This window comes from Gymnoscopelus braueri, assembly GCF_963280865.1.
Source record: "Gymnoscopelus braueri genome assembly, chromosome: 5".
NCBI classification, from domain to species: Eukaryota; Metazoa; Chordata; class Actinopteri; order Myctophiformes; family Myctophidae; genus Gymnoscopelus; species Gymnoscopelus braueri.
Genome location: NC_137606.1, coordinates 1,752,463 through 1,824,551, shown reverse-complemented (window position 1 = coordinate 1,824,551; position 72,089 = coordinate 1,752,463). Strand labels below are relative to the sequence as shown.

At 42.3% G+C, this 72,089-nt stretch overlaps 4 protein-coding genes across 10 annotated transcripts in view; 3 read left to right on the top strand and 1 right to left on the bottom strand.

Annotated features, from left to right (window-relative positions):
* prx (periaxin) overlaps window positions 1–4,554 on the top strand; it is a 45,644-nt gene extending 41,090 nt beyond the window's left edge. For 3 of the 5 annotated variants that reach the window (XM_080429657.1, XM_080429659.1, XM_080429656.1), the window contains 2 exons: window positions 1–1,739; window positions 2,357–4,554. The exon at window positions 1–1,739 is cut by the window's left edge. In XM_080429657.1, coding sequence (XP_080285783.1) covers window positions 1–1,739; window positions 2,357–2,643 — 2,026 coding nt within the window. In that variant the 3' untranslated portion in view covers window positions 2,644–4,554. Of the gene's footprint in view, window positions 1,740–2,165 lie in introns of all 5 variants that reach the window. The other 2 variants (XR_013933230.1, XM_080429658.1) reach the window with 2 other exon arrangements.
* Window positions 4,555–20,828: 16,274 nt separating this feature from the next.
* LOC308085203 (uncharacterized protein) lies at window positions 20,829–43,274 on the top strand (the record flags this gene model as incomplete). The annotated part of the gene is made up of 5 exons (XM_080428285.1): window positions 20,829–23,916; window positions 27,008–27,204; window positions 29,272–29,399; window positions 38,037–38,151; window positions 42,844–43,274. The coding sequence occupies 5 exons, from the start codon at window positions 20,829–20,831 to the stop codon at window positions 42,973–42,975; spliced, it is 3,660 nt and encodes a 1,219-aa protein (XP_080284411.1). The 3' UTR covers window positions 42,976–43,274.
* Window positions 43,275–50,821: 7,547 nt separating this feature from the next.
* kcnk6 (potassium channel, subfamily K, member 6) lies at window positions 50,822–69,680 on the top strand. Its single transcript, XM_080428044.1, has 3 exons — window positions 50,822–51,264; window positions 60,872–61,264; window positions 68,025–69,680. Exons 1-3 carry the CDS (start codon window positions 50,949–50,951, stop codon window positions 68,279–68,281), a joined length of 966 nt encoding a protein of 321 aa, XP_080284170.1. The 5' UTR covers window positions 50,822–50,948; the 3' UTR covers window positions 68,282–69,680.
* Window positions 69,681–70,921: 1,241 nt separating this feature from the next.
* Window positions 70,922–72,089, bottom strand: part of sertad3 (SERTA domain containing 3) — a 6,611-nt gene continuing 5,443 nt past the window's right edge. For all 3 annotated transcript variants that reach the window (XM_080428197.1, XM_080428199.1, XM_080428198.1), the window contains exon 2: window positions 70,922–72,089. This exon is cut by the window's right edge. The gene's annotated coding sequence lies outside the window, so the exon portion shown is untranslated.

The following is a 72,089-nucleotide window of genomic DNA, read 5'->3' as shown; positions in this document are numbered from 1 at the left end:
ACCAGAGGTTGAAATGGAAGGAGGGAAATTAAAGATGCCACACGTTAAGATGCCTAATGTCAGTATATCATTACCTACCAGGAAATCTAGAGGAATTGAAGGTCCAGAGCTAGACATAAACATGGAGGTAGGAAAAGTCAAAGGGCCAGATATCAAACTTCCACATGTAGATATAGCAATGCCAAAGTGCAAATCAGGCATGGCTGAAATTAAACTACCCAGTGCTGAGGGGATGGGGAAGATCAAAGAGGCAAAGCTCACATCACCAGACCTTGATTTGAGTATTGCAAACCCTGTAATAGAAACAGAAGCTCATGAGAAAGCTGGTCTCCATGTTGAGGGAGATCACAAGGGTTTGAAACTTAGGATGCCAACAATAGACATTGAAGGTCCAATAGGAGACCTGGAGCTCGATTTGGGCCTTCAGAAAGGAGAAGGAAAGAAGAACAGGAAGAAAATTGAATTACCTGATTTAGATCTCAACGCATCAGGAAAAGTAAAAGGAAATAAATTCAAGATTGGAATGCCAAAAATGAAAGGCAGTGGAGACACAACAGTAGAAGTTAAAAGGCCTGGAAAGGAGAAAGACAATGAAGGGGTGAGCAGTCGGTTCAAAATCAAAAAGGGCAAACTTGGAAAGGGCAAGGTTGAGCTGCCGGATGTTGAACTTAGCAGCCCTAATGTCTGCCTCCCTGATGTGGAATTCTCAGGTCAAGGACAGATAAACGACAAGGCCCCCAAAATACCTGACATAGAGTTTGACATCAGCGCATCACGTGAAGAAGATAATGATGTTACAGGAAAGGGACAGAAAATCAAAATTCCTAAATTTGGTGTCCCATTGCCCGCCATCTCCTCTCCTGAAGGTAGACTGAATGTCTACGGGCCAGAAATCCGCTACGAAGGCCCCAAAATGCCCAAAGTAAAGAAAGCTGTGTTTGTGCTGGCAAATCAACCTGAAACGGATGAGTATGCAGCATCTGCAAGTCTCCCAGAGGAAGTAACCGCAGAAACTGAGACAGGAGATGTCAAAATAAAGATTCCCAAAATCAAAATGAAGCCGACGTTTGGAAAGTCAATAAGCCCTAAAGATAAAGGAATCGCTATGAAGACAGGTGAGGTGGAAGGTGAGGAGATGTCAAAGGGAGGGAACATTAAAATGCCCAAAGTCTCTTTCTCCACAGCGAATACAGACTCTTTTGATGTTACTCTCAAAGGTGAAGGTTTGAGTTCAAGCCTCAGCAATGAGAAGGATGCAAGTTTCCACAATGGCTCCAAGGATGACAAAGGCAAGTTCAGTGGTAAAATCAAATTTCCAAAGGTGGAGTTGTCCTCTCCTTACACCAAGATGAGTAGCGGGGAGGAGGACTCCGAAATGACTGTTCAATTGATCAGTGATTCATCACCGGGAGCTGCGGAAGGAGACAACAAAGGGCTAAAAGTCAAATCAGGCAAGATGTCCTTTCCTGGCATCAGTAAAAAGAAGGGAGGTAAAGGCAGAGGATGGGAAGAAGAGGAGGAGATGGAGGCCAATGTGAAAGTGGTGTCATCTCATGCCAGGACAGAAATGTTAGACCGGGACAGTTCTGAGTCTCCAGACCCATGGTCCGGAGACCTCACCATGAAGATCACCCCAGGAAGGGCCCATACGTGGGATGAAGCAGAGGTTGAGAGTGGAGAGCAAGAGTCTTCCCCCTGGTTTAAAGTGCCCAAGTTCACCCTGAAGCCGCACTCCACAGGTATGATTAAAATCTGAATCAGAAGAATGAGAATTATATTACATTGAAGAAGGATACATAATTGTTTAATTTCGTTTCATAAGAAAATGAGCTATCCACCGAAGAATTTAAGTGACCTGCAGTATTCTGATTCACCTATTCTGAATGATTAATATGACAAACAGAGTCTAGTTCTTTACTTGATTAAGAAAACAATAAGCCTTTTACATAGAAACATAACTTTGTGATATGACAAGTGTAAAGATTTTTTTTTACTAGCTATGTATGTGTGAGTCAGACCATTCTAAAACAATTTCCCCTCCCCGGTGACCATAAAATACTCCCTTTACCATTCCTCCCTTTAACACTAAAAACAGTACTCTATTATTAGAGATAGAGAGATATGTTAATGTCACCTCTTCTGTGTTTTTTTCTCTACTACATTAGATTAAGTTTCCTTTCCCTCATTGCTGTTCTTCCTCTCTCCATCATTTTCCATCTCACCTCCTGACTGTAACTCTGCCATCTTCTTCCGCCTTCCTCCTCCCCTCCTTTCTTCTCCTCCCTGCTTCCCGCCCTCCCTTGCATTCTTTCCTTCATCTCCCCTTGCCTCTCCTTTCCCATCCTTTCCTCTGCAGGATTCCTCCAGATAACCCCAGAGGGCTCTCCCCAGGCCAGGCGGAGGGGTGAGATAGCCGGTGAAGGTGAGGTCTCTGGAAGCTTCTGCCTGCACACCTCGGGGCTGGACTTCACAGCCCAGGAGGTGTCCGAGGAGCATTACGTCTCCTCCGCCCAGGAAAGCTCTGTCACCATGGTGACCAAGACCACTAAAACCACCCGGCACTTGGTTACCACAGAAACTCGTTCAGGTGAATCTACAACGACCACCACAATGACAACTCAGCAGCTGCCAGAGTATGAGTAGCCTGATGGCGTGGAACTAAAAAGTAGCAGAAGAAGAATGCTGTAGCCTAATAATAGTTGCTCAAAAGTATTTTTTTGAATTTGCTTTGGTGAGGATGCGATGTTGTTGTAAGCTAAGCCTACACAACATAGCAAAAATGTTAAAGGAATAGTTCTCTCTTTAATTTAAATACAATCTAGTGAGCTATGAAGCTGATGAAACCCCTAGGCTTTTTGTCAGTTATTACTATGACAGAGTAATATATTTCCTGTGTTATTTTTCATTTTAAATGTGACCACTTTTTGTTACTGTTTTTCAAAGTTTTGTTTAGTCTATTAGATTTTGTTTGGATTTACTGTTTCACTCTGAATGTAAACATACCAGTGTCCAATTGATTGCATATTTATTGTTGTTTATGTTTTGCTCAAAAAGTGTCAATGTGAGTTTTTCACTTGCCTATGCACCATCATGGATTTGAACATGATTTTGTGATTGGTGATTTGCAAAAAGAAAAATAAGAAGGAAAACTTAAATGTTCAACCAAAACACACCAAAGTGTTATTTCTGTAAATATATCTATATAATTGCTGTTTAAAGCAGCCTCCCTTAAATGAAACATGTAATTATTTTCATATTCAACAAGAGTAGGACATAAGAAATATATTTTACGATGTTATGTCCTATTCTTGAAGGAAAGTGTGAGCTTTCAATTACTATTTCTATTTTCTGCTTTACATTTATATTTTTGCCAAGTTTTGCAAAACTATGACTTACAGTGAGTAAGCAGGTATGGGTTAGGCGCCTTGCTCATTGGCAAGTCAACAGGACACATTGGATGTAATGGAGATCAAACCTTACACCTTTTTACACAAATTAACTAAGTACCTAAAGATGCTGCTACAATGACAAATTGGGCCACGGTTGGCTAGCCTTGGCCTCACATCTAAAGAAAAACTAAAAGTGAGTGCTACTGGGATCCAGTAGAATCCAGAGGTTGAAATGTGTTCTTAAAGTAGTGAGGGTTTCAGAATCTTACAAAACAAGAGAACAGAGGCATTCCCCACTCTTAAAACAAATGGAACGGCTCAAAAGTCTATTCACTGTCTATTCACTCTGTGTCTCAGAGGAGGGCAGTGGACAGTTCAGAAACCCGCCTACCAGTGGCATCATCTGTAGGCAGGTTAGGTCATTTCAAACACTTCCAATTGTTTATTTATTACCAATGATGGCACTGGTAGGCGGTTTTCTGAACTGTCCACTGCAGCCCTCCTCTGTGACACTGAGTATAAGTAAAAAATTGTACCATATTATAATAAGCAATAGCGAGGACCAATTATAATTATAGGATAGGTTGAAAATGGGTGAAGTGGTCCTTTAATAATGATTTTCTAATAACTCATTATTTTTATTATTCTATTTAAAACATTCAAAGTGCCTCTGTCCTCTTTTTTTCTAAGAAAACGTGTTGTCAAATAGCACAAAATACTTTAAGGGGATGGTGCAACATCCAAAACCTTTGACGCATGGCTGATGTCTCATCAAATTTTTACCTCCACAAAGACATTTGATTTATTTTCTCCTTTTCTGTTTTGGTGAGGTTGATAGATACTGTAGTATGAAAATGTGTGCTAAGCTGTAGCCTGTGGAATAAGTCCTGACAATACACTCACAGTTAAACAAGCTACAAACTTCTCATTAACCATTTTTAGCACCAAGCCTTTTTTTGCAGGTGAGATATACAGTATATAGATAGCGAGTGGTGAGGAGAGAATAGACATGTCACTATAACACACTCAGTAGCATGTGCATAGAACAATTTTGTTACATTTCTGGGTTCACTTTAAACTGTTTTTCAGAGCCAATTGTTCTGTCATTTCTGCATTGGAGAAAATGTTGGTTAAGATATCAATAAATATTATACTACCCATACAATTATTGCACTTTGCGCTGTTTTCATGTGTTGGATCATACTGCTTTCACTGGTCTTTTATAAGCCATATTTCAGAAACTGTGAAAATAGGAATCTACAAGCTCACAATGTGTCACATCATGACGTGCTGTGAGCTTGTAGATCTGCTATTTTTTATATATTAGATTTTTTGGTTAAGAAAAAAAAAAAAAGGAAGGATTTTTGCCTTATCACTTGGTCAATTAGAATAAAATCCTGAGGAATACTTCCAAGCCTGAAACACTTTGAAGACCCCTGTGTTAAAGGCTATTTCGTTAGTATTGTGATAAACAGCGTCCTCTGCTGGACTCTACCAGCACAACACAAACTACTACACTCAACTTACAGGAAAATGCATGAAATGTATTTGGAGGACTGCAATAAACCAAGTAAATGCTGGGCTGGCCTGAAAGATGTTCCATGATTTAGTGTTTAAAAATAAAAGTAGGCCTATGCATTGATTCTCAAATATGATATATCTTCATTCAAAGTCATCTGAACATGTACAACTTAAGTAGGCTATACAACTAACACAGGCTATTACTTTGAGCATCAGTGTGAACAACTTAAAATATAGGCTAGACAATAACGAAATTCTAGATCAAATGACAGATCATATCGGACCAATTTAAAATCATGTCATATTGCCAGTGGTGGAAGTAAACTGACATGTTTTACTTATGTAAAAGTATCAATACCACAATGTAGAACTACTCTGTTTCAAGTAAAGGTCCGGTGTTCAAAGTTTACTTGAGTAAGAGTACAAAAGTATTGGCATCAAAACATACATAAAGTACCGAAAGTAAAAGTAGTCATTATGCAGTACGTCCCATTTCACCAGTTCATCATGTATAAAACATATTTTGAAAATAGCAGATCTACAAGTTCACAACGCGTTGCAAAGCGATGCGTTGTGAGCTTGTAGATCTCTAATGTTAGCCTTAGGATAGAGAAAACATAGCTAAACAGAACACTATAAAACAGGGGTCTTCAACGTTTTCAGCCCAAGGACCCCCTCTCTGAGAGAGTGATGAAGCAGGGACCCCCATATATTGCATAACCTTGTGTTGCAGATTAAACCTTTTCATAGATGTTGGTTTCATGTTAATGTGTATTTTCAGACATTTAACCACTTAAACCCTCAATACTAAATCAACTTTCACTCTGTACTTAGTCTGCTCTTTTCCCCCCTCTCTTTGCCAAAAATAGCAGATCTACAAGCTCACAACGCCTCGCAGCGCGAGGCGTTGTGAGCTTGTAGATCGGCTATTTTTCGGCTAAAGTTCCCCTCAGAATAGGGATGCTAGGGTTCAAGTGGATAATGTAAAAACAAATATTCTATCACACAAAGATTTGGTGGCCCCCCTGTAGTAACTCTGAGGACCCCCTAGGTCCCGGACCCCCTGTTGAAGACCTCTGCTATAAAATAATAGAAAAAAATATGGTAGCCTACTGTTAAAAAAAATAGAACAGTACACTATAAAATTATAGAAATATATTAGATAAATTTAGTAGCCTAATGAAAAGAATAATAATAAACTCTTGTATTGTACTTTTGACCTCATTGTTGTGTTTTGTTTGGGGGTTTAAAGAACAGTGGGTTAAATATCACTTACCAACAACAAAGCAGCATGCTATGTTAAAGTTAAAAACCACTTGAGGGCACGAATCCTAATTCAGGTGCCCACTCGTCCAGGTGCCCACATGTCCCTACTAGTGCCCACTTGTCATAGCGCCCAGTTATCCAGGTGCCCACTCGTCCAGGTGCCCAGTTATCTGCACCCCTATGTGCCCACTCGTCCAGGTGCCCACATGGCCCTAGTGCCCAGATGGTTTTGGTACCTAGTTGTCCCTAACCTCGGTCCCAGCCTCACTCATCTGCGAAGAGTTGTCCCTATAGTGCCCAGATGGTTTTGGTGCCCACCTGTCCTGTTACCGTGTGGTGCAGGCGGGTGAAGGTTCTAGGCCTATGCCATGGGAGCTGTCCAATTATAAAGGTGCTGAAATAGGCTAGGGCTAGGCTATACTGCATGTCTTTAACTGCTAGCGCCTAGAATAGATCAATTGCACAAGCAACAATGGAATTAACGTTTTATGTTTAACCAAACTTAAAGGTAGGATAACTGGGTAAGTAATTTACTTTTGTTAAAATAAGTGTTAAATAGCTCTATATTCTCATAGTACTCATTGCTATAGAGTGTTTGTTCAGTAAAAGGAGTCTCCCATCCCATGTCTCTCCAGCTCTAAACGGAAAATGCATTTTCAGTGCTCTCTCCTGATTGGCTTAAATGTTGTCACCTACCTGAAAATATATTCTGTTTACTGAAGAGCTGGAGAGACCCCTGTGACAGAACAAACGCTCTGCAGCAATGATTACTATGAGAATATAGTACTTTAACCTTTTAACATTTTTTTTTTTTTTTAAAGGGGCCACACCATGAATTTCATTTTTTTTTGGGGGGGGGGGTATTTTTGGGGCTCCCCAGTGTCTCTTGTACCCCAAAAAATATATTTTTTTAACATTCAGTCATTCATTCTCATTTCAGAGATTTTCAGAATGGGCGTGTCTGAACAGGCCATTTCAGAATGGCAATGCAAGTGACATCACTTGCATTGCCATTGCATTGATGATGGCCAGACAGAATTGCTCAGTAGCCCCCCCCTGCCCAAAAGGACGTTTTGGTATTGCAGCTGAAAGTGCTGTATAAGCCAGAGACAATTGACTTGGGATGAGTATATCTGAGTGATGATTTAGGCTCAAACCTTTTGAAAAAGGTTTGAGGGACATACACCATATGATATTAAATATCAAATATATTTTTTAAATTCATGGTGTAGATCCTTTAATATATATATCCCACCTTTAATAAGTGCTCGGGGGGGAAAAGGGTGAAAAAAACATTTTCAGTAGCCTATGGAAATATATTTCCAGCTACATACAGGAAAGTTAAACTGGCTGTGAATAGATCGAAACATTATCAGCTTAATGATGTTTCTTAAGTGCACGTCGTTTCAGGGAGTCCTGATTTTTTTTCCTTAAAATTCTTATGCCAATACCATCATTAAAACACGTGTATTCTTCAAAGGTGCATGTCGGTTGCATTTGCAAACATTCCGAGTAGGCGTTTTAACTTTAATTTAATGTGTAGCCTAGTAGGGGAGACAAAAACCTGCCCGCGCGGGCGCCCTCTGGTGGCTCAGCTTAATTTGAAACGGTTGAAACGTAGCTAAATCCGTCTCTGCTTTCCACCGATGAAAAATCCTAGTAGTCGATGTATGGCTAAATTATTTATACTTTATTTGGGAGGGACAGCCCATAGGCCTATAATATAAATCATATGATTCAGAGAAAATATTAAAAAACACTGAGAAATTAAACCACTGCTTTCTTGGGCAGAATGAATAGGACGCACAGACAGTAGGCAGGTAGGAATAACCATAGCCATGGATCACATGACCGTCCGTCATGGATGAACTTCAACATAGTGTTTGCACTTTCTCCCTTTTTGGCCCATACATCTACATAAACGTTCAACTGTCACCTATAAAGTACTTACACTATGGCCACGGACGTTAAAATTATATACGGGTTCTCAAAAGTACCCGTATGTTCCGTATTGTTCAATTAAAAGCATTTTAATTCAATTCGTGGCCATTAATTTTTTCGAGTTATAATGTGTCGTGTTATTGAATAACGTACGCGTGAGTCCAACTGTACTATTAACGTGGTTACTTTATTCACTCCTTCACACACATGTCCCTCACTTTCTGATGACTACAGCTGTGATGATCACGCCGGTCGCACTCCCGTGACGTCATCGCCTGTCGACCCTGTAGTCTTTCTTGCATAGCACAATCACACCACATCTCCCCTTTTTAGAATCAATGGGTAGACTGCCATAGATTCAACAGACCTTGAGGATTATTATGCCTCGTGGTTGGAAGGTCTGCTCCTATCTGAACTTGTACCACACAATCAAACACACACATTGTTTTTTACTCTTAGCTAGAACAAACCACTTCAAAATCCATATCTCAAACATCCATCCTAACTAACCCTGAACTGTCCTCCTTCTAAGCCCTGCAACTGACTTCAACATTTACAGTACAGTAAGCATAAACATAACATGTTCAATCACATTTCAATATTCGTTTTCTTTTCTTGTTTTTTTTTTTTTTTTTTTTTTTAACTTATCAATAGAGTCTCTGCAATGTCTCTAGAAAACAAAATTATAAGTCCAACCTAGTTGGTCTCACCACAGCCCTCCCAGACCTGGTTCTAGGAGTAGGAGTAGATGGCGGTCCTGGAAGACTCTGCTGTGGTGGTTCTGCTGAAGGTGGTTCTGGAGCGCCTCCCAGGAACGGCTCCGCTGCACCACGGCCACTCTGCTCCGGCGAGGATCTCATAGGGATGAGATGACGACGGTTCCGTCTGATGGTCCCGTGGGGTCCTTCCACCAGATACGATCGTGGGGTGGTGTGGCTTTCGATGATAGCTCCGGCTTTTCTTTGGTCTTTGATCCATACGTCCTGTCCTGGATTGAGTCTGTCAAGGTTCCGTGCACGATGACGCACATTGTAGCGCTGTGCATCTTTTGTCCTCTTCTCCCCTTCTTTCTGCATAACAGCTTCACGATCAGGAAGAGCAGGATTTAGCAAGGCAGGAAGGATAGGCACCGTTGTGCGGAGCCTCCTCCCCATGAGAAGCTGCGCTGGACTATACCCGTTGTCGAGAGGGGTAGCCCTGTAAGCGAGTAAAGCAAGATAGGGGTCCTCCACTTTCTTCAGGAGACCTTTCACAGTCTGTACTGCACGTTCGGCTTCGGCGTTGCCCTGAGGGTATCTTGGGCTACTGGTAACATGACGGAAACCATAGGACTCTGCAAATGCAGCGAAGGCTGCTCCGGAGAACTGGGGCCCTCCATCCGAAATGAGAAGATCCGGAATCCCATGACGAGCATAGATCGATTTCAGGTGATGGATTACATCGTTTGACTTTGTGGAGGTCAGCAAGGCAATCTCCACGTATCTTGACATGTAGTCCACAACCAACAGGTAGGTCTTGCTCCCAAGCATGAACAAATCAGCTCCTAACTTCTCCCAAGGTCGGCCTGGGTATGGCGATGGCATCAGCGGCTCCCTGTGGTTCTGTCTATCCTTACAGCATGTTCGGCAGTTGAGAACCAACTCGTTCAGCTGCTGGCTCAGCCCGGGCCACCATACTGACTGTCGCGCCCGCTGTCTACACTTCACCACGCCTTGGTGTCCTTCATGCAGTTTGGCGAGAACGTCATTTCTCATTGTAGAAGGGATGACAAGTCTGTGTCCCTTCAGCAAGACACCATCTTGGACTGTAAGGAACGCCTGCTCTGCGCTGTACAGCCTGAGTGCCGGTTCTTTGGAACCGTGTGCTAGCCAGCCTTCTGCACACAGCTGCATCACCCGTGCACACACACTGTCTCTCCGCAGCTGCTCTCTCAGCTCTTCCAGGTAGTCAGCGCTCACAGGTAGGTTCTCCAGTACCATGTCCACGTAGATGTTAGTATCTTCAAACAGCTCTTTGTCAGCTGCATTCTCTTCTCTCTCCACAGGTGCTCGTGACAGCGTATCAGCTGTCCACAGGCATTTCCCTGGCACATGAGAGATGGAGTAAGAATAGCGCATCAGACGCATTCTGAAGCGTTGGATCCGAGGAGGTAGAGCATCCAGTGCCTGAGACCCCAGGAGACTCAGGAGAGGCTTGTGGTCCGTCTCCATCTGGAAATGTTTTCCAATAAGGAAGTTACGGAACCTCTCACAGGCCCAGGTCAGCCCCAAAGCTTCCTTCTCCACCTGCGCGTATCTCTGCTCCGTTGGTGTGAGAGACCGCGACATGTAGGCTACAGGCCTCCACTCCTCGTCCCATTTTTGGAGTAGTACGCCTCCCAATCCGTACGACGACGCGTCTGCTGAGACTTTGCACTCTCTGTTGGGATCGTACATGGCTAACACTGGTGTAGACGTCAGTGCATCTTTTAGATCTTGAAAGGCTCTTGCCTGGTCGACGCCCCACACCCAGCAGTTCTTTTTCGACAGGAGATCTCGCAGAGGCTTGTCTCTCTCGGACAGCTGCGGCACAAACTTCCCAAGTTGATTTACCATTCCGAGAAAACTTCTCAACTCGGTCACAGTTGTTGGCTCCTGCATCTTCCTTACGGCTTCCGTTTTTCCCGGGTCTGGGCTGATGCCACTGGTGGAGAGCACGTGGCCTAGAAAGGTCACCTCTGACTTTGACAGGTCGCACTTATCAACATTCAGAGTGATGCCTGCCTTCTGGATCTTTTCCAGTGTAGCGTGCAGGCGAGCGTCATGCTCCTCTTGTGTTCGGCCCCACACCAGCACATCGTCCATGTGGCAAACAACGCCCTCAAGCCCTTCTGTGACCTCCGTCACCATCCGGTTCTGAAAGTGTTCGGGGGCGGATGCTATGCCAAACGGTAGCCGTCTGAAGTAATAGCGCCCGAAGGGTGTAATGAAAGTTGTCAGTTTTGCTGAATCTGCTGTTAGGGGAATTTGCCAAAACCCCATGTTTGCATCCAGCTTACTAAAAATTCTGGCTCCAGCCAGCATCCCCAGTGTTTCCTCCACTGATGGCAGGATGAACTTCTCCCTACGCACTGACTCGTTGAGTTTGGTGAGATCGACACATATGCGTACAGCACCTGTCTTTTTGGGCACCACCACTATGCCAGCGCACCAGTCTGTTGGCTCCTCGATTCTCCTTATCACCTCGAGGTGTTCCATGCGGGACAGTTCTTGCTTGACTTTGTCCATTAGAGGCAATGGAATCCTCCTTGGTGTTTTTAGTGAAAACGGTTCGGCCCCTGGTCTCAGCTTGATGGCATATGGCTGCCGCATCTCTCCGAGCCCTGTGCATAATTTTGGGTAGTTCTCCTTTAATGTCTCCATAGTGACACTGTCTAGGCGTGCAACAAGCCCCAGCCTACAGCTCACAGATCTCCCCAGCAAGGCAGTATGCACATGGCGAGCAATGTACACATCCTCCCTCTCTTCCTTCTCACCTCTCCTCAGTAGCAGTCTGGCGACGCCCACTACGTCGAGTGGACTCCTTCCTGGTCCCAGGAGTGGCTTTGTTGCTTTCCTGAGCATAGGTGGACTGTCTCTGTATGTGTTTAAGAACACAGTGTAGGGCAAAACTGTGACATCGGCACCCGTGTCGATTTTGAACATCACACTGCTCTCATGGATGTCAATATTGACCATCCAAGGATCCCCATCTGTCGTGACGCTGCCGAGGAAGATTTCCTCCTCATCCTCATCCTCTTCAACTTCATGCACAGATTTGGATTTGCACACACGCTTGTAGTGTCCCCTCCTCCCACATGCATGACATTTCACTTCATTGGCAGGACAATCACTTTTTGGATGGGATGGAGAGTTGCCACAATTTTGACACTGTGACTGTGCACCCTTATCTCTGCTGTACTGAGTACTGTGTGGCTTTTGCTTTTGGCTATCAGCATATTGAGGTTTGTTTTTAGCAGATTTGAAGTTGCTCTTGAACACTCTGTCAACAGATTTTGCATCACTTGCCTCTGGTCTGGTGTCCCCTCGCAGAGAAGACTGCTGCCTTTTCACCTCCTCGCTCTGCCGAGCCATTCTTAAGGTCCTTGCACACTGGTGCGTCTTTTCGTTGCGTTTTTTTTTTTTCATTGTTTTTTCAATTTTTTTCATTGTTGTAAAAAAAACGCAACGAAAAGACGCACCAGTGTGCAAGGACCTTTATGGCTTTATCCAAAGTTAGGTCCGCGTCCAACTGCATGCGTTCAGACAGCCCCTTGTCTTGCAGTCCCACGACAAGTCTGTCTCTGATCAGTTCATTGTGCAGCATCGCGTAGCTACAATGCTCTGCCAGCGCATATAGTGCAGTGACAAACGCATCCACACTCTCCCCTTCTCTCTGCTTGCGCATGTTAAATTTAGCACGCTCATAGATAACATTTTTCTTCACAACAAAGAAGCCTTGTAATCCGTCACGCACTCCTTGGTATGTGCGTCTTTTGTTTCCGTATGTGGTATCACTCCAATAAAGACAGACACAGTACTGGCATTCAGCGTGTATTCGAATCCCGTGTCAAACATTACAGTCATGACCATAGTAACGCATCCGGTTAAATACATGACTAGTCGATGGACTATCTCATCGATCTAGACCCTGTAACATCTTTCCTTACAAATAAAGCATTTTAAATATACAGTGCCAATAATATAGTGCAAATACATTTTCTTTTCTTTTCTCTCTTTTTTCCTCTTTTTCTTTTTTTCTTTTTCTTTTTTTAAAATACCTTAAATGCACCTCTTAAAATGAATATCAAAGTCTGTCAATTGTTCACACAATTCACAGATTGAGTCTATCTCGTGGTCTGGACAGCCGTCCAGCCCTTGTTGTGTATGTGTGTCCCTCTGGCAAAGAGTCAGCCACTTCAGGTGAGGCCTGTAGTGCGGGCCTGCTAGGGCTTGGCATAACCCTGGCTGGAGAAGACTCAGCAACAGTACTGTCCGTAATAGTCTTTTCTGGCTTCTGTGCCAGCGCTGTCTCCTCCTCTTCTGTGGATCGAGCAGCGGTCGGCTCTGCCACCCGAAGATCCACTCTGTTGCGACGGTAGAGTGAGCCGCCGATGTCCACCAGATACGATCGCGGTGCCACTTTGCGAAGACAGGTGCCCACCTTCCATCGACCGGAGCTGTCCCCTGGCAGCGGTTTCATTCGGACAGTCTCTCCTACTTCCAGCTCTGGTAGGTCACGAGCAGACCTGTCGTAAATGGACTTGGCAAGTTGCCTTCGATGACGCAGCTTATCCGTGACTCCCAGAACAACACATGGTTCTAAAAGTTTGTTTGTCACCGGAATGGAAGTTTTCAGTCGCCGAGACATAAGGCGTTGAGCTGGGCTGCTGCCCATCTCCTCTGTGGGGGTGTTCCTCCAGTGCAGTATCGCCCTCCATGGGTCATTTCCGTCATGCATAGCTTTGCGCAAGATGTTTTTTGCTATCTTAACTGCTGATTCGGCCTTGCCATTTGCTTTCGGATACCTAGGTGAAGAGGTCACATGTTCGAACTGCCATTCTGATGCAAAGCGTTTGAACTGGGCAGTGAACTGGGGACCATTATCCGTAATTACCCTATATGGCTGCCCCTGCCTGGAGAACTGCGCCTTGCAGCGCTTGATGACCGTGTCTGCAGACAGATCGGGGAGTAGCTCGATCTCCCAAAAATCTGAATAATGGTCCACTATCAGCAGATATTCTTTCTGTCTGTGATTAAAGATGTCCATGCTCACAATCTGCCATGGCCTGGTGGGCAGTTCATGTGACAGCATGGTCTCCTTTTGCTGCTTGTGAGCATATTCGTTGCATGTTGAACATGTGCTAACAAAGTCTCTTATTTCAGCTTGCATATTAGGCCAATACAGCGTCTCGCGAGCCTGTCTGTAACACGCCTCTCCTCCCGTATGGCTTGAATGTATGCGGGCGAGCATCTCCGGACGCAGTGCCTTGGGGATGATGACCTTTTGCCCCCGAAACAGGATGCCATTTTGAACACTGAGCTCGTCGCGGAAGGACCAGTATTCTCTTGTGATGTGAGATGTATTTTCTTTCATATCTGGCCAGCCTGTAAGCACCATAGACTTGAGTGACTGCAAGCACTCGTCTCTCTCTGTCTGCAGTCTGATCTGGGCTAAGCTTTGATCACTCACATTCAAATAGTCTGCTTGGTTGATGTGTTGAACATCTTCCTGTTCTTGTTGAAGAGAACAGATGGCGTGTCGCTGGTAGACTGTTCCTCTGCCCGTACATTCCGCTGTCGCCCTGCTGAGCGTGTCACTTATAAACATTTCCGGTCCCGGTTTGTAGACGACCTGTAGATTGTAGCTTTGCAAGGTCATGAGCATACTCTGAAGCCTCTTAGGTGCATTAAGGAGAGGTTTATTGAAGATGGAGACCAAGGGCTTATGATCTGTTTCTGCAGTGACCAGTTCCCGGCCGTACAAGTAGTAGTGGAACCTCTGGCAAGAGAAAACAATACTGAGACATTCTTTCTCAATCTGTGCATAGTTTTGTTCAGTAGGTGTAAGCGCTCTTGAAGCAAACGCCACCGGCTGGCCTCCTTGCATGATGCAGCACCCAAGTCCACTCTGGCTGGAATCGCTCTGCACAGTGATTGGTTTGGTGACATCATAGTAGCAGAGTACAGGCGCAGACGTGGCTAAGGATTTCAGCTCCTGAACTGCTGCTTCATGCTTGGGCAGCCAGTGCCAGGGTGTGTCCTTGTCCATCAAACGTCGCAATGGCTCACAGACAGCAGATAAGTATGGCATAAACTTGGCTAAGTAGTTTGCGAAGCCAATCAGACGTTGCACACCTTTCACATCCACCGGGTTAGGCATGTCAATAATGGCCTTCACCTTCTCTGGGTCCACCTTCAACCCTGTGGATGTAAGAATGTGTCCATGGAAGCGGATTTCAGCCATCTTGAACTGTAGCTTCTTCAGGCCTAGCCGAAGTTTAACTTCTTGGCAGCGCTCCATCAGGGCTATGAGCTTGGCATCATGATCTCTTTCAGCCTCCCTTTCTGTGTCCCCACAGCCCACCACCAGAATGTCATCAGCGATGGGCTCGACACCTGTCAACCCTGACAAAAGTTCATGCTGCTTGCGCTGATACACTTCTGGTGCTACTGAAACACCAAACGGCAACTTCAGCCAGCGCTTCCTCCCCCAGGGGGTCCAGAATGTCGTCATGAAACTGCTTTCCTCATCCAGCCTGCACTGTAGAAACGCTTGTCTGGCATCCACCAAAGTGAACAATCTCGCCTTTGGCAATTTATAGAGGACATCCTCCAAAGTAGGCATGATATAATGAGAGCGTTTCAAGGCTTTGTTCAGGAATTTAGGGTCCAAACAGATTCTCAGCTTGTCCGTTTTTTTTATAATGACCATGTTACTTATCCAATCTGTCGGCTCTGTAACATCTGCAATGTGGCCGTCAGCCTGGTACTCATCCAGCTGTGCTTTAACCTCAACTTTAATAGCAATGGGGACGTTGCGAGGAGCACACTGGACTGGGGTAACATCAGAGTCCAGCTCAAAATGAACCACACCGGGCACTGATTCCACAGGTGCCTTGAAAACATCCTCATATTTGTTGATCAGTTGATCTCTGGTTAGAGCTCCACACTGTGCGTGTTCCATCTGGCGTATTTCCTCAGGTATGGTGAAATGCATGAGCCCTAGGCGTTCAGAGGTTTCTCCCGACAGAAGAGGCTGGCGATTAGTATTCACTATCTCGAACGACAGCTTGTACTTCCGCCCACTAACTACACAGTCAGTGTCAAATAGTCCCATTGAGCACAATGCCTCTCCCGAATATGGCCTCAGCTTAGCCTTGCTGGGGCGTAATGGTGCTTTTGGTGCCAGCCTGATTTTGTTCTTATAGCTCATAACATCACATGTGGCACCAGAATCTAATTGACACCTCTGTGCCTTGCCATGCATCCTTAATGTGACAAACCATTTCTTTTTTCTATCTTTGATTGGCCCATTTGTCTCATGCATGTACGTGTATATATCTTCAACACTGTGGCACTCTGAATCCTCAGCTGAATCTTCCACACAGTGCAGCTTTTTGTCATTATATCTTGTTTTGCTCTTCATACAAACTTTTGCAAAGTGATTATTTGTTCCACATGATTTGCATTGCTTTCCATAGGCTGGACAGCGTTCTCTGCCTCTTGCATGAGCATTGCCACAATATCTGCATGTACTGTCAGTGTCTGTGCCTTTGGATGAATTGCTCTGTTTCCATTTGTTTGGTCTGGCCCGTTGGTAGTCATTGGCAACGGCATGAACAGCATCAGCTGACGTGCTCGCTGACGTCATGTCCATCGCTCTCATACGAATGTCAGCCTGCTCGGCTGCACGGCACATTTCTACTGCAGAGATTAGTTTGAGATCTTTCTCCCTTAACAGCCTGCGTCTAGTGCCCTCGTTTGCAACACCCAGTACAATCTTGTCACGAATCATTTCATCTCTCAGTTCCCCATAGTCACATGTCACTACTTTCTCTCTCAGTCTTGTAACAAAATTGTCTATAGACTCCCCGTCCTCTTGTTTACACATTCCGAAGACGTACCTTTCGTAGATCACGTTTTTTGCAGGCTTAAAGTATTTCTCCAAAGCGTCCATAATAGATGCGGGGTCCTCTTGCTCCTGCTCTGTGAGATTCAGATTGTGTCGATAGATGTGGCGACATTCACTTCCCATAACACTTCTCAGAGTTGCTGCTTGAACGTTCTTTGGTCTGTCCTCTAGACCCGTAACCAGAGCGTAATCCTCATATTCTTCCCGAAATATATCCCAATTGTTGCTCCACTCTCCCGTGAAACTCATCGGAGCCGGTGGTGGGAAGGCAGGGAAGCTAGCCATGCTGCTAGGTAGAGAGTGTTGTGTAGATGCAGCCGCAGCAGCACTCGGGCTCGTATCCTTTTTCGCCTGTAACTTTCCTCGTCCTCGTAACATCTAATATTACTAAACTGACTGGCTGACTAATAAAAATAACAAACGCAATTTAAATCCCACTTCTGTCACCATGTTTCCGTATGTGGTATCACTCCAATAAAGACAGACACAGTACTGGCATTCAGCGTGTATTCGAATCCCGTGTCAAACATTACAGTCATGACCATAGTAACGCATCCGGTTAAATACATGACTAGTCGATGGACTATCTCATCGATCTAGACCCTGTAACATCTTTGTTCAGCCGTCAGAGTTAACCCACGGAGAATATCGTCCGCCTCGTCTCCCATGCAATAAATCAATGTGTTTACTTGATTATCTTCAGAGCTTGCATTGAGGTTACTTGCCAGGCGAAATCTTTCAAATCTCCGGATCCATTTGTCCCACTCTTGCGGACTTGAAAAGTCAAAGGACTCCGGTGGCTGGATGTTGAACGTAGCGCACGGTCCCGCAGCTCCCGCTGCGATCACCGGCACTGGTGCAGCCGCTGCTCCGTCCCCGTCTCCATTCATCTTGTCCCCCTTTCTTTACCGACGAGTGCAAACGATCCTTTTCGCTGAGCTTACTCTCCACATTAACTACAGGACTTCTGACACCATGTCGTGTTATTGAATAACGTACGCGTGAGTCCAACTGTACTATTAACGTGGTTACTTTATTCACTCCTTCACACACATGTCCCTCACTTTCTGATGACTACAGCTGTGATGATCACGCCGGTCGCACTCCCGTGACGTCATCGCCTGTCGACCCTGTAGTCTTTCTTGCATAGCACAATCACACCACATAATGTATCAACGTGCAATACACCTCCCAACCAGTAGGATCGCGGAGTTGAAATCCTGCGGAGAAAATGCGAGGGAAATGGCCACCAATCGGATTAAAATGCGTTTTATTGAACTATATGGAAGATACGGATACTGCTGAGGACCCGTACATAATTGTAACATCCGTGGCCATGGGGTAAGCACTTTATATTAGAAATCTGAACGTTTATGTAGATGTACGGGCTAAAAAGGGAGAAACTACAAACACTGTGTTGAAGTTCATCCATGACTGTCATTCTATGGTTGGTTATTACATGACTGTATCAGGGCTAGAATAACCAACCATAGAATAACAGAGAGGCGGGACTTTGGAGGAGAGAAGGTGGTAAAGTATAGGGCGCAAAGGTGCATGACGTCTTCCCATTGTGTGAGTCAGACAGTCTATACTCGATCTACTCACGAGTACGCTGATGATGTCGTGCGACGTAAAGCTACGAGTGTGAGTGAGTGGGCTGCAAGTTAAACACCTCCCCGTCATCATCCCCCGCTGCTGGCTGAGCCCAACCGCACGCAGCCTACTGCGGTAAGGATGCGGCCACTACACGGCACGATGCTGCTGATCCACGACGGGTGATGATGATGACACAAACGGCGGTGGATGGCAGAACGAGAGGGGGCCAATGAAAGGAAAACAGGACTGTCTGCGTCTACAGTAGATTGGTATTGACGTTGAGAAGGGATCTGGCCCAACAACAATTCTAACGCTGTACAGGCCGTTGGTCCGGGAAGGATGCCTCGCTGAAGATGCTCCAGACTCCAGAGCCCGATCAACATCCAGTAAGCCCTGTCTGTAAACAATTCAAGGATACTATGTATCCGTTACACTAACAAAGACAGAGACAGAAATATCGACCATGGTGGGAGCTTTAAACCCCTTTAGGTTTAGGCTAATGCTGGACCAGTAACGTTAATAATGCTGGGTTCTCCAAGTAGACCCATTTTTACATTTGGCTAAGAAATTGTGAATTCTGGCGAATACGGGTTGATGTGTGCATGGCTGTGGTAAGCTCATTGTCAACGTGAAGTGCGATCTGTATGGCTATATATTTTGAGGTGAATTTATTGATTATTGTAGGTTGTTATCATTATTATTATTATTATTATTATTATTATTAGGCTATTATTACATGCAGTAGCTCATAACGGTAACAGGATAGGTGGGCACTAGGGACATCTGGGCACCTCAATGTAAAATTGGCTATTTTGTCTAAAATGTAAAAAAAAATATATATATATATATATATATATATATATATATATATATATAATTGGAAAATCTTTTTAAGTAAAGTAAAGTATACATGCTTAAACATTCGACTATTAAGGTCTAATATTTCTACAAATGCTACAAATGTCTACAAAACCTGTATATTCAGTCATTTTGGGGCATAAACAAAAAGTTTAAGGATAAAATTAAGTCTGATAATGATGTGCCGTGCATGTTCACATCATGTATACTTTACATAAGACAATTTTTCAAATATTGTATTTAACATTTTAACCAATTTTACATCTAAGTGCCCAGATGTCCCTAGTGCCCACCTATCCTGTATCCCTAATAACATAACAATAACAAGTAGTAACAGTCAACATCGGAGAACACAAAGGTACTGTATGGCGAGTGCATATATTGCGAGCTGCATTTCATATTTAGCCTACAAGTGGCCCCTATATGTATTTATCATAATATGATAGTTGTATGATAATTAGTCAGTCTATAGGCTACTCGATCTACCCAGGGCTGATGGCGTCGGTTGTTAATCTCCTATATTTTAGTACTTGAAAATAACAGTTTCTTGTGTAGGAGTAGAACATTGAAAAGGTTCAAGGTTTTAATTGGTTGACCTTTGACATGCTCACACCCACACACACACACAGGGCAGCCTACCTGCTTTTTTCAGTGAGATATGCACCTTCCTTTATTTATCTGATTGGAATTATCTGATGGCCTTTTACAAAGAAAACAAATACATGATAGAGTCACCATTGTTACTTAAATCAGGTTTATAGTTATTTCCTCTGTTGCTTCCTGTGACCCTGACAGTTTAATGGCAACCTCATAAACATGGTGATCTAGTGAGATCATTTTCACAAATGGAATCAACTCAAGGAGTGAATCGTGACGGTAAATTATGATTTTCAAAGTATTCACCCCTTGGAATGTGAAACAAGCAAACAAACAAAATCTATTTTCAATTATACAGTACATCCCAGAATCCTTGAATGATTTATGCTGCCAAGGACCCACCAAATCATATTTTCTATTATAAGGCTCTGATTGCCTCCTTTGTTTTCCCTCTCTTTAGGTGGTTGTCTGCGTTCACTCCAACACACCACTGTGAGAAGAGCTTAGCTTACAGAGGCTGTGATGAAGCTGCTGGGAGAGGAGTGTTGACAACACTGTCGGCAGGACTCAGTCGGAGAGAAACCCAAACCACTCATTATCTTCTTCATCATCAACTTTGACAGCTCTGACGGTTACCGGGGCTGTCTCTCTTTGCCGGGGGCCTGTGAAAGTTAGGCAGTAATTAGGAGTCTGAGACTCAAGTCTGACTCAATGTCAGACAAAAAGGAATGCATTTCTCTCATCATTTAATGATGCTTTTGTCCTCCTCGGAATGAGCTCTCACTCCTTTGTTTAATAAGGAATTATTGATAGTAGGGAAGCTCTCTCCATCACGACGGCAGAGTCATTTCTTTTCCAATTTGTATGAAAATGAGCTGTTACATATCAATGAGAGATACTCGATAGAGGGGTGGCACTTTCTCATGAATGAGACTTAATTTCAGTGGCATGACCTGTATTTGAAAAGGATAACAAAGCAAGGATTGACCAGAAAAACAAACGAGCACTATGCTCCAACAAAATAACAACAACAACTACCCCTGTCTGAACGTGTCTGCCTCCACCAAGGAGATGCTCCAGAAATGCCCCAAAGGCCCTCTGCTTTTCCCCAGCCGATTGGACCTTGGCTTTGGGGACCTGCCTCTAGTCAGGGGCCTCAGGGCTTGGGCCCTCTTCTCTAAGAACCGACGAAAGGCTGGTGAACTGGTGGGAGGAATACAGGCTCCTGCAGTCCCACCCGCAGCAGGTCAAGGTAATTCACCTCCCTGCCCCAGGCCCGCGGATGTGTACGAGGAGTGGGGTCGGATGGGATATGGGCTTCCCTTGGGTGTAAATGTCAGACAGGCTGGTATAGGGGCTCTGGTAACAGTCGCTACCCTGAAAACCTCAGAGGGTTGTGGGAAGACGCAGACGCAATGCCTCCTCCTCCGGACTGAGAAAGGCAGCTGCCTGTATTCAACGACCAAGCCAGGGGCTTGTTCTCTGGGCATGTCAACTGGCCTGGCCCATACAGGCCCCTCGACACTGGTGGGAGGTTGGCTGAGAGGGAAGGTGGGGGGAGGAGGGAGCAGAGAACCTCCGGTGGGAAGGAGGGACAGTGGGCCGACTCCTCCAGTTTGCGTAAACCGCATTAGAGTGCGTTCCGGCCGGAGATGGAGGAAGTCCTGCGGCACAGCAGTGGCAGGCAGCGGACAGGAGAGAACAGGCCTCAAAAGAGAGAAGCGGGCCAGGGAGGAAGAGGAGGCGGGTGCTGGAGGAGTAATTCCACAAGAAAAGCAGGAAGAGAGAGACAAAGGAGGCTTTCCTGGTGACAGCGTGAGCACTGAACAGGCTCCTTGTTCCCCGCGGGATGGCAGGGGTCCTAAGCCGGACAGCGAAGGAGCAAACAGGAGCCCCAGACATTGCGACGACACTTCGGATAAGACCTGCGTTCCGTGCCCAAGGAGAGGAATGGGAGGAGAGCAGGGGGGCCGGGATGGAGATAAAAGATCAGCGGGAGATGCGATCCGACTTGGCAATGAAGTGGAGGAGATGAAAAAGGCAAAGGAAGAGGAAGACATGATGGAGAAGAGGGAAGGTCTAACCAGATTAAAGTCTCATGACTCCTCTGTGCCACCCTCCAGCCTGGAATTGAGCCCCTCCGACCCAGAGTCCCAGAGCAGCTGTGAGGCGCGAGATGAGGTAACCGAGGAGACCAGGGAGACATGGGCAGCTCTGCAGACGCAAACCTCCCAATGCGAGCATTTATATTCAGAGCGAGGGGACGAGAATGCCTCCCAAATAGGAGAGAGCGATGTTGCCAAAGGGGATGTGAGAATGCATATAGGAAATTGTGACAACATTAATGACGACGCTGATATAAGCAGTGATTTTACCCCGAGACACAATGGAGACGGTAATGACACAGGAAAGATTGTTAGTTTAACCTGTGCTGCAGTCAAATCTACTCCTAAAGACCTTCGTGAGATGGTGAACACTAGGACGGGATCTATTGACCTGGAGCGAGGTAATGAGGCTGAACATGAGTCAGCAAAGTCAGAATGTCCAGAGGAAGCAGGGAAGAGTAACATCTGTCTCTGCCTGGACGTGTCCCGCTCTGAGGAAGACACTTTCCCTCTCTCCTCCCACTGTCCTTCCCACCGCCCTGTTCCTCACTCCCCTTTCAAAACCACAGAGCCATCCAGCCCTGTAGAGGGCAGCACCTCCACTGTAGATCAGGGGTCCGGTACAGGTTGGGTAGTACAGGAGAACAACACAACAGACAATACACAGTACAGTAACAAGACGGAGCCCATAGGGGAAAGCAACGCTGGGGTTTTGGATACAGCAGAATTGGATCCAAAACTTGTAGAAGAATTGGATAACACATCTCTTCTGCAAGCACTGAACTCTGGCAATGACATGTGTTATGTGGAAAACGTGGCCAGCCCCGCGACTGATAGTTTCAATGAACCAGGGTCCGAATTGAACAAAGACACCCAGTCAATATCTGAAAAGGACAGAGGCCCCAGTACGAACTCTTTAGAGAACCCATCTGGAAACAGTAAGGACAGGCAGGTGCAGGAGGAGAGTAACAGGACTCCTCCACGTCAAATAAAGGTGTGTGGACACGGAGATGCCTCTGTGTTTGAGACAGCTGTGGCGATCTCAAGAGCCACCGAAGAGCAGGACAAAAAGGCAATAGAAGAGGGAGAATGTAGTGGAACGGAGCTAAATGATGTGACAGACAATGAAAAGGGAGATGAGGCGACAAGAGAATACAGAGGAGAGGAGAAAGGCAAGTTACAGGAGGGAGAGAATTTAGAGTGGAGGCAGGAAACAGTTGAGAGCAAAACTGAGGAGATTTGGAGGAAAGAGCGCTACGAAGGACTACAAGATGGCGCTATTAAAGGACACGATAAAAATGAGCTTAACACAGGTGAGCAGCTGAATGAGTTTACCAGTGAGTGTATTAGACAGGAGTCTGCAGATGAATGGAGAACAGAACGGTTTCCAGAGGACATTGGGAAAGCAGGAGAGTGGGACAAGGCAAAGAAAAGAGAGGCTATTGCCTGTTCTCTGGTGAACTCAGTGCCCTGTAGTTCATTCTCTCGAACCTCTAACACTACTGCAAATATCTCTTGTGCTGTTGTCAATGAAGAGACCTCCGGTCCACTTTCGCGAAACCCCTCGTCCACCGCCGCTACTGCTAACTCGGCTCGCCTTGATCCCCCTACCTCACATGCACCCTCCCCGGCTAATCCTGCCCCCCCTTTGCCCCCCATGGGAGCCATGGCAACAGGCCTGCCCTGTCTGGAGGTAGGGGTGGCCACAGTGACAGGGGGAAAGTTGGACGGAGGGAGCGAAAGGGGGAATGAAGGGGACAGCGCCGCGCTAGCGAGCAGAGAGGAGGAACAGGGTCAGGACGGAGACGGGGACAAGGCGTGGAGCAACACAGTGGCCACCGAGCCGGGTGAGCAAGACAGGGGGAGGCAGGAGGACACGGAAGAGGAGGAAGATGAATTTGGAGTGTTCATGCAGGCAGAGGGAGACCCGGCATGGTGCAAGGGATTTGCCATGCCTGCCCCAGTGCCTTGTGGGAAAAGGGGTAGTGTAGGTAAGTGTTGATGGTTGCTACACTGTGTCTCTATACGACTCTCCCCTCTGCGTCTGTTTGTCTGGCCAAGCGTTCTCTTTGTGTCTGTCTGCCTCTCCCTTTCTCTTTGTTACGTTGTTTCTGTCTGTAGCTCTCTCCATCTCTTTTGTCTTTGCCCGTTTTCATCCGTCTCTCTCTCCCGACTCTACATGTCTCCTCTGCTGTGTCTCTCTCTTTGTCCGTCTCTCTGCCTTTCTCCCCCCACTTTCATAAAGCATTAGTAGGGTTGTCTTGTTGTCAGATCAGTGGTTATGGCTGACTGAGCTGACACTAAAAGCATAGTGAAGTAGCCTCCAGTAGTCTGCCTGCCTGTCTCAGTGCCACAAAACACATGATTAGAACCTATTAGAACACGTGGTTAGGGTCAGGGGGTGACCCGCTAGCCCACTGTTTAGGGCGCATACCACATGGGCCTAAAATGCCATGATCAATGAGTCCCCGGTTCGATTCCTGGTCAGCCAGCCGGACTATGTTCTGAATGTCAGCCCCCTACCTCTGCATTTCCTTTCTCCACTACCGCTGTCAATAAGGCTTAAAATGCCCCCCAAAATAACAACAACAACAAAAAAATCACCAACACGTGGTTAGGAGCAAGCAGAGAGAGAGAGAGAGAGAGAGAGCACGAAGAGACTCATAACAAAAATTTGAAAAGTTCTAGTAGCCCATTATGGACTCTGTATCTCGTAATGGGTAACCATTTTTTTTTTTTTTAAATCTATATGTATAGATATGATATTATTAGAATATTACATTTACCCACACAATACTCCCAAGAAGAAATTGTGTGTAGCTGTGTGAGTGTATCTGTTTGTTGCCAGTGTTAGTCAGTTCTTGTTGTTCTTGCAGCATACCCCCTCTGGTAATCACCTAAGCCTCGTTTCCACTATGGCTAGCTTGGACAGCGCTACAAGGCCTGAGCTATAGCTATTTCTTACTTACCGTAATTATGTCACTGCTTTAATCCCTGTACACATAACACAACAGTTATCTATTATTCTTACACCTAGTTGTGGCATTATGATTCAGGTGTTTACATTTAACACTAAGAGGAACCTACTGTACAATAAGTGACCTTTACTCAGGACACTTAAATGGCAGTTGATGGATTGTTTCAGGGATCGAACCTGTGATATTTTGGTAACGTTCTGCGTAACCATGTAGTGCTGGGCCCTGATGTGGTTAGCCCACTGTAAAAAAAAGAAAAGAAAAGACAGAAAAAGAAACAGTCCAAAGTCTCATCTGACCTGGATTCCTAGATTAATAACAAAACATTCTCCTTCTCTCTCACTCGTGCACTTTCCTTTTTTCATCTCCTTCTCATTCTACCCCTTGTCTCCACCCCCCCCTCTCTCTCTTTCTCTCTCTCTCTCTCTCTCTCTCTCTCTCTCTCTCTCTCTCTCTCCCTCTCCCTCTCTCTAGAGTATATTAATCATTCATTGAGCTGGGCTGAGGGGAGATGAAGCGAGGGAGGTACCCAGCACAGAGAGCTTGGGACTGTAAGCTCCTATTAGCCTCAGGTTATGGGGCAGCAGTTTAAAGAGATATTCACACAAACAAACACAGGGGCTATGCTTAATTTCTCAGTAGAATAGGCAGTTTTATGTCTGGAAAAAGGATGACCAAACCTCCAAGCAACAAACAAGATCATTTTTGCTTTAATCGTTTAAAACAACAATTTTACATCCTTAACTACTACCCTACTACTACTACTACTACTACTAGTACTAATAATAATAATAACTAGATGTCAGGGTAGTAGTAGTAGTAGTAGTAGTAGGATAATACTATCCTACTACTACTACTACTACTACTACTACTACTACTACTACTACTACTACTACTATTACTACCCTACTTCAGGTGTTGTAACTCATCAGCATTGTCCAGGCTAGAAACACACACAGAGGGGGAGGAGGTAGCCTACATACCAGCATTTAGAGATCCCATAGAAACATTTCAGCAGTGGTGGAAAAAGTACTCACATCTTTTACTTAAGTAAAAGTATCAATATTGCAGTGTAGAAATACTCCGGTAAAGAAAAGTCCGGTAATCAAGATTTACTTGAGTAAAAGTACAATAGTATTGGCATCAAAATATACTTAAAGTACCAAAAGTGAAAGTACTCATTGTGCAGAATGTCCCATTTCACAAGTTCAAAATGTATACAAATCTTTTGAAAATAGCCGATCTACAAGCTCACAATGCGTCGCATCGCAACGCATTGTGAGCTTGTAGTTTAGTGATAATAATCTAAATCTATAAAGTAACTAGTAACTAAAGCTGTCAAATAATTGTAGTGGAGTAAAAGTATAATATTTGCCTCGGAGATGTAGTGGAGTGGAAGTAAAAGTACTGAAAATTGGAAATACTCCAGTAAAGTAAAAATTCCTCAAAAGTGTACTTAAGTACAGTACTTGAGTAAATGTACTTTACACCACTGCATTTCAGAGCTCCATGCTGTAGATACTAGTCTGCAAAAAAAACTTCTGCACACTTTACTTTACTTTCTTAAAACTAACACATTCAAATATTTGAATTTGTGAATGTATTTATTTTTTAACAGCAAGTAATGTCCCAAGAGTCACACTCTATCTATGAACGTGTGTGACTCTCTGTTTTGAATGAATCTGTGAAATATTTATCTCAAAATAATAATCATTCTACATGCTGGTCTACATAATATACTGACAGCCCTATATAGTCATATGTCACGTTATGAGCGTAACCCTAGATTGTCTATTTTCAACAGGTTGAAACGTCAGGTTGAAAGTGGACAAAAACCTCCAGTAAACAATAAACATGACAATTATTCATAGCATCGTCAAATATCTGCTCTGCACACATAGCTACTACAACAGTATTTGATGGAATATCATATTGCAGTAATGGCAAGCTCTTTGTGTGTGTGTGTGTGTGTGTGTGTGTGTGTGTGTGTGTGTGCGTGCGTGCGTGCGTGCGTGCGTGCGTGCGTGTGTGCGTGCGTGCGTGCGTGCGTGCGTGCGTGCGTGTGTGCGTGCGTTTGTGCGTTTGTGCGTTTGTGTTCATGTGCCAGCACTTGGGAACCATGTCATTACAGATGAAACTACTCATTGGACGTCAGGCTGGGGTGACGGTTCATCACACCAATCAGAAGACACCTGGACAGCCTTTCCTCAGGACTCATTGGGTGGGGGCCAGGACTCAATGGGCCAGTGGTGGCCAGTCAGTGCTGTGGAAGAGAGAGACACACCGTCGACCAATCAGAATCTGGTACACTCTTGTTTTCATGCTCTTTCATGTTTTTGTTCACGGATGGCTTAATAAGTCTTATGGTCTTTTGAGATATTTCAATAATATGGAAGTATGGCGACGCTTGGGTGGCACAGGGGTAAAGTTTCTGCCCTTCGCCACCACAGAGACTAGGGATTTGAACCGCCCATGGTTCGTCCGGCTTGGCCATGTGTTCCAACAAACACAACACATTGTTATTGTGTGTGAATGTCGGGTTCACCATTGATGAACCTTGACCTGGCGATAAGCATTAGGACAGAAGCCCCATGCATTGACCCAACTGGCCAGACATTCCAACACTCCAACACTCAAACGCAAGTTAAACAAACTGCCTCTTTCTAAGGTTGGGTTTGGATGTTAATGTTTCTGTTTTCAAGTCCCAAATAGAGTAGCTGGTGCAGTAGTGCAGTTAGTACTCATGTCATACTGTCTTACTTTAATTTCGAAACTAAACATGGAAAACTAGATGCAGGTAATTTCAATGTGTCCCCAATCATCCCTTACTAAAAGTAAATTGTCCTAATTTGTCATCTAAGTTGATGCTTATATGACATTGTAGGCAGCGTGAGATACAATTCAGTGAAAGATGGACATGAACAATAGTCTTGCCTGCACTGGGAGAATATAATTCAGTAGGCAGTGTGCTACTGGGAGAATAGCAATGTATAAGTTAGTTTAAGAATTTATATCAAATATCCAATAACCCCATGCCTGGTAAACCCTCACTCCGGAAATCTCATTTGTATTTTATTTCCGGAGTGAGTCTGGCATGAACGCCCATTCGTCAATTTGGCTGTGTGCGGGAGCTGGGCGGGAGTAGTAGTGTTGAATGACAACTCCTTCAGCCAATCAGCAGTCCGTTACAGCAGCTCCAGAGTAATGTGACACAAGGGGAGTTTTGAAAGGGCCATACCGAAAATAGGTTGCTTTATTCGGATACATGCGTGTCACTGCCCGCCCCTGCCGGTTCTCTGATATTTTTTTTTAAATAGGCTCTGTCATGATTAATTGACCACATATATGAAGTTAAACAACTCAATTCTATCCGAACGATATCTTAAAAGTAAATTCCGTGCCTCTAAAAAGAAGTTTGAGAGCGTTTTGAAGTCTTAAAAGAGAGGCTGCACTCGGATCCATTCGGGTTCACTCGAACTCGCCACCTGATTGGCCAACTTTCACTGTCAATCACAGAACAATGAGCGACGACGCTGATAGGCGAGTCCATTTGGTGGACGGGCAAGAAACGCCCAGATAAGCCTTCAGGCCAGACCCAATTCCTGAAATCAAATGCAAATGAGATTTCCGGAAGGGGGGGGGGGGTTTACCAGGCTAAATAACCCCCCCCCCCCTTTTTTGTTTTGTTTTTGAGAATCTTTCATACAAACAGTTGGGACAAAGGAGCATGCCAGTGTGGTTGAAATATATTGTGGTGTGTATAGAGCATCGCAGTTCCCGCCCCTTCCCGGGTTCCACTGCAAAATACTCAATGCATTTTTCCCATTGACATTTCCAAAAATATCTATATCAATTAATTCAAGCCTAGAATCAAGCCATCCAGGGTCCTGGTGAATCATGACCATAAAACGTTTGATTCTGTGAAAAAACTTTTTTGAAAACGGCAAAACAAAGGGTATTTATTAAATATAGTATATCATATAATTAAATATAAAATAAAATAAATCACAGAAAAAAATGTTTTATGGTCATGATTCACCAGGACCCTGGATGGTTTGATTCTAGGCTTAAATTAATTGATATAAATATTTTTGGAAATGTCAATGGGAAAAATGCATTGAGTATTTCGAAGTGGAACCAGGAAGTGGGCGGGAACTGCGATGCTCTATGGTCCTTTAATTACTCAGTTTGACTGCATTTGTGCCCATGTAATGATGTCCAGGTTCAATTTCATGTTGTCCCAAAAATGAATATTTTCTTAGTGGCAAAACATATAACACATGCAGACCACGGTGAAGAGAAACATACAGGCCACATCAAATGGATAATGAATCATGATAAGTGGAGAACATCTCTTCTTCTCTTGTTTAGAGTGCTGTGTTTGCTGCGGCCTTCCCCTCCCTGCCTGTACCACACTCCTGTGACCCAGATGCTGTCCCCACACTGACCCAGCTCCTCAGGGGTGAACCAGACAGTACCGAGGCCACCCAGGACCAAGGGTAAGTATTTTAGTAAGAACATATATTTGTAAGACATTTGGGACACTCTCTCGTGGCATCAATCTACTAGACTGGAGGAAAGTGCATCATGTAAACACAGTTTTATCATTACTTTGAAAACTTACACTATGGTAGGTCAGTGAGGAGCCAGGGCTGGATCGCACACACAGCATGGGATTTCCAGCACCTGGTTCAAAATAGTAGCAAGAAATGGCTTCTGTCATATGACATGAAATCACAAAAAAGGAGAACATTTAATGATGAATGTCTGTAAAAGTTTAATGATGAATGTCTGTCGAAGTGTAAACCATTAGTCCATGAGCCAGAGCCCCAAAATTGAGCAATGATTACCGAAAGAGTGGGCAAAACCATACTTAAAGGTAGGGTAAGTGATATTTTTTGGTTAAAACAAAAAGTATTTTGTTAAAAGGTTAAAATACTATATTCTGATAGTAATCATTGCTATAGAGTGTTTTTTCAGTAACAGATGTCTCCCTGTCTCTCCAGCTCTTTAATAAACAGAAAATACATTTTTCGGTAGGTGTCAAAATCTCAGCCAATCAGGAGAAAGTACCCATTTTTAAGCTTAATTTGTATAGTGTTCCAGTTCCAATTTTGCATGCTCATTTCTTAGTGTCATCACTTCCAATTTCACTTGTTTAATCTGTATCCTGATTGAGTTCTCTGTCCTGGTTGGATAAAATTGGAAATGAAACTGAAACGAAAATGCATTTTCTGTTTAATAAAGAGGTGGAGAGACATGGAGACTCCTAATATTGAACAAACACTCTATAGCAATGAGTACTATCAGAATATAGAGCTATTTAACAATTATTTTAACCAACGCAAATCACTTACCCTACCTTTAAAGGTAGGGTAAGTGATTTGCAATTATTCAAATAATTGCAAAATGGGTCTATGTTCTGATAGTGCTCGTTACTATAGAGTGTCCTGTCCATATAAAAAGTCTCCATGTCTCTCCAGCTCTTTATAAAACAGAAAATGTATTTTGTAGTTTTTCTTTTTTTTTTTGTAGTTTCATTTCCAATTTTATCCAACCAGGACAGAGAACTCAATCAGGATATAGATTAAACAAGTGAAATTGGAAGTGATGACACTAAGAAATGAGCAGACAAAATTTTAACTGGAACACTATACAAATTAAGCTTAAAAATGGGTACTTTCTCCTGATTGGCTGAGATTTTGACACCTACCGAAAAATGTATTTTCTGTTTATTAAAGAGCTGGAGAGACAGGGAGACATCTGTTACTGAACAAACACTCTATAGCAATGATTACTATCAGAATATAGTATTTTAACCTTTTAACAAAATACTTTTTGTTTTAACCAAAAAATATCACTTACCCTACCTTTAAATTGTTTATAGGGTCAATATAAGTAAATAAATATATGATAACCTTTCCACAGGAGTAGCTTTTTCATAGTTATCACACATTTTGTTATTTTCCCCATACGTACATGACAGGTGAAAAAACACAACATTTAAAAAATAGTTATCATAATGAAACTTCCCCAGTTGATTACTTACATGAAGACAATGATTTATTGTATTACAAGTTTTCTGAAATTGTATATTTAAATATGCAAATTGTGCATTATATAGGAAAACATGCCCTAATTTGCATATTTTTCAGAAAACAATTTCAGAAAACTTGTAATACGATAAATGTATTTACTTATATTGACCCTATGAACAATTTAATATAGGTATGGTTTTGCCCACTCTTTCGGTAATGAAATCTTGTCTGGCTCATGGACTACATGGCCTCAGTAAGAGGAGCAGTTATAAACCGTAAGATTACCATCTAGTGGTTGATATTAGGAACTGCAAGTGAGAGCTACAAAGCGTCCCTTGTGCTATAGAGACACACGGCCGGAAGCGGAAGGCCTACAAATCCACGCCCACTTTTGACACTCGGGGTCCGTTAGAACGATGAACTGCAGCTCTCAATGCAATCTCTATGAGAGGCATTGTAAAATACCGTCATTTCACTGGTTAACTACTGAGGCTGTAGCGATTTTTTTTGTGTTCTAATAATCTGTCCCATTTGTTTAATTTGTCCTTTTTAATGTCCCATATCTTTCATCTCGATATACTACCCACAATATACTATAATATACTCCATCAGTATGTCAAAACCGCTAGCATCGTAGATCCAGAGTTTAAGTGGTCGCATGGTATATACGTCACGGACGCATCCCTTGAGCTTTTCAATACCCAGAAAACTGGCGAAAGTGGCCGTTTTCAATAGGTTTTGGTCATTATCTCTGGAACAGAAGGTCCAATCTGCTCAGTTCAAAGCTTGTTGGATGCGTGACTTTGAGGACATTAAGCACGCAATGACACATTTTCGGGGGAGGCGATATCTTAGTTGGGCAGGCGACCACGTCTCCTGCCTCTACAGTGGGTACTCGGCGCTCGGCGCTCGTAAAGACAGTGATGTCACTGAAATGCCCGTCTGCTGTCTACCCTCTGCTGTGTTAGCATTATGGGTAACTCGTTAAAGTGGCAAATTAAATGTGAAACACATCAACTATTAAGAAAACAAGAAGATATGTTGACAAAGACACTCCATACATTTGGAAACATATTTTTATTTAAATCAATATCGTCTTCAGTTAATGCAGGATAATTTTAAAAGTAGGCTAACTTTCATATCCTCTCATAGGGAATGCATTGGCAGCTGCAGTTCATCGTTCTAACGGACCTCGAGTAGCGGCGCTGTCTCAAAAGTGGGCGTGAAATTTGTAGTCCCCGTGTGTCTCTATAGTAGCTAGAGGGAAAACACAGAAGTGAGAAGACCATTATGATTATTAGTTCAGCAAATGCAAAGGCCAGTAAAGATGCCACAAGAGATGAGATGGAACCTTACTAGTTACTGTGTCATGTAGATACACTTCCTTTTGCGTCCACAATCATATTGCATTTTGATCATTATAGAATGAACTTTATTTTCACATCACGTGATTAAGTGTAAAAGAGTGGGCAAAATTCTCTCAACATTGCAGTCACATGACGTATTATAATAGGTAAGAGAAAATGGAGAAGAAGGCAACACAGCACACAGAATGAGTCAAATAGCAGGAAGTGTCAGTCACATAAGATATACAAAGTCCAATATGGTGCATGATTACATATTAGCAATGATAGATGGCACTACGGAAGACATGAATGCTTCTTGTGCAGGTGGAAAACATTATCAGGCATATCAAATAGCAGCAGGTATCATAGTTTCATGTGCATGGTCAAAGTGACATGGTTAAAGAAATGAAAAGCATCAGGTATACAATCACATCAAATCGCAGCAGATATAAAATCACAGGGTGATTTCTAATCCTGCTAAATTTGCAAAGTGCAGTGAAACACGTGAGAACGAGACCCTCCTAGCAGGGTTGGGAGGGTTACTTTTAAAAGGGAATCCCCTGCAGTTACAAATTACTTGCTAAACATTGTAGCCAGTAACATAATCCGAGTACCCCAATTTAAAAAGTAAATACTAGTTACTTTCAGTTACTTTTGGATTACTTTTAAGCAAAACTCGATTTGATTTGATAAAATACGTTTTACCATTGATAGACAAGAATGTTGAGCCTATGACATGCACGTGCACACATAGACATGAAAGGGGGCTTCAGCCCCTGCCCTTTTACCCGTCGGTAAAAAAGTGCCCTCTCCAGACTGTTTTTTTTTTTTTCAAACCCAAAAATTAATTTCAACTGCCCCTTGCGGCCTATCGGTAAAGCTGACGGAAATAGCAGTGGATGTGTTGGATGCAGCTCAAAGTGAACTTTCCTCAGGTATCTAGTTTGTCGCCGTACGACCTTCCTAGCCTGTTTTATTAAAGAAAAACGGGCGACAATGACCAAAATTTCAATCGAAAATCGCGATCGAAAACCGGCGAAAGTGGCCGTTTTCAAGTTGTTTTGGCCATTATCTCTGGAACGGAAGGTCCAATCTGCTCAGTTCAAAGCTTGTTGAGTGCGTGACTTTGAGGACATTAAGCACGTTATGATACTGTTTCGGGTTTTTGGGCCTAAAAGTATGGTAATTGTTCGTAAAGTCCAATAGGTGCCCTTTTGAAATTCCAGCCCCTGCCTCTCCAAATCCTTCTGCACGTCCCTGGCCTATGACATTAAGATAAGGACAACAGAAATATGGTTAAGGTAATTTAATTGTTAAAAATTTGACCTCTCTGAACAGTGAACAGTTACATTACTGTAGTGTCATTGTGTCAACCAATAACACATCATAACAAAATGTATGGTGACCTACAGTACCATTTTGATTGTTTGACAACCAACTAGCCAATTGTAAGTAACACAACCGTCCCTATGGGATCTAAACTCCATCCTTGTGTGGTCAAAGTTTAGCAGTGGCAACTAAAATCTCTTAACACAGCATTTTGAAATTCCTGGCCGACACTCATTTAGATAGTCATGGCATGAGTTTAAAACATTGACTAGACAATATAAAGACTCATTTATATAGTCTACAAAGAACTCAGCTCTATACAATTATATTAGGCTACTCTTTAAATAAAAATCCTCATTTTATTTGACCTTTTCAAAAAATAAATAAAACCTCCTCCTGCTTGGGGGTGGGGAAAAGCACCACAATGCATATCCTTTAATAAAAAGACACGGCGCTCTCCTATCCCTCTGTCTGCAGTGTTGCCTGGTCTGATTATTATAAGCCACATTGGGCTTGCTTTTCTGAAGTTGCTTGTAAATAATGGTAGAACGGTTGTGAGCTTGTAGATCGTCTATTTTCAAATAGCCAACATACATAAATATGCACATTGTTCAATGGACGACATATATAGGTTTAAAGTGCAGCCTACTGTAGTCGCTTCTTTTGGGCTTGTTTTCATAGACCTTGTTGCTTATTTCTCTCGCAAATTCTGGCAACACAGGTCCTGTGCGCAGCAGCGCACAGTGAGGATTTTACATGAAACATAAATCCGATGTTTGGCTTCTAATTCTAAGCTCTGGACTTTGATTGCCTTTCATTAAAACCACATTTGATAGACATAAGTGCACCTACATGTTACTGATTAGAGAGAATTTTATGTTTTTGTAATCAGTTCATTATTTCCTGCGTAATCGATGAATAAAACTGACGTGTGTAAATTGGAGCAATGCATTGCGCGATGCACAAATTGTCTTTTTTAAATAGACTATCATCTTATATGAACACAATTGACACAAGGAATTGACACCCTCCCTTCTGCTGATTATAGTAAAATTATAATCACAGAGATGTGTTGACAATAATAGCCTAGTAGAGAGAGGTGCGCGCTGTGCGCCCTGGCCGTCTCCACGAATCCATTGCAGACTGTGCACTCTTGGTGGTTTTTGGTGTTATAATAATTTATAACTTGTTTGTAAAATTGATGAGGGGAGGGGGAGAATGTAATCTGCCTGTAACCCCCGTTACTACACCCCTGTTACTGTAATCCATATTACACATTTTAAAATGTACTCTAAGACGTTACCGTTCCTTTTTATTTTTATCCTGCTTACATAACGGCGTTACATGTAATCCGTTACTTCCCAACCCTGCCTCCTAGACACCTAAAGAGGCTGAACTTGGACATTATAGAAGTTGCGGTGAATGTCTTTCTACTCTGAATGAAACTGTGTCTATCCACCTGTTTCCGCGGGAATTTACTGGAGCAAAAATCCTGTGTGGGAAACATCCTGCGGGGGGACCGGAAGTAGGAAATAGCGGCTCAGTGTGTTTACATTTGCCAGCAGAACGTAGCTCGTTCGCAGCTGGCGAACGGGCCTTTTGCATGTAGTTGAAGCGCAAGGGGGCGGGGGGGCGGTGCATGGGGAGAGAGTCAGCGCACTGAAGTCAAGGCACACTACAGACTACTGTGTTGTTGACAGACAACGGATGCATGCTTATTATGAGAAACAACACAAATAAAACATGGCAAAACAGTTGCGTGCATTAGTGCAAGATGAGGGTAAAGGAAACATTCAGTCTAAATGTCCAGTAATTCGCACGCGAAAAGGAAACATTAATGTCCAGTTTGCTAATCCACAACTACTGTGCCAGATAATCACCAAGAGAGTTAAAAAAGAAAAAACGTTTCAGTCATTCAGTCCGACTTCACTGTAGCCTATAGTAGCCTTTTCATAAATTATATTTGTATTAGGCTGTCCTAAGAGTTTATAATATTTAGAGAAATGTAAGGTTTCAAATACAAAAGTATTGGTAGTAGTTGCTGGACATTTAGACTGAATGTTTCATTTATCCTCATCTTGCGCTAATGCACGCAACTGTTTTGCCAGGTTTTATTTGTGTTGTTTCTCATAAGCGTGCATCCGTTGTCCGTCAACAACACAGTAGTCTGTGCCTTGACTTCAGTGCGCTGACTCTCTCCCCCCCCGCCCCCCGCCCCCTTGCGCTTCAACTACATGCAAAAGGCCCGTTCGCAGTACAGCTACGTTCTGCTGGCAAATGTAAACACACTGAGCCGCTATTTCCTACTTCCGGTCCCCCCGCAGGATGTTTCCCACACAGGATTTTTGCTCCAGTAAATTCCCGCGGAAACAGGTGGATAGCTAACCTCTACAGTCACACTGAAATTTCACACTGTTGAATGACATGTCGACATGTCAGCAGGTCATGTGCATCAGTTTGGTGTATATGTCACAGGGAAATTGGCATTCCAGGGAAATTGAAAAAGGAGCGCTCGTTTTTAGGCGCGGGGCTTCGGGGCGAGGCAGGGCTTTTCGAGACAGGTTTTTTTACGCGAGGCGCTCCTCCTCGCGAGGAGGAGGAGGAGGAAGGAGGAGGAGGCGCGAGGCGGGGCTTTGATGCAAGGCGGCGAGAGGAGGAGGAGGAGGAGGCGCGAGGCGGGGCTTTGATGCGAGGCAGACCTGGCTTTTGTTGTTCCCCCCCACATAGCAACCAGGAAGCTACGCTAGGGGAACGCTGAACACCAGGGACGCTGGAAGTCATTTATGCCAGGGGGACATGTGTCCCGCGATTTCTTTCACATTTTTCACATTTTTTCACCTTTTTCAACAAATATTTTATTCCCCAAAGTTAAATACATCATTGTTTTAATATATAAGTGTGTATATAGACTTTTAAAATGATATATATTTGTTTAATTTAAAAAAAAAACAGGGGTGCTGCAGCACCCTCAGCACCCCACTTCCCGCGTCCCTGCGTGAACACCGTTCACACGCACACGTGATAATAGTTATTGTCCATGATGGAGGCGCGCCGACTTAGCAGAGCTTGAGGCCGAGGAGGCGCGCCCGAGCGCCTAAAGGCGCGAGTGCCCGCGCCGACCGGCCGATGGTCTGCTAGTCGAATCAGCGCCGTCCGAAGTTGTAAACCGATAGGGGGAGAATAGATCTTTTCATGGGTTACTATCCACGTGTGCGTGTGTGTCGTGGATAAACTAAAACAAATGTTAAAAGCCAGAACACAATAAAATTATCTTACAGTCATGCTTTCAATAAACCAAATTGAAAGCATGAGCATGTGTGCGCACGCGCGTGCGTGTGTGTGTGCACGAGTGCATGCGTGCGCGCGTGTGTGTGTGTGGCCGGGGGTCTAGTCTAGTGTGGCTTGCATTGCCCTCTAGTGTTGGTTCTACAGAATTGCCTGGGGGGGTGAAAACGAGCGCTCCTTTTTCAATTTCCCTGGAATGCCAATTTCCCTGTAACATATATATATATATATATATATATATATATATATATGCGTGTGTGAGTGTGTGTGTGTGTGTGAGTGTGTGTGTGTGTGTGTGTGTGTGTGCGCGTGCGTGCGTGCGTGTGTGTGTGTGTGTGTGTGCGCGTGCGTGCGTGCGTGCGTGCGTGCGTGCGTGCGTGCGTGCGTGCGTGCGTGCGTGCGTGCGTGCGTGCGTGCGTGCGTGCGTGCGTGCGTGCGTGCGAGTGTGTGTGTGTTTCCGGTTGCTTTGGTCAACTAGATTCTTAACTGGCCGTTAAATATAAACAATGCCAGCCATCTTGAAACGGGGAGGAATAAATCCATCTATAAATGCACAAAATCTGTGTGTGTGTGTGTGTGTGTGTGTGTGTGTGTGTGTGTGTGTGTGTGTGTGTGCGCGTGCGTGCGTGCGTGCGTGCGTGCGTGCGTGCGTGCGTGCGTGCGTGCGTGCGTGCGTGCGTGCGTGCGTGCGTGCGTGCGTGCGTGCGTGCGTGCGTGCGTGCGTGCGTGCGTGCGTGCGTGCGTGCGTGCGTGCGTGCGCGTGTGTGTGTGTGTGTGTGCGTGTGTGTGTCTCACGCATAACTTTTTGGAAAATGACACCCTTGTGTGACTTGAGTATAAATGATGCTTTAGGAAACTATGATATGGCATAAACTCACGAACAGCGCAGTGCGTCTATGATAAAGTGGTTGAAAGAAGCACTACAGGAAGGAGGTGTAGTATCTGCAAGCACGCACGTGACGTCCATTAATTACACTATGGCCGGTAAATGTAACAATCGGACCGTAAATTAGGATCTTATCAGCCACGTTGCTCTGCCACAAAAAAAAAACCAACTAACGGAAACCCAGATCCATCTTCTGTCTCTATTCATGATCTCCCTTATACATTCATTCTCATGTTGTGTTTAACCTTGCAGGCTGTTAGACAGTTTCCATGACTTGAACAAAATGATTGACCAGAGATACAAGAGAGCCAGTGGGGTGTCTCGTGACCTTCTGCTGCAATGTCTTCATCTGGGCAACAGTTACACCGTGAGTAAAGATGATTGTGTACATAAAAATCACACCCAGTGTGAAGTGGGCGGTGTGGTCATCACAGTGATGGAAGCTCACTTCAAAAAAAAAATTTTTTTTTAAGTGCATAGTCCTATTTATAGGTTATTGATTTCATCATGTGTCTCGCTAGCCAATCACAGTGCTGAATAGAGTCAGCCAATAGAGTCAGCCAATCACAGTACAGCTAGGGGTGTACTAATGCTAGGGGTGTACTAATTATGAGCCAATCACAGTACAGCGAAGGGTGTACTAATGAGGTGTCCCAACCCCACTTATAGGGGCAGCTACACCGCCCAAAAACACCCGACATAAGGTGACCAGACCACATTACTGAGTAATCACTTAGATCATTGGTTCTCAAAGTGGGGTCAGGGGACCTTGGGGAGGTCCTTGGGGAGGTTCCAGATGGTCCCCACATCAGATGGTCCCCACATCACAATCATTTTAACCACTATGCATTTACACGTTGGCTACTCAAAAATAGCAGATCTACAAGCTTGTACATCTGCTACTCTTTATTTTCAGGTTTAAAAATGTTGTTAGACATGACATACAATCAAATAGTACAAAAAAATCAGCAAGAAAAATAGCAGTAAAAATAAAACATGCACATAATCATACAAACAAACAAAAAACAAATAAAAAGAGGTCATGGGACATTCGGTACCAGTAATAGAAGCAGAAACATGTTGACAGGATTCAAGACCAAATACAACAGGGAGGATGTAACCAGCCATCACCAGAGATCTGGCCCGCTATCTAAATAGTCCAGCCATTTCCCCCATCTTTTTTCACCCAACTCCTTTTGGAGCCTCAAAGAATAGGTCATTGTCTCACAATACTGACAAATAGCCCCATAGTAGGGCAATTTTTCTGCAACCAGTTCTTTGTGATAGCTTTTTTGCTTGCTGCAAGTAGGATCTTAAGTAAATAAGAGTCATCCTGACTCAGTCCATCCGGGGTTTGTCCTAGATACAAAGATTCAAATGTAGTATTGATACTGAAACCCAGATTTTTTTAGATAAGTGTTGCTACCTCCTTCCCGAAAGGTTGAATTGCAGGACAAGACCAAAAGACATGTGCATGATCGACCATAGTGTCTCCACATTCTCTCCAGCAGTCCAGCTGGTTCCCAGTTTGTTTAGACTTCTGTTTGGGAGTGATAAAGAAGCAGATTTGGTTTTTCCAGCAAAAGTCTCTCCAGGTCAGGGAGTTAGTAGTCGTTGATTGCGTTTCCCATGAATCCGACCACACTTCATCACTTATGTCAATGTCAAGTTATTTTTCCCATCGTTGTTTCACATATATCGTAGCATCCTTATTCAATGACATAATTCCATTGTATAGCTTACTTATAAGACCTTTATAACTCCCTGAGTTATAAGCATAAAAAAATACAGTAATTATAGTTGGTGTGATCCCCGGATTAGACCTTTAAATGTTGTTACTTAACTGCAGATATCTATAAAAAAAAAGTCCTGCCTAGCCAACCCATAAGTCTGACTCAAGTTTTCAAAACTGTCAATACCCCCTTTTTAAATCATTGTACATATGGAGGTGGCACCAAGACGAACCCATTGTCTATATCTGCCGTCCAGTAATGCTGGTACAAAGGCAGGATCGTATGCTGGCCAGCTTAAGAGCTTAGCCTCCCTCTGGAGTTGGAAACGTTTAACCACTTCTAACCATATTTTAAATGAAGCATTTACCCATTGACTCACTGTCTGAAACATTCCTTTCTTTCCCTCAGTGCAACCTAGTAATGACTGTATTGGTTTATCCATTAAGGATAGCTCTATGTTTTTCCATTTAGCAATATAGGACGGGTTACACCAATATACAAGGGGTCTCAGCTGTGCTGACAGATAATAATCCCTTAAAGAAGGGAGGGACATACATGCTTCCTCTCGCCCGAGGTAGCTGTAAGGTAGAAAATGTCACCCGTGGCCTTTTCCTGTCCCAAATAAAACGTGAAATATGTTCCATTCTCTCAATTGTTTCAAGGGTATTTCTACTGGTAGTGACAAGAAAAGGTATAGCAATCTGGGTAAGATTACCATTTTGACTGCTCTTATTCTACCTCCTAGGTCAAGAGGAAGCATGCTCCATCTACTGAGATCATCATACATTTTTCTAGTTGCACCCCCATAGTTGACATCAAACAGTTGTGACAGGTCCTTGGGCAGATTTACACCCACATATTTGATATGGGGTGAATTCCAATTAAAGTTGTATTTTGTGATGTATTCCTGTGTAGGGGTATAATTTAGTGTCAAGACCTGAGTTTTATTTACATTGAGCACATACCCTGAGTAAAACCCATATATTTCCAACATTTCCATCATACAGCCCTGTCTGCACCCCCGTTTCAGGGCTATAGAGTCAGATAGGCTACCATTTATTTAAATTCTTGCCGTGGGAGAAGAGTAGAGTGCTTGGATACGTTGTATAAAACTTCACAGAAACCAATGTATCTATGCATTACCAAATAGAGGAATTCCCAACCTACGGAATCAAAGGCGGCCTTCGCGTCGAGGCTGAGAACAGTAGCACTAGTTTTTTCATTATTAATCCGTTCAATAACATGTAAGGCCCTTCGTACATTATCTTGAGTCTGTCTATTTCTTATGAATCCGGTTTGGTCCTCATCAATCAACCACGGCATTATACTTTCCATTCTTTTCGTTAAGATGGAGGCATATAGTTTATAATCCGTGTTTAAAACACTTATGGGTCTATAATTCCCACACTCCATCCTATCCTTCCCTTCTTTGTGAAATACAGAGAGGAAAGCTTCATTCCATGAAGGTGGAAGGATACTATCTTTTAACACGTAGTTGAAGTATTTCTCCAGCAGAGGGAGTAATTGCACCCTCATAGATTTGTACCATTCACTAGGAAAGCCATCTGTCCCAGGTGACTTGTTAGAATTCTGGCCAGAGATAGCATCATCTATTTCTTCTTGTGTTATTGGGGAAATTAGCGTTTTGTTCATTTCTGTGCCAATTGTGGGGAGGTCTAATGATTTTTTTTTTAAAACAGCAATTGTGTGTTTATCTGCCCGATCCGGTTGGGAGTATAATGTTTTAAAATATGTTTCAAATGCTTTCTGTATGCCATCCATATTGCTAGTGATCTTATTTGTAATTGGGTCTGTAATTTTATATATAGTGTTTTCAGCTTGCTGCTTTTTGAGCCTCCAGGCTAGCAGTCTTGCTGCTTTGGGACCAGCCTCATAATACCTTTGTTTCATTACCCTTAATTTCTTTTCCACTTCTTCACTAAGTATTTTGTCTATTTCCTGTTTAACATTTCTGATTTGGTGAACTATAGAAGGTTCCTTGTTCTTAACATGTGTTTGTTCCAACTCCCTCAGTTTTTCCTGTAGGTTTGACAATTTTTGGGCTTTGATCTTTTTTTATCCTGGCTGTTTGGGCAATAATCTTCCCGCTAAGAACTGCTTTCGCTGCATCCCATAAAATACCTGGATTTACATCTCCTCTATCATTGTCCTGTAAATATATAGTTAAATCTGACTCTATTGTTTCTCTAAATGCTGTGTCGTTCAAAAGCCTGGTATTCATTCTCCAAAGTGCTTTTCTCCTTCTACCATCCAAATGAAAGGTCAAATACACCCCTGAGTGATCAGAAAGATCTCTCTGGCCCACTTTACACTCCCTTACTCTGTGCCGGTCTCCATTATATATAAATGTGTAATCCAGTCTAGTGTGTACAGAGTGCCTTGCACTGAAGAAGGTATATCCTGGGGTCGATCCATGCACAGCTCGCCATACATTGATCAGCCCCAGGTCCGCTAGTGCCTTATTTATATGTTTTTCTATAGAAGTCCTCTTTCTTTTCTTATTTATTGAGTCTGAGCTATGAAGAGTAGCATTTATATCACCCGCAAAAATGAGACTACCATATGACTCTGATGCAATCAGATTAAATATTTTCCTGAAGAAAGACATTAAACAGTGTGACCTCTTTTTGGTCTATTTTCCCCTTTAGCAGAACATATCTACCCTCCTTATCAATTATTTCGTATATGAGTTCAAATCGGATTGAGTTAGAAATCAATATAGCAACCCCTCTCCTTTTACCATTTTTGTATGAGGAGAAGAAGGTATTTCTAAAGCCCATTTTTTTTTAAATGTTTTCGTGTTCTGCACCAGATAGGTGTGTTTCCTGCCAAAAGGCAATATTAACCTTTTCCTTTTTTATTTTTGCTATCATTTTACTCCTCTTAATCGGGCTATTTAACCCATTTACATTTAAAGATAGTAGATTATAATGTTGAAAGTGCATACATTTTTCGTTTCAAACCCTGTGTGTGTGCAACGTATCACAAACATTGAAAAAAAAAGGGAGAAAATACCATAAGCCCCAGTCCTGTAGCTTCCCAGATCACAACAACATCCCACACTTTAAAGAATATACACTGTACCTGTAACATCCCAGACCTCACAAAAAAACACAAATCTTCTTTTCTGGTGGTCCCTGGCACAAAAAAAAATGCGGCCAAATACATACTCAATTTGGGGGTCCTTGACACGAAAAAGTTTGAGAACCAGTGACTGAGATAACAGTATAGATCGCAGTGTTTAGCAATCTGTCATTAGTTTTCTGTTGACCTATACCTGTGTTTTGTTTCTTTTGTCCTCCTAGGAAGATGTGACTAGTCCTTTGAAAGCCAATCATCGCCTCTCCCCTGGCCTCCCTTCAACCAATCACCATGCTCAGACCACTGCTGCTAAGCGCCGGCTGTCATATGATTACAACAGAAACGTCATGGAGTAACTGAGGAATGTCCTTCAGATGGACCGCTGCTTGTTGTTCTCAGAATCAGAGGATGGATGAATGCAGTCTTTTTTGACCCAAAATGACAGAATGACAGTAAAAGCCTGATTTATACTTAGTTTGCGTGTCAGTGTTGCGCACCAAAAATAGCAGATCTTAAAGGAGTAGTTCACCCAAAAAATGACTTATTTTCTATCAATTGCACACCCCATGAAGCCTTGAATTCATGGATTAGTTTTAGTTTTAGTCGCATTCCTGAGCCAATAATTTGATGACCAGTGTATTTCCGCTAGGAGACACAAAGAGTCTACTTTGTGTCTCCTACCGGATACATTAGCATCTTTCCGCCTGTAATCAAATTACCACTGAGCATTTTTGGGGCTATTAGATGTCTAAAATACGTCTAAGGGCTAGGCTAAAACCGGGTTATAATTGGTCTAAAAGTGAAAGTTTTTTCAACGTCTATTCTTAGCCTAGACGTTGATTATCTGTTTTCTAAGCGTCTATATATAGACCGTCTATATCATCGCCGTTGAAATGACGTCTATAATATAAACGGTCTAAATATAGACGCTTAAAAAACAGCTAATCAACGTCTAGGCTAAGAATAGACGTTGAAAAAACTTTCACCTTTAGACCAATTATAACCCAGTTTTAGACGGAGGTCTAATAGACGACTATGGCTCACTGGGTTATTGGCTTATGCGACAAAAATAATTTCATAGAAAATAAGTAATTTTTTGGGTGAACTACTCCTTTAAGTTTGACTTAAAGTTTGACTCATCCACTGATAAAGGACATAATAACCCCTGGAAAAGCTTGGGGCAACTCTTGCTAAGTAATATTCCAAGCTGTCTCTCAACATGGTGAAATGCTTGTGCATTGTTCACATTTTCTTGGTTTTCATTTCTCCACTCCCTTAAATATATTCTGTAGGAAGAGAGGCAGAGCAAGGCTTTGCCCTGTCTCTCTTTTTTTGCTTGGATGTGTGGTCAACTAGGTAATACTTTACTTCACAGTTTTTTATTCAATTGCATTCTACCTGTATATTCAGTTCACACTTTGGAAAAGTATTTTAAGCACACAAAATAACAAAGGGTGAATATTTAATGCATAATTTACTGTGCAAAATTATTTGAAAGATTAAGACACGTGTAATTGTCTGTAATTGTGCATCAATACTATTATTGTGTACTTACCATAATTTTCCATGAAGTATTACATCATCGCAGTCCATTCTGGCAAAACTTAGTATTATATATCCCCAACATTAGAATGATCATGACATGGACAGATCCCCCTGCTTTTAAGAACATAATTGGAGGACATACCTGGAACTCACTTAAATAAGTCTTAAAATTATAACTAGTGTTCTCAAGCATAACACTACATTAATTGTGGTTATGATATTGACTTGACTTTGGCCTTAGTCTTCTTGACTAGGACCTGATCACTGGGATGGCACTTGCACAGGCCAGGCTTGAACTGTGCTTTCCAGCTCATGTGACCAGGAGAGATAAATCTCTTTCATCCTTTCCGCTACTGTACCTGAGAAGGATCCAGTTGGTACAGTAAAATGAGGGTGTTTCATCTTCAAGTGTATGTTTACACCAAAGTTGAGCCCAACCCATGCCAGATGTTTAGGTCCAAATTTGATCAACTAGCAAACAAGTAAATGTAAAATACACACATAAGCTGAACTTTATTTTATTTAACCCCTTAAGCCCTATTCAAAATGTACAGTAATTTAACTTCGGGACGTGAAACTGAAAGTGGTTAACAATTGGGACACATTGGCGATGTATACATTTGGCTCTACACCAAAGGGGTTTCCATGCAATATCAGCCTTGTTGCAGAGGCCAAGTTCTGGTCTTGACTCTGATTCCATAAATGTGGATTACTGTATCACTGGGTCAGGCCATTCCCACAGATACTGTCCTCACAACAGACCACAGCGCCCTGTTTATGTTTCCCCCAGTAGAATTTATATTAATGGTGGCAAAGCATCATGATTCATGAATGAACCTACCAATTCTGTTTCGTTCAAACGCAGAAAGTTTGTCTTCCAATGGATGCCAATAGGAACACCAATAAAAGTGCCAATGTTTACATGCCTGTTTATGGTCAGTCAGTGACACAGACAGGCATTCGTGGGGAAATGTTTTGCTCTTGTCTCTCTCTCTCTCTCTCTCTCTCTCTCTCTCTCTCTCTCTCTCTCTCTCTCTCTCTCTTTTTTTCTCTCTCTCTCTCTCGCTCTCTTTCTTTCCCTTTCCCTCCTGTAATTTGACTGTCTGTCTGTCACTATAAATACACTGATTGAAATCACCAGTAACACCTCCCACTTTGTTGAGTCCAGCTGATGGCCAAAACGGTTATCTAGCTGTTGATCAGAACAATATTTTTTTTGTGAGAATCATGTTATCATTTCAGAGATAGCACTGTCATTGCACTGTACTTGTTGGATTTAGCCCAGTTTGTATAATCTGCTGAAAATGTTTGTTTTGCTCCCCTTTGTTTCTTTTTTCAAGCCAATCATTTGTGATGAAATTGGAAAACAAGTATCTGCCATTTGTACAAACTACAGTTTCCTGCAGAAAAAAAAGATGAATATTTTCTGATCTGTTCAAACAAGGAAAAGGCATCATTTATTTGTTAATTGACATAATAAAATGTGACAGCTGCCAAACATTTAAGTGTATAGGAACAATTATGGTCATATAGATTTGAGTAGACTGAGTAGCGTAATTAAGCAGTGTGCAGAAGAGGACAAAAAGATGGTTGACCATTAGTCTCCTGGAAATGTGTTGTAGCCGTTTTGTTTATGTAATTTTCATTTACAAAATCATGGACATACACAGTGGTTGTTCACAGACCAGATCAAATCACAGCGTTTCTCCACACATTTGGGAACTTGGAGCAACATTCATCATATCATACAGACTGTAATAATAATTATATACATTTTACTTTGCATATCCTTCTGTGACAAATGTAGTTCATGTCCATATTTCATCATGGGTCTGAGGGTGGTGATTATATGAGGGACTAACTGGAAAAGAGGAATCCCATCAGCACTATCAGGGCTGTGACAGCAAGGGGATATAAACACAAAAACCTCAGCAAAACGTAATTTATTTAAAACTAAATTGAGTAAATGGCTGAATTTAAGGTTATTGTGTATGGAAGTCAGTGAAGTGCACGACAGTGTGAACTGTATTATGTGGTGCAATATTGTCAAGTGTCAAAACCCAAACCAAACAGTCTGTTTGGAGGACATAGGGAGATTATGCATACATAGAACTGGATAATTGATTGAGGTATATGCAGGGTGTACTTTTTTTCTCCGCCCCCTCAGCCAAAAGTACACCCTGCGTATGTCACTGATCACATGACCTCAATCAATTCTCCAGTTCTAGGCAACATAGAAGGGGGGGGGCTTTTTTCTTATTTCCACACAACAGTTCTAAGGTGTATTAAAGACATAGTTCAATGTTGAAAATGAGTGGTATTCCCCTTTAAGTGAAAAATACAGAATACAGCACTATTCGCATTGATATTGCATTGGAACATTAATGAAACAGTTCAGCAGCTAGTCCCGGCTATTGCCAATAAATTTGCTGAGTCAGAGCCGCTGCCTGTGTGCTGCACCATGATAACGGAGCTTTGTACTGCGCAGTAAAAAAAAAGACACCCTGTTAGCCAGTCTGGCCTCAGGCAGCACACCAGTCAGCCAGCATTTTTCATAAACACACCAAAAGTCAAGTTTAAAATTGTCATTTCCAAGTAGGCCTACCCCATTTTCCAAGGACACAACTACACCTTTGCTTGGATGTCAGCAGATAATTGGGAATCAGAATCCTGCCTGATTATTGGAAATTATGAAATTCTTTAGAAAATGTATATTAGACTCAAATTTAGCTCATTTGCCAGGTACAGTTACATGAACTTGGTGGGTTTCTGTAACATGACATAATACAGGCATTAACCAACATGATGCACATAGTAAGAAATAAATATATGTAAATGGTTTAGACTAAAGTAGCCAAACATGTTATAATATGAATGGGTTAATGGAATGGAGAGAAATTATCAGCCTACAGGCAGTGAAACAGGCTTTTGTGTGGAGTCCACATATAGGAACATTTGGATGGGCAAAGAGAATGAACTCCTTTCATTCAGATAAATTACAGTCAAAGAGCAGGGTTGTTTTTGCTTTCTTTTTATTTAGATTTGTCCATTATTTTATTTCCACTGCAAAATATACAGCTCATTTGTCTCCCCATATCTCTTCATTTATGTTTAATTCCAATTCTAATTTTTACAGAACCCCAGTAGTTCTGATGGAGCTGTTCAATGGCCAACAGTACAAATCGTGGTTGTACTGGGCTTTTCACAGCTGGTATGACATTGAGTAACTGTGAATATAGTAGGGGCGGGGCCAAACAAAAAGAAAACATGCACTGAAATATAGGTAGGCTACAGTGGTGGATGAAGTACTCAGATTTTGGACTTGAGTAAAAGTAGCAATATCGCATGTAAAAATACTTCTTGTCAAAGTACAAAAATATAGCATCAAAACAATAAAATGTCTTTGTTCAACGGCAGTTCTCTGTTCTACAGGTCAGAAAGTGCAAAGTGATGAGGTGACAAATCGCAGACAAACTCAAATCTATTCTCAGTTATAGCATGTGATTCTATCCCTCTTGTGATCACACACTGTTTTTATATGGCAATGCCCATACATATAGTCAGATGTTCAGATGCCCTTTTCAATTTCACAAAGGAAACCTGTGTGTGAAACAGATCAGATTCCTGTAGAATCAACCAATAGCCCAGAGTGCACTGTCTGTCGTCCGCAAATTATCGTTAAAGCAATAGGAGTTATAGGACCAGCTTGTTTGCACTTGTTTATTTTTACATGTGTGAAATTATAAGCAGAAACAGGAAACCAAGGGAGAGAGAGAGAGAGAGAGAGAGAGAGAGAGAGAGAGAGAGAGAGAGAGAGAGAGAGAGAGAGAGAGAGAGAGAGAGAGAGAGAGAGAGAGATGTAAAACAAGACAGGGGTTCACAAAGGTTCACAACCCGCATGACAAAGGCTCCCAAAGGCCATACAGTTTGTGCACCAACTGGCTGAGTCACCACCCTTCACACGGTCGATTATCAGTAGAATGAATAGATATTTAAAGTTTAATGGGCTGTTGGGGGTGTTTGAAATGTGAACATAATGAAAACAATATTGGCCTTTCATTTATTAGAGAACCACAACAATGCAGATACCAACCACTGATATGATGTAGGCTTAATAACAAGAGTCATAAGAGCCAAAGGGCATTCTAATGGAAAATACGCTCTGCATCGAGAAGTTTGCTTTCATCAAATGAAAGTTACAAAACAGGATGTGAGTGGGAGTGTATAAACCCGGTTTGATATTTAGTCATACAACTGTGTGGTGCGCCAGAAATAACCGACCTACAAGCTCACAACCATGACTGACAAGGAGGAACAACATCAGAAATGAGTCAAATGACTACATTAGAGCAGGTTCTAAAACTGTTTTGGCTCCAGTACACCCTTTCTATGATTTCTAAATCCAAGTACCCCCTTTACCGACCACATTTTCCTCAGAAAACTGTAAGAGAAAATCATAGTATGATGCTTGAAAGAATGATGGCCCACCTTTTGAAGAATATGTAATATAATAAGAATTTGAGTGAAAGAGTTGCGATTAGTGCCTCTAAGCATATTTATTTTAAACCGTGGCCATAAAATTCCAGTTAAGTACAGTTTTGATGATTGATTGTTTTATCAACATAACAGTAAAATAAATGTTTCCATTTTCCACTTTCTCTTACCTACCTGGCCTCCCTGTAGTACCTCTTCGAACCCCTAGGAGTACAGGTAGGCTACCCCCAATTGAGGAACACCGCATTAGAGCCTGGGTCTTCAAGGTTTTCCAGGCCAAGGACCCCTTAGCTGAGAGAGCGATGAAGCAGGGACCCCCACAGCCCCACTACATATTGTATAAAATTATATTAAAGATTATATTTTTTATGATTTCATAGATATATTCATGGACTTGTTTGACAGCACTATCATCAGTGTTGTTGTTTTTTAAATATATGTTGGATTCATATCATGTGTATTACTATTTTCATTTAACCACTTAAACCCTCAATACTTAGTGAACATGACCTTTCACTCTGTACTTGGTCTGTTCTTTTTTCCCTCTACTCACCAAACATCTTTGCCATGGGTTATGGCTCATTCTACATAAGAGCATTTACATTTGGCAGTTGTGGCACTGCAGGCCTCGAATTTCATCTTTTTAGGGGCAAGGACACTTGTAAATGATTTGATGGCACAAAGGTCAAATACAAGGACAACAAGGCCATCAAATAAAAAAGATATTAAGTCCACTGAAATAATACATTTTATTTAAGGGTTAAGAAAGAATTTGTATGAATTAAATATAAGTATAAGTATAACTATCAGTGAAATAAATACATTTTTGTACCAACTCCTGAAAAGGAGTTCAGGAGTTCATAGAGTCACTGGACTGGTTTGAAGATGGGGATGAGATCTTGACAGTGAAATAGAAATTCTGTACTCTGTCTGATGACCTTATGTCCTATATAACATATAACTGTTGGCTCAAACAGCGTGTGTATTATTAGTGCATCATGTGAGTTTATGTTCTGTGTCTCAGAAGTCACGTATAGACTGTCTACTGAGTTTTCTTTGCAGCTGGCAGAGGACCTTGATGTAACATCCTTTTTGTCACCCTTTTTGGCAATCTACACTCTTGCGAGGGCCTAGTTCAGTTGAATATGTCCTTCTCTGACCACAAACGCTTCATGTCCTGAAGACTACTGGAAGGAAGGAGACAGAGGAGAAAACTGTTAAATCAGATGGGACAGTGTGGATGGGGCATCAAGGCCACTGTGGCCTCAGGGCAGATCATTTTTTGAAGGGAGCAGGCCAAACTGTGGGGCAACCGCGGCCATGGCCTTCATAGCCTCCCTGAAATTCCTGCCCTGGTAGTAGGCATATATATATATATATTTTTTAAATACAGGCCTTACCCTAATTGTAATTTGTAACATTGTATTTCTACATTGTGACATTGCTACTTTAACTTGAGTAAAATCAGTTGTGGAAAAAGTGCTCCAATGTTTTACTTAAGTAAAAGTATCAATACTGCATTGCAGAAATACTCTGTTACAAGGAAAAGTCCGGTATTCTAAATTGACTATTGGCAACCAAAAGTAAATTATGTAGAATATCCCATTTCAAGTGTTCAAAATGTATAAAAATCTTTTGAAATTTTCAGATCTACAGTGAGCTTGTAGATTGGCTATTTTCAAAACGCCGAAGTATAGGGATAAAGTGTTTAATGCATGTTTTGTAATAATAATAAAAATCTACAAAGGAACTAGTAACTAAAGTGTTCAAATAATTGTAGTGGGGTAAAAGTATAATATTTGCCTCTGAGATGTGGTGGAGTAGAAGAAGAAGAAGAAGAAGAAGAAGAAAGAAGAAAATTGTAAATACTCCAGTAAAGCAAAAAAGAACTAAAAAGTACAGTACTTGAGAATATATATTCTTAGTCACTTAACACCACTGTTTTTACACAAGTAAAATTTTGAATACAGGCCTTTTACCCTAATTGTCACAGAGCATTTCGACATTGTGACATTGCTACTTCTACTTGAGTAAAACAGCATCCGACTACAACTCCATCCACCACCAGAGGTATAAATGGAGCATGGTGAGGCTGAACGGTGAACACACCCCTTTTGGCAGCCATCCTACCGTGGGAGGAGGGAGGATGGAGGCCCCCCAGGCCAGGAGGAACAGTTCCACCCCAAAAAAGTTCAGAGACACAACGGGAGTGGTAGTAGAGGACGACCAGGCCGCGGTAAAGGCGATCGGTTGTCTGCCTGATGCTGTTTGTTCCCGTACAAAACTAATCATGTCTTCCGTGAGCAAATCGTGGCTCTTGCTTACGGGTTTCGTGCTTTTCTACGTGATTTACTTGCTGCTGGGAGCGCTGGTGTTCTCCAGCATCGAGCGTCCGGTGGAGGAGAAGCTGAGGAGCGATCTGCAAGCCCTGAAGCAGGAGTTCCTCAACCAGAGCTGTGTCAACGAGACCCAGCTGGAGCTGTTCCTGATCAGAGCCTTGACAGCCAACAAGTACGGAGTGTCGGTCCTGTGGAACCACTCTGTTCACTCCAACTGGGATCTGGCGTCCTCGATGTTCTTCGCCAACACTCTGGTCACCACCGTGGGTGAGTTGAGAACAACAGAACTCCTCCTGTTCCTATCAGCGGTGGTGGAAAAAGTACACGCATTTTCTCAAGAATAAAAGTATCAATACTGCAATGTAGAAATGCTCTCTGTTAAAGTAAAAGTCCGGAATTCTAAATGTACTTGAGTAAAAGTTCAAAAGTATTGGTATCAAAATGTACTTAAAGTACCAAAAGTACAAAGTACTCATCTAGCCCCATTACGAACCTCTCACTCCGCTATACAGCTCCGAGATTAGGTCCTACTGCGAGGTCTCCCAGAATCGGTTGAACGGCCGCAAAGGGTCCGCTGTTTAACCTTTTTGCCACATCGTATCCAAAAACTAATGGTAGATTCTAAACTGTACAGATGTTTAAGGTATGGTCCGGCACCATATATTTTACGTCGGGGACTAAACAACCCGATTAAATCGCTTATTTAGTCCGCCTGTGGCCATGTTTCCCATTGTAGCCGAACCGGCAGCAGTACTGGCACCGGACGTAGGGGGGTTTTCCCCCTACGTGAAAAATATTTTCAAAATATTTTTACAAATCTTTTGAAAATGGCAGATCTATGCGCATTGTGAGCTTGTAGATCGGCTATTTTCAAATGGCTGAAATATATATACAGAGCTGAAGTGGTTAATGTATGTTTTTTTGTAATATTAATCAAAATGCACACCGTATTCACTAAAGTTTTCAAATATAGGTAGTGGAGTAAAAGTACAATATTTGTCTCTGAGATGTAGTGGAGTAGAAGTACAAGTACTGAAAAAAGTAAAGTAAAAATACCTGAAAATTCTACTTAAGTACAGTATTTGAGTAAATGTACTTAATTACTTTACACCACTGGTTCTTATTAGTGTGTTTCCGTGATTTTATCGCTGGATTCGGATTACATTATCAAAAGACATAGCATTATGTCGCTAACACTATGTTGATTTATTGCAGGGGAATGCCCTGCATTGTTTACAACCAGGACTTTTCATTGAATTTGCCACGTGTCATAAGGGTTTAGCATACAAGTGATGACAACGCAGCTGTGTGGTATTTCCCCTTTTTAAATGTGGGTTGGCTGCTTTTAAAAGATCAGTCAGATAAAAGGTCTTCTTTGAGGAAGGAGGTTGATTGGGGCCAGGCAGACCTGTTTAGGGCGAGTAAGGTGAAATGACAAAAAAATATCTCGAATGCAGTGGTGGAAAAAGAACTGACATCTTTTACTTAAGTAAAAGTATCAATACCCCAATGTAGAAGTACTTTGTTACAAGTGAAAGGCCTGTGTTCAAAATTTTACTTGAGTAAAAGTACAAAAGTATTGGCATCAAAATATACTTAAAAAGTGTACTTAAGTACAGTACTTGAGTAAATGTACTTAGTAACTTTACACCACTGCTCAAATATATCAAGTCACGTTCATAATTTCCTATTTGACAGTTTCAGTAATTATTACAGTCTTGACAACTTGTAAAATGAGCAACACAAGGAGATGGGGGGAGGGGGAACCTAGCTATAGTATCCTTTTTTTTTTTTTAAATGGAACACATTTTGCAAATGAGCCTGTTTCTTTTTGGAGCTACACCCAGTTCTTAAAGGCTGGCCACAGGTCAGATCAACTGGACCTGTGGGTTTGTTGAGCCCCTCTTGGAACCCTGTATACATTTTGTTTTGTATTTCGGATGACATCACTCACAAATACAAAAAAGGTATACAGGGTTCCGGAAGGGGCTATGGATTTGTTATGCTTATCTTAAATAAAGACACCCTTCATAATCGTAACTCTTAGTACAGTGCATCACTTTTAGGAAGATTTGTTGGTAAGCACACACAATTTGTTGGTACGCACACACAATGTTGAGACATGTAAATTCTGACTGCTATTGCCATACAAGAGGCCATTGTCTCTAGTTGAGGTTATATTTTCCTTATCAGCCAGGCAGTGGTACACAATATTGAATTTCATTTTCTTAAACCACTATTGGTCTGGAGAATAGTCAACAGCATTTTTGTTTCCACACACATGCACGCACGCACACACAATGTTGAGACATGTAAATTCTGACTGCTATTGCCATACAAGAGGCCATTGTCTCTAGTTGAGGTTATATTTTCCTTATCAGCCAGGCAGTGGTACACAATATTGAATTTCATTTTCTTAAACCACTATTGGTCTGGAGAATAGTCAACAGCATTTTCTTTTGACAGACTTTTGTCATCTAATGTTTTGTCTGTGTGACCATGGAGCAACTTGTGGCGCAGATCCTGATGGTTTAGCCCTCTTAAATTTAGATATTTCATAAATACAATGAAGAAACAGAATAAATTTAAGCCTCACTGGTTTTGTTGAGTCTTTTGGCCCAGTGTATTCTGGCCAATTTTTTTTTGATTTTTTTTAAACTTGAAACGTGTCAAAATGTTTTTAGAACTTTGGACCGTGGGGTTGAGGGGTTGGTTTGCAACAGCACGTGTGTGTGTGTGTGTGTGTGTGTGTGTGTGTGTGTGTGTGTGTGTGTGTGTGTGTGTGTGTGTGTGTGTGTGTGTGTGTGTGTGTGTGTGTGTGTGTGTGTGTGTGTGTGTGTGTGTGTGTGTGTGTGTGTGTGTGTGTGTGTGTGTGTGTGTGTGTGTGTGTGTGTGTGTGTGTGCGCACAATCACTGTGTGTACAGTATACATATGTTTGTATTGTATGTATGACACACATTTCTGAGAGTGCACATGACACTGCACAAATGTTTTCAGTAAACATCTGACTGACTTTCTGTTCGTGGAACATAACCTTTTCTTAACCTTTTTGCTTGGACTTTGCCATTTCCTGTCAACAAGATGGGTAAGGACAGATATAAGGGGGGAAAAAAACAGCAAACGCTTTTACACAGTGACAAACGACACATAAAGATACTGTTCATTTTAGCCTATAGTTACAGCAGTAAGCGGCCACGATTCCTTTCTGAAATGTTTGCGTTGTTGCAATCAGGCCTTCTACTACAGCTAGTGTTTCCTAAGTCAAAGTGACTCATGTAATGCCATTTGATTTTTGTTTGGATATCAAGAGTGTATTTCAGTTTATGCCATGACATCTGCGAAACATGATCTCACCACCACAAACAAAAACAATCGCATGTCTGTGCTAGCTATCTATTACTTAAAGGGATATTTCACTTTCAAAAAAACTTTTGGTCATTTTATCGTCTACTCAGGCCTTTGTGAGCCCCCAGACAGTTTTTAAGTTGCTTGATTCAGTATTTAGATATTTGATATTCATTTTATCAGACACGCCCCCTTCCTATACAAACCCATTGTAACTTCAAACGCCATTTTAACCATGTTAGATTCATCGAAAACACCCGTCCTTGGTTCTGGTGATTCACCCTGCCCTCCTAATGCGTGAGGGGGCAGTGTTTTTCCGATTCCTTTTTTCCTTTATTTTATAAATTTTTTTTATTGTATTTTATTTTTTCCTTTTTCCCAAAAATGCATTAAAAATAAATAAATAAAGTAATTGAAAAAACACGGCCCCCTCGCGTATTAGGGAGGCGGTATGAGTCACCAGAACCAATGACGGGTGTTTATGATGAATCTAACATGGTTAAAATGGAGTTTAAAGTTACAATGGGTTTGTATAGGAAGGGGGCGTGTCTGATAAAATGAATATCAAATATCTAAATACTGAATCAAGCAACTTAAAAACTGTCTGGGGGGCTCACAAAGGCCAGAGAATATGATAAAATGACCAAAAGTGAAATATCCCTTAAGGCCACAACTATTTGTGCATAGATGTGATGTGGGCATATCGGTTACGGATACGAATATATGTATTCTCATTACTAGTCCATACCCGTGGGGGGATATGCGCACATGATCTGGCAACCCGGGAGCCAGCAAACACAAAAACGCTAATAAACAGCTGACATTTGGTGAAAAAGAAAAACGGGCTTCGCTGTTCCGTGCACATGGTAATGGTCAATGGCTGTGTGCAAATTCAGATCAATTGCTCCAGCCACTGAGGAGAACCGGGCAGAACAAATTTTGGGCTCACCACTACCCTCACACCACTACAGAGCTTTGGTTAATTATAGGAGGATTGTTATTATTTATTTTGTAGCACCAAAATTGCATTTATCCTGAGATCAACCGCAATCAACTACTCTTTTATTTTCTTTACTAGTGTACCCCCACTAAAATATGTTTCCAGCTGAGTAGTACTCTCGAGTCCCTTCACCAGCAATCTTCCTGATACCGATTTTAAAGGTGCTGAAAGTGATATTCAAGTGGTTTACTAAAGAGCTGGAGAGACCTATGACAATAATTATAATAATGGAGATTGAACTCTCAGTTGTATGTTTCAACCACTTCAACAACTGTTTTGTTTTGTTTGGCTTTCATAATCAACACTCCCTCAGGCCAGGTCAAGAAAATGATGCAGCAAGCCAGCTGACAAATTGGAGGGTGTCTGTATATATAGGGCATAGCAGTGGCGGCCATTTTCTGGTTCCACTTCAAAATACTCAATGCATTTTTCCCATTGACATTTCCAAAAATATTTATATCAATTAAGCCTAGAATCAAGCCATCCAGGGTCCTGGTGAATCATGACCATAAAACGTTTGATTCTGTGATAAAACTTTTTTGAAGCCAATAAGGGGTGCACTGGTGGATGAATGGTTGGTGTAGCACTAGCAACCATATGGTTGTAACATCTATGGTTAGACTCCAGCTGGAGCCATATTGCATGTATTTTCCCCTCTCTTTCTGTCTCTCTACACACTCCTATATAAATAAACAAAACCATCAAAAACATTCTTAAGCATTAACAAAGTAACTGTTGTTGACTGAATAAACTTAAGCAGTTTCCTTATTAACTTTGGATTTTGGAAACTCTGTGGAATTACCCATGTAAACACTGCCTAGTGTTTTTCTTTACTGTCCCAAGTAGTTAGGTGTGTTGCATACCAACTCAATGAGAGGATATTTCAGAAGGTTATCTATTGTAAGGTTTTTTCTGAGAAACTTTTTTAAAGAATCAATGGGGTCTTTAATAGAAACTGACAAATATTTAACCCATTTAGACCTGAGGCCGATTTTAAAAACGCCTTCTAAAAACGCCTTCTAAAAACGCCTTCTAAAAGTGTTCTGAAAAACATCTATTTTTGTATTAAAAATAAATGTTGCTATATACATGGCAACATCTAAAATTACACAGATACTTTCCCGGTTTTAAAGGTATAACGTATAGACCAATTATTTGTTTACCAACATTGAGACTGGACGCACAGGTGATTGTTTCATGCAATCAATTCCCAACATTGTTTCGGGGTGCGCTGGTTTCAGTTCATTCAACCTCCTCTTGTGTGTTGGCTAGTGAGGCGCATCCTAGCGATACCTGACAGAATGGGTTTCATTTGGTGCCGGCCTGCGCGCGCATACTGGTTCTTATCAGTGTGACGTCGTCTGTTAAGGGGTCTATAGGCTTTCCAAGTCTTAATGGGTTGGAGAAAGTGACTGGAGGACTACAGGAGTTATTTTGTGAAGTGACTGGTCTGGCACAGGAGTTATTTTGAGAGTGTTGGTGGGTTTTGCATGCGTGTGACGGAAGCTGTATTCAGTTAAATTATTAGTTAACCTCTTTCCTCCTGATAATTTGTAATGATGGGTCACTCACAGATAGCTTTGTTCTGCAGGGTGGCGCTTCCTTTTCCAGGTCACCTGAACCATTTCTTCACAGTAGCTTCATTTTATCAACAAAATGTTAGATGGGAAAGATATTGCTGTATCCTGTACTAATGGATTGGGCACAGAATGATGTCGGCCGACTCATCATTCCAAGAAATAGGCCTACTGTTTTACTAGGCTTGATCTGTCCATTGGCTTAGTTTGCTCACAACATGTCACGTTGTATATCTGCTATTTTCATCGATACAGTATGTTCGCCTATTATTCCCTCCTCCCCCGGCTGGTGCCCTGCGCACTACCCACACCCGTCTGCCTGCCACCCCCCCCCCTCTCTACCTTCATCTACTCCTCTTCCCCTCCCCCTCTCTATCCCACTTTTCTCCCCTCTCCCCTAACGAGGTCCTTCTCCTTGTTACCTCTAGTCGCCCCACCTCATGCTCTCTGGACCCGGTCCCATCCACTCTGCTGCAGTCTATTGCACCTGAACTTCCTTTCCCTCTGCTTTCAAGACTGCCAGAGTCACCCCCCTCCTGAAGAAACCGACACTTGACCCCTCTGAGATCAAGAACTACAGACCGGTTTCCCTTCTATCCTTCCTATCTAAAACTCTCGAACGTGCTGTCTTCAAACAACTGTCCTCCTACCTCCACCAGAACAACCTCCTGGACTCCAACCAGTCTAGGTTCAAAGTGGGTCACTCGACAGAGACTGCCCTCCTGGCAGTGACGGAGTCGCTCCATGCCGCTAGAGCGAACTCTCTCTCCTCCGTCCTGATACTCCTGGACCTGTCTGCAGCGTTCGACACGGTGAACCATCAGATCCTCCTCTCCACCCTCGAGGGGATGGGTGTCTCAGGCTCTGCACTCTCCCTGTTTGCATCCTACCTGACGGGTCGCTCCTACCAGGTGATGCTGAGAGGGTCTGTGTCAGAACCACACAGGCTCACTACTGGGGTTCCCCAAGGCTCGGTTCTGGGTCCTCTTCTTTTCTCTCTACACTACATCTCTTGGTGCTGTCATCCACTCCCATGGCTTTTCCTACCACTGCTATGCCGATGACACCCAGCTGATCCTCTCATTCCCCCCCCCTGACACACAAGTGGAGGCACGCATTGCTGCTTGTCTGGCTGACATCTCGGAGTGGATGTCGACGAACCACCTGAAGCTCAACCTGGACAAGACCGAGCTGATGTTCCTCCCGGGGAAGGGCTGTCCGCACCGAGACATGGCCATCACCATTGATAATGCTGTGGTGACGTCAACTCGGACTGCGAAGAATCTGGGTGTGACCTTGGACGATCAACTGTCGTTCTCGGCTAACATCGCATCAGTGACACGGTCCTGCAGATTCCTCCTCTACAACATCAGGAGGATTCGCCCCTTCCTCACGGAGAAGGCAGCCCAGGTGCTCATCCAGTCTCTTGTCATCTCCCGCCTGGACTACTGCAACTCCCTCCTTGCTGGTGCTCCAGCATCAGCCATCAGACCTCTGGAGCTTGTTCAGAAAGCTGTGGCTCGTCTGGTGTTCAACCGCCCCAAGTTCTCCCACACAACTATCCTTCTCCGTTCTCTGCACTGGCTCCCCGTAGCGGTCGCATTCAGTTTAAAACCCTGGTGCTAGCCTATAGGGCAGTGAAAGGAACCGCTCCTTCTTACCTCCAGGCTATGGTCGATGCCTAAACCCCTGCCCGACCACTTCGGTCTGCCACCTCGGGGCGACTGATTGCCTCATCACTCAAGGGTCCTTCTGGTCGATCGACACGGTCACAACTTTTTTCTGTTCTGGCCCCACAGTGGTGGAATGAACTTCCCACTGATGTCAGGACAGCAGAGTCACTGCCCATCTTTTGCCGCAGGCTGAAAACCCACCTCTTCAGGAAACACTACCCTTCCTCTTTGCCTGGCCTACTTGTTAACTAGTTGTACGAACTCTTGTTTTATTTTTGTATTGTTTTATTGGATCTTGTTTAGTCGATACACTTATTTGTTTTAGCTCGTGCTCATTTATTTTGCTATTTTGTCTCATCTGTTTAAGAAAGTAGGTAGCTGATATATTGCACTTTTACCTTAGCGCTAGGTATACTCTTGGTTGCTTGTTTTTGCAGGAAATGCACTTAAGACTTCTGGTGATTAGTAGTTTCGTTCCCTACCTATGTTGAATGCACTTATGCACTTATTGTAAGTCGCTTTGGATAAAAGCGTCAGCTTAATGTAATGTAATGTAATGTAATGACATGTCCAGATTAGGAACTAGTAAACTCCAGCTTAGTCCCATTATGGTCAAGGATGTGTTTCAGGGAGACCTGCCCAAGACAGCAGCAGTAGTTTCAATAGAAGATTGGAGACTAGTTCTGTCTTCTATGGTTTAACCGATAAAGTCCAAGGCCCCTGATAAATAGATTGGATTGATTGTGCAGGGGTAATACTGCTAACAAAGTGCTGCTAAATATTGGCTTGGTATTGCAGTTTTTTCTGCATTTCAAACCGCTTACAATTCAAGGTGTTGTGAATATGTAGACTCCCAGCCCAGAGAAAGATGCATAATATACTGGCCAATCCACACTTTCATTCTATCTTTTATGATTAAAAAAATATGTATCTGCTAACCGGTATATCCTGTTTATTTTTCATTTGCGATCTCCCATGTTCAGCCCAAATTAGATGAACACAGTGAAAGTCCTGTTGCAGGTTGCACTCAGACAGCGCAGACAATGGCAAGCAACAGTAAAAACACTGATTATCATCAGGATTGGTGCGACATTATCTGAGCGTCGTGCAATCCTGCATGCTAGAAAGAACCAACTTCCTCACGTTCAGTAGAAATGCTGTTCCTTTTATGTTAATTCCTCTTATGTCAGAGTTGCCTAATTAAGACATTAAAGGTCATTGATGGAGAAATACTGCTGTCTTGCACAGAGTTTCCCAGTACATGCAGACATTATACTGTACAAAGACAACAGGAGAGGACTAAAGATGACTGAAAATGAAGATGATAGTCTGACGGTTGCCCAGAGTGCCACTGTCTTAAAGGGATATTTGACTTAAAATAAAAAATGTGGTCATTTTATCGTCTACTCAGGCTTTTGGGAGCACCCCAGACAGTTTTTAAGTTGCTTGATTGAGTATTTAGATATTTGATCTTAATTTTATCAGACATGCCCCCTTCCTTCAAACTCCATTTTAACCATGTTAGATTCATCGGAAACACCCGTCCTTGGTTCTGGTGACTGATGTCACCAGAACCAAGGACGGGTGTTTTTGATGAATCTAACATGTTAGAAATGGAGTTTGAAGTTATAATGGGTTTGTATAGGAAGGGGGCGTGTCTGATAAAATTAATATCAAATATCTAAATAGTGAATCAAGCAACTTAAAAACTGTCCGGGGAGCTCACATAAGCCTGAGTAGACGATAAAATGACCCAAAATTGTTTTGAAAGTGAAATATCCCTTTTAACCCATTAAAACCAGGAAAGCATCTGTGTCAAACTCATTTTAGCATTGGCTATTAAAAATAGCAGATATACAAGCTCACAGCGCATCGCTTTGTGCCGCGCTGCGAGCTTGTACATCTGCTATTTTTGAACATTTTGGAAAAATCTTGTGTGAGAACTACTGGTTTAGAAGGTATTTGTAGAATCGGCCTCAGGTCTTTTTAACCCATTAAGACCTGAGGCGGTTCTTAAAAATGTTTTATAAATCCAAACAGTTTTTTGAAAAAAATCAAAAAGAAAATGTTCAAGATTTTTCACAAATAGCAGATCCAAGCTCATAGTGCGGCACTCGGTGCCGTGCTCTGAGCTTGTATATCTGCTATTTTTGAATAGCCAAAGAAATCTTAAGTGACACAGATGTGTTCCAGGTCTTAATGGGTTCTCCTTTTTGTATGTTTGTATGTTTGTTTCCTTCTTTCTCTAACTCGCTGTCTGATCTTCCTGCTCCTTCAGGCTATGGCCACACCACTCCTCTGTCTGATGCGGGGAAGGCCTTCTCCATTCTTTACGCCCTGATTGGAGTGCCCTTCACCATGTTGGTGCTGACCGCTTGTGTCCAGAGGCTCATGTACCCGCTGGTCTATGCTCCGATTGGACTGTTGCAGCACGCGGGTCTGGAGCTCAAGAAGGCTACCGCGGTCCAATTCGCCTTGCTGGTGACGCTGCTTGTACTTGCGTTCTTTGTGGCGCCGGCAGCCGTGTTCAGCGGCGTCGAGGTGTCCTGGTCGTTCCTGGATGCCGTCTACTTCTGTTTCATCTCACTGTTCACCATTGGACTGGGAGACTATGTGCCAGGAGAAGAACCAAACCAGAAGCATAAGGCCCTCTACAAGGTCTGCATTATGGGTGAGTTTTGTAGTATAGAAGAACATGAAATGGGTGTGAAAGCACCATCTCAAAAACCCAAATTTGAGCCAGAATTGGGTGCTGTACTTTCATTTTAGGATACCGGTAGTATGACAAGTTAGACCCTACAGAAAAACGCGGGCAAAAATCCTTGATTATGCGGGCTAAAACTCTAGATTATGTGGGCTAAAATCCTTGATTTTGCGATGAAATTGCGGGAAGTTGCAAAACATGCGGAAAGTTGTGAAATATTGAAATATGCAAAAAGTTGCGAAAAATGCAAAATATGTGAAAAGTTGTGAAATATGTGGAAATATGCGATGCGCATATTATGCGATGCAGCCTTTTTGAAAAAATATTACCCCCGCATAATTATACGCCATTTTGCTGATTATGCGGTAAATTATGCGATCGCATAATCGCATTTTTCTGCAGGGTCTATATAGCCAATTGACCATGAGCCGTGGTATACTTGAGATGACTGCGACTGCGTGCAATGCATGCCATAAACTGTAGTTTGTTTGATTTTCAAGTAACTATGTCATTCAGGGGTGCCGTGGATGAAAAAGTAAATTACAGGAGTGCCCAACTAGTTTGAGAACCACTGCTTTACATACTGTATATTTAATTAAATGGGTAAAATCCACCAGACTGAAAACTGAAACTTAATTTGTGTGTATTGCATAACGCATCTCAAAAACATTGCTTTTCACCAAAGCAAATTATGTGTTTTTTTCCATACTTTGTCCACATCCAAACCTATCTGTCAAGTTTGGTTTGAACAGACCAGATCAGAATGTTTTCGGGTAGACTGTCTAGTCTATGGATATTTACACAAGTGTCCAGAACATAATCTATGTCTAGTTTTTCAACCTGTGAATATTTAGAACAAATTAATATATTTTTAATACTCCATAACCATATCATAAGACTCCTGTTCTTCCAGAAATAAGGTAAATGAATAATACTCCAATGAGACGCTGCCGGTGTTATGTGGTTATTTGGTCTATAACATACAGTAGATCACACTCTTGACTTTACACATCCTGTTTGCTGGGTCAGTCATAAAGTACAGTGTTTGATAAGAGGGTGTGTCTCATGAAGCAGCACAGTGACACTCCTTTCAGCGTTGGCGATCTGCATAATTATGCATCAAGGCAAGCTCGGTGGCAACTAAGAGGAACTGGTCACAGACACTCCCAGTTGTTCATTTCATGCAGTAGAACTGGTTCATGTTACCACCCACATTGCGGCTATGTGTCATCGCCATGGTTAAAAAAACAACAAGATGGAATACAATTGAAAAGTGCTGCACTATGATATGTTGTTAATGATCAAGACTGAGGCAGTCATGTTGAATTATTTTTACCATCAGAAAGAGTGTCCAGTGAAGATGTACGGATGATACTCAAGGCCCTTAATCCAAAGCACCAGGTCTCGCTCAACATTTATCCAGGTTCCTACGTGACGCAGCCAAAATCATTACACCATGCATAACCCATATAACTAACCCTTAAACTAGGAGCCTTTCCCCAAATAATTCAAATTAGAAAGAGCAACCCCTTCACTTTTATTATTCAAAAAGGGAAGCAAAATAGAACCCGGCAATTACCGTCCTGTCTCCACTCTGTGTGCAGAATCCACGGTAATAGAAAAGGTTATATACAAACAAATTGATAATTATGTCATCCCACAATCTGCTGTTTGGATTTCAAACTGGCTTCAGAAAATCTCATTCCACAGATACCTGTCTGCTTTATTTAGCTGATCACTCTAGGAAGGAAGTAGATCTGGGAAAGTACTGGTCATGCTTGATCTCCAGAAATATTTTTATACGGTAAACCACTATAATCTTCTGAGCAAGCTCAGGGCCTTGGATTTGAACAGTGCAGCTCTACAGTGAGTGAGGTCTTACCTGGTTGACAGAGAACAAGTGGTGGTTGTTAATGGCACTCTGTCCTCACCTTAACCCCTTAAGACCTGAGGCCGATTCTACAAAATGTCAGTTGACAGACAAAAAAAAAACGCATGTTGCTATCAGTGGTTCTCAAACCTTTTCATGTCAAGGACCCCCAAAATGATATGTATTTGGACACGGACCCCCATCTCACAATATTTAGTTCCAGGGACCCCCAGAAGCAAAGATTTGAGTTACGCATTTTCGCTTTAAAAATATATATTCAAAGATTTGCACAAATTGTCACTATTTTTCAAAAATAGCAGATTCAGAGTGGTAGTAGGTGACTCTGAAATTACAGCCAAGGATGCAGTCACTTATTTAGGCTGCACATTAGACTAAAATAGCTGGTCTGGAGAGACTAACACTGAAAGTTATCTCGAAGGTAAATCAAAAAGTAGGCTACAATTCCTTGCTACTGCTGGAATATTGACTTTTGTGGATAGATGTTCTCGTGTAGTTATCTCATATGATATCGGCAGGGGCACCAGTTAAATGTTATTCAAACTATGCCTGCATGTGTGGTTTCTGAGGATTGTCAACAATGAGGTACCCAATAAATTACCTAGTTAATTACTTCACAAAGGTTAGCGACCCTCAGCTATTCTACCAGAGGGAGCTCATTAGCTCAATAAACCTTGTACCTTGCGGATTCAAAAGCGGTTTATACTCCGCATTTGGAATGGGCTACCAAAAAGCCTTAAGTCTGCTGTCTCAATAGCTAACTTTAAATCTTCACTTAGAGTTGGCTGAAATGTAGCTGCTGGACCTAATCATAACCATGATCTATTTGCAGCAGTATTCAGGCTTTTATTATATTTTATATTCTAACGCTTGCTTATACTGTTTTTTTGTTGTATTATTGTGAAAACATGCAACCAAATGTCATTGGTGAAAGTTTTATTTACATCTGATATACAGTATGCAACTACACCCTTTTCTTTTATTTCTATTGTTTCTCCCCAACTAACCCCCGCCCCTTCGTCACAATTGAGGGACCACAATGGAAATAAGAAAAGGGAAAATCTAATTTGGAATTGGGTAGAATATTCTAATATTCTAATAAGTGCAGCTCTGAAAACAAAGATCATAAACGATACATCCACAGGGCATGGTGTGACATTATTGTGTCAGTGCAACATAAACAGTAGGTGCCACATGCCTGGGGAAAATAAAGCATGCCCTCTAGAATAACTTAAGCAGTGTGTGTGACATGCAGGTGAGAGATGCTCTCTCTAGCACCATGTTGAATTTCTCCACTTCTCTCCTCCCTCTTCTCCTTGTTTTCCTACTTTTCAAATTGGAATGTATAAGTTGGTTGTGGGAGAGCATTGTCATGTTAGGAAAAGAGAAGATCCAGTGAATGGATATTCTCCAACCCCACCAGTCCCCCCTCGAGCCCTGTCAGATCTGACATGTCTACTGACTGATTTGATACGTTCATTTTCTTTTACCAGTCCATGCTTCAAATAATGGTTGGACTTGACCATTACTTAAAGGTAGGGTAAGTGATTTACTTTGGTTAAAATAAGTGTTAAATAGCTCTATATTCTGATAGTACTCATTGCTATAGACTAGAGTGTTTGTTCAGTAAAAGGAGTCTCCATGTCTCTCCAGCTCTTTATTAAACAGAAAATGCATTTTCAGTGCTCTCTCCTGATTGGCTTAAATGTTGTCACCTACCTGAAAATGTAATATATTCTGTTTACTAAAGAGCTGTAGAGACTCCTGTGACAGAACAAACGCTCTGTAGCAATGATTACTATCAGAATATAGTACTTTAAAATATGTTACCAAAAAATATCACTTACCCTACCTTTAACCATCTGGCGTCCCTATTTTTGGGCAGGTCGCCAAAAATGTTTCAAAAATAACAGATCTAGGGGGGGGGGGGGGGGAGTCCAGGAAGTTGGCATCACCAGACCTGAGGGAGCGGATAATTTAAGACTTAAATGATTAATTTGGGATCCTTTTCCATCCTATTGATAAAACAAAATAATATCAGCATATTGGGTTAGTTCCAAGCGGACATGCTGCATATAGGGTGTTTTCACCCCTCTCTGGATGACTAGACTAATCTCTAAGTCTCGTTCATGTATGTGTGGGGGCACTTGTTTACCTTCCCTTGAGATTGTATTATATATTAATTATATAGGTCATTCTGGGGGCAGATTAAGATTGACCCTGTCCAGTCCTCCAGTTTAATGTGGATTAGCGAGTGATTGCTGGAAATCACTTATTTCTCACAGCATGAAGGCACCAGATTTTTTAACCAGTTTATTAGCCAACCAAGTTGGTAAGATACAGAATGTCGAGTCAGTTTATATTTATGGCACTTAACCAGCAGGTTCAACACAAAGGACTTTACAAAACTCAAAATATACATACATATACATACTGTACATGAATTATGAGATAACGAGCACATCACTAATTTTAACAGGATTCTATAACCTGTTGGTGCATCTATATGTATATGCAGGTGGAAGAGTGTCTGTCTGCCTGCCAGCATGCAAGTACATATAAAGATGTCTTTAATCCACCTTTCCTCAAATTCTCCAAGAACTGCCAAATGTCACAGTGATCACTATGTCTGATTCTAATCCATATAGACACGTAGTCTACTGACCTGAAGACCTACTTAATGACATAATATGTATTCATCCTACTTAACTCATGCTGACACAGTATTTGTTTAACCCATCATAATGTGTTGTGCTTGTTAAATTCAGTCCAGGTACATTGGATACTACATGCTCCTGAGGCACCGTATCACATTTGAATGGTTAAATGGTTGTTATTCCCCTATGCAAACGGAACCACACCCTCTGAATGGAAAACCAAAAGGTTGCTGTTGTACCCTACACTACAGTGGCCCCTGGGTTTGCAGGTACTCTATAGCAGTGGTTCTCAACCTTTTTTTTTAAGGCTGCGACCCCCCAAAATAATCATATTTGAACTGGGGACCTCCCACCCTGACAAGCACTTGGAATTGTAGGCGTTACATTTAGACATTGACTTGGTTCCCCCGATAAATATTGTGAAAATAGCAGATCTACAAGCTCAGAAAGCCTCGCAATGTGACCTTGTAGATCGGCCTCTCTCTTATATAATTTGACAATTTGGCCAATGTTTCACAAATTTGTATTGTATAGTTATCAATAGTGATCAAGTTTGTTGATTACTGCAAGAGGAAAAAAACTATTACAGTGAGGTTTGAGAGGTGGGGCCTCTGTAATCCTACACTGTTTTGAACAGTTCTGCCTACGTGTACAGTGAAGTGCCATTGTGCATGACCAGATTTCCATGTTTATGTGGGACAGGGAAAAGTAGAACATACATGTGACAATGAGCCCTTGAGGGGCAACCCGCTAGCCGAGTGGCTAGGGTGCGTACATCACAGGCTCAAATTCCTGACGGATCATTTGCAGCTTGTCACTCTCCTACTCTTTCTCTCTGTGTCCTGTGTCGCTCGATTGTCTCTATCAAATAAAGGCTTAAAATACCCCCTAAAAAATAACGAATACAAAATGCATCATGTATCTGCAACAAACAGTGACATGTAGGATTTGTGCCCGCCACCCCCCCTATCGGTCTTAGTGAAATTGCTTTTGGCTCTGATTTGTTTAGAGGTTCCCCAATGTGTGATAAAACTTTGGTGTAGATCGGACAATGTGTTCATAATTTGTCTTTCTTATGAATGGCAGTAAGGCACAATATGAAAACTCATATTTATCACATGATGACTCCTGTTTATCACACTACTCCAGAGATGTTTTTGTACCAACTGGAGTGAGTTTTGGACAAAATCTGTCCGGAGTAGTTGCAAAACGTCTGTGTTGATAGTGCAAAATCGCAGAAAATCTAGTGAATGGACGTGTCCTGTATGTGGAGTATCATCACGATCCGAGGAATCCAGGGGGTAGGGCATTCACCGACTAGTCGAATATTCGAATATCAAACCGACTATTCGACTATCAAACCACTATTCGATTATTGGATAAAAAATAAAAAAAAAATAGAATTTTTTTTTTTTTAGTGGCTTTTCTACAGCAGACACGCAGCTGTGAGCTCTGGTGTGACGTCAACTCGCATTCCTTGAGTCGAGTCATCAATGCCATTGGAATTATTATAATTTTTTATAATCAAATCGATTATTCGAATACTTATAGGTCGAATAATTCGAATACTAAAAATCACTATTCGTGAATGCCCTACCAGGGGGAAACATTTGATGTATGACCTACAGTTCAAGAGTTTATAGGCCAAAATGATTGGTCCAGTGGTGTCTGAAATAGGCTGCGCAAAACCAGACAGACGGACACACACACACACATGGACAGATGTGAAAACATAGTCTTTGCCTCCTGGCTTGTTGTTCTGGAGAAGACTATAATATTGCATTGCCTTCTGGCCTTGTTGCACTTGCTCTACTATTTGTAGTTGTACCCTTATAACTTAACTTAAGATATATAATTATTAACTACCCTTATATCTTAACTTAAGATATATAACTTAAGACTTAAGCCCCATTTTATGTACATTGTACATTGTCCTACAACGGTGTTGCACAAAAATAGCAGACTCACAGCAAGCTCGCAATGCAGTGCATTGTGTCCTTGTAGATCAACAATTTTTTTTCAACGTTTTTGAAAGCTAATAAGATATAATGAATGACATAGTTGAATGTCAGGTTGAAAAGTGGTTAATCTTAACGGTTCCCACCCTTTTTATTATGTTCTATAGTGTTCTTGTACAACAACCCTAAACTACTATACACCTGTGTTTGACCCCCCTCCCCAGTCTACCTGTTTGTGGGGCTGATGATGATGTACCTCCTGCTACGCGCCTTCCACAAGATGGCTGACCAGCACGGCCTGACAACCTTACTCCATCTGCCGCACTGCGACGAGACGGCCGAAGACGACATTGAACCGATCCTGGTCGAGGAGGAGATGCCCGACAACCAGGATCCTCCCGCCTACCTGGCAGAGAAAGCTGCCAGCAAGCCTCTGGACCCTGGATCTCAACCCTCTTACAACACTATCAACAAGGGCTGAGCTTTGGGTGATGACGGCTCTACCTCTAGTGATCTCCCCTGACTTTGGAGAGCATGTCAAAGTACCACCACCACCCCACACACTCACACATGCACGCAAAATAACATCTCCTCCCCACCCGCAACTGGTGGGCTGAATCATGAAACTTCATTAATCTTGTCCATTGTCCTGATGTGTCTTTGACTAAATACACCGGAAGATTATTAAAAACGCCATTGTAATATACATTTTACCGTTTTGAGATGCAGACCGTTTGAAAATAAGACGTATACTAGTAGGTTGTTGTTCGAGACAGAAGTGAGTTGTATCACTTGAGAGAGAGGGACATTTTGATTAAATATACACTTTATACAAAGCAACAGTGTGTAACCTCATTGTAAGACGGTAGGGCTTATAGAGGCCTGGTTGTTGTACTCACATGGAGGTTTGTGATTGTGAGAGACAACTTGTAACAGCAATGCATTATTTCAAACCAAACATGTATATTGGTGAAGCACAAACCAAATCCATCTCATTGTGTATTCTTGTCTTACTTTTTGTGGCTTGAGTAAAGGCTGTTCCATCCCAGGCTGGAGACGACATGTAAATATAGTGCTCTCAAACTCCATATCGAATCTGTGTTGGTAGGTACCAATCATAATTGGTCCTGACTGGCCATTTGAGAGTTTGTCATTTATTAGTGGGCTAGTCTCTCCACACAGGACAAGCTTAGTTCTGGACTAAGCATTTCTATCAGTGGGTCTGTCTCAAGTACTATACTAGATTAATGACTTGGGCTGCCTTCCTTTATGTTACTGCCACCTAGTGTGCATTTGTCTGTACTACAACAATGTTGGCGTGCAGTTTGTTTTCTCCTGAATAAATTTATAGGATTAAAGGGCTTGAATAGAAGGACTGAATGAAAACTAACTGATAGAAAACTGTGGATAAATGTAAGGTTTTCATTGTTGTAACTGAAGCCATTATACACCTCAACAGGAATCTAAATGTCACTACCTGGTATTTGTGCGTATCGCTTATGAATTGATGTTTGACTGTTCTCTGTAAACAAAACGGATGCCTCATGTCACCTGGACTTCCATGTTTTATCATAAATTAGACTAAAGCCTAATTCATACTTCGACCAACGATGGAATCGCTTGCTGTAAATGAACTCATTTTCAAGAGTGCCCCGTTGTGTGATGAAGCATATATTAGGCTTTAAAATAATGCACTTTAAAGACTTTCACGTTCTCTCTTATCTGAATCATGACTGAACAGCCTTTTATCCTGGTACTGTAATGCCTTTGTCAGACCACATTGGTATATGCGTAGTTATAGAGACAATTAAATATGAACTAGAATGTATTAACTTTCATGATTATATAATAAAGGAAAAAACATGCTATTATTTTTGAAATTATGTTTTTGATATTCCATTTATTTATTGAGCCACGGCACACCCATAAAAATTAGCAAACCTTTGGTCCATCCATAGTAAAATAAATGTTAACACATTCTACATACAGAATGATTTATTACCTCAGACAGGATTTGGAAATATGCCGCCTTCAGAGTGTCTTTTTTTTTTAATATTTCTCAAGCATGCTGAGCTCCCACATCCTCAAAGATTAAACCCTAAGGGCGCGCTCCCACCAAAACGGCTAGCGTTAAACGCAGGGTTGTGCGCGGCCACAGTTTTTTGCAGCCAGCGGATTCAAAAAAACAGGGGTGACGCGCCTGTCACTCACTTTCAGGACCCTCCCTGTAGCCCGCACCGCCTTCTGCCTTGAGCACCATGGTGTTTCCTGAGTCTTGGGACGGTCCGCCTTCGACTCACCCGATTGGACAGAGGGGGAAAATCAGCTCCTGCCTCCAGCAGTTTTATGCTTCAAATGGACAAGGGCGCGCTCCCATCGCACTTTTATTTTACCTCTGGGGCAGAATCTGCCAATGCATTGTCAATGTAAATGCGTGGATTCACGCAAAAGCGGATTTTTCCGTTTGTCGCGCAGACCTTGCGTTTATCTGCTCTACGTGACTTGTCCATTGGAAGCATAAAACTGCTGGAGGCAGGAGCTGATTTTCTCCCTCTGTCCAATCGGGTGAGTCGAAGGCGGACCGTCCCAAGACTCAGGAAGCACCATGGTGCTCATCGCAGCAGGCGTTGCGGGCTACGGGGAGGGTCCTGAAAGTGAGTGACAGGCGCGTCACTCCCGTTTTTTAGAATCCGCTGGCTGCAAAAAACTGTGGCCACGCACAACCTGCGTTTAACAGCGGCCAGCCAACTTTTGGTGAGAGCGCGCCCTTAAAAGGCACATTCAATTACATTTTCAGTCAAAATTCACCCTAATACACACAAACTAAGTTTGGTTCCATTTTCCGGGTTGCATCGTAATAGTTTTTCTACTATTACGCTAGTAATAGCTTGTGCTACTCCAGAGAGAGAGCAGGAAGACCGAGGGCAGTCTATTATTATTTTTATGACCAGACCGATATTTCGGTTTATGTATTTTATATTGTTTGGTGGTTCATAATTATGGTTTATAATCAGTTAATACATTACAAATCTTTTGACATTTTGATACGAAGTGTACTGTGTAATAGAGCTGTAGTTTCTGTGGGTCAGATGTAACAAACTTCTTATACAAACTATTTTTGTATTTATTTATTTATACATTTATTACAAACACCCGTTTAAGGTGTCAACTGTCCAGGCATTAAGCACCAAATTTCACAACTGAATATTCTTTAGTCATTCAAATAAAATAACGGGTACATTAATATAACAACACAACATTAGGACATTGTCAAATTGTTAAGTTACATCCTGTTAACAAATGGCATTTATAAATAGCTTGCAACTTCAGCCCAGTTCTACATAGGGGACATGTGCATAGAAAGCGATTTTGACCCATGACGACATAAATATACAAAAACCTGACAAATGGATCAGAAAACGCGTTCTCAAATAATTCACGACAGCTTTCTCCGATTTTATGTAGCAGTGGCAGTGGGTTCTCTATCTTCCCAATTCAGTTATACTGCAGGTTTCATTTCTAGGAATTGTTTATACAGTCAACCATTATAGATTTTGAGGTCAAATGGGCAAAATTGTTTCCTTAATTTAATATTTTCCTTAGCAGTTGTACTAATTTGTTACTGTGGCGACACTGCTAAAACAGAGGAGACTCTCTGATATGCACACATAACTGGAAATCAAACCATGCATATTAACAAAAGTGCAATAATTCAGATGTTAACCAGACAAAGCAGGTTATCCACACTGAAAACGTACAAAATTACAAACAACCTTTTGAGGTGACAAACATTCACAGTATGCAGTTAGGTACATTTTTGACAGTGGCTGACAAGCTTGTCCACCAACCACATACGGAGGTAACTGCCATTATAAAATGATAACCGTTGGTGTACTCGTATGAACTTACTCCCTGTGACAAGGACAAAAAGGTCCTGATAGCATGATTTAGAGAAGAATCAATGATTACAGGTCAGCTGTGTCATTAGAAAATGACACACTGACCCGACAGTGGTTTAGATTATGTACAGTAGTGGCTCAGTGTAATGTAAAATGCTGTGTAAAATAATTAAGTCATTGGTGCAACTTATGATGCAAATACTTAGTAGATCGGTAGATAGGTAGAGATGAGCGCCAACATTGCCATGTTTTAAGTGTTCCTTTCCTGGTTCAGGGGATAAAGGACTACCAATGTTTAGGAATCTGTACAAAACTGTGTACCATGATGGTAGTAATTCAAGGCACTTTGGATGAGTCTAGGCCACCAAAAGAAACGCATACATACTGTAT

Bases quoted from the DNA above. Each gene is read 5' to 3' on its own strand.
- kcnk6 (XM_080428044.1), top strand. From the start codon at position 50,949: ATGTCTTCCGTGAGCAAATCGTGGCTCTTGCTTACGGGTTTCGTGCTT. The intron at 51,265-60,871 runs GTGAGTTGAGAA...CTGCTCCTTCAG, and splicing joins CACTCTGGTCACCACCGTGG to GCTATGGCCACACCACTCCT. The intron at 61,265-68,024 runs GTGAGTTTTGTA...CCCCCTCCCCAG, and splicing joins CTACAAGGTCTGCATTATGG to TCTACCTGTTTGTGGGGCTG.